Source organism: Rana temporaria, chromosome 1 (genome assembly GCF_905171775.1).
Source record: "Rana temporaria chromosome 1, aRanTem1.1, whole genome shotgun sequence".
Lineage (NCBI taxonomy): Eukaryota > Metazoa > Chordata > Amphibia > Anura > Ranidae > Rana > Rana temporaria.
Window position 1 is genome coordinate 652,131,626 of NC_053489.1, and position 72,089 is coordinate 652,203,714.

A 72,089-nucleotide genomic window follows, 5' to 3' on the forward strand; every position below is an offset into this window, starting at 1 on the left:
TGCGGTGACGTAAAAAAACTCTACGACGTCCTGAGAAAAATGAAGTTCAATGCTTCCGAGCATGCGTCGACTTGATTCTGAGCATGCGTGGATTTTTGACCGATGGACTTCCACACAGACGATTGTTTTTTTTCTATCGGTTTTTTATCCATAGGAACATTTTAAAACATGTTCTATTTTTTTTTCACCGATGGAAAACAAACCGATGGGGCCCACACACGATCGGTTTGTCCGATGAAAACGGTCCATCGGTCTGTTTTCATCAGACGAACCGATCGTGTGTACAGGGCTTAAATGTTGTTCTGGATTAATCAACTAGGCATTACAGGGATTTACTTGTAGTACGCCAGTTTTCATATTTTGACTTATCAAAAAGAAGTTCCTGAGCTTGCCTGAAGGGAGGATGGTGAACAGAAGGGGTGGGGGGTCTCTCATAATTTTAGGGGCAACAGTACATCAGGATGCTCTCCATGGTGCCACATTTTAACAATGTATTTCATGATTTTAATAAATACTTAGGGCCAGATTCACGTACCTCGGCGCATATATAGGCCGTATCTCAGATACACTACGCCGCCGTAACTTAGAGCGGAGGTTCCTTATCCACAAAGAATTTGCGCCGTAAGTTATGGCGGCGTAGTGTAAATGTGTCGGCGTAAGGGCGCAAAATTCAAATGACTAAGATGTGGGCGTGTTTTATGTTAATTCATCTTGACCCCACGTAAATGACGTTTTTTTTGAACGGCGCATGCGCCGTCCGTGGGCGTATCCCAGTGCGCATGCTCGAAATCACGTCGCAAATAGTCAATGCTTTCGACGTGAACGTAATTTACGCAAAGCCCTATTCGCAAACGTTTTACGAAAACAACGGAAAATTCGCCGCTGGCCCGACGTCCATACTTAACATTGCGTACGCCTCATAGAGCAGGGGTAACTGCCGGAAAAAGCCTTACGTAAACGATGTAAAAAAATGCGCCGGGCAGACGTACGTTCTGAGAATCGGCGTATCTAGCTAATTTGCATACTCTACGCGGAAATCAACGGAAGCGCCACCTAGCGGCCAGCGTAAATATGCACCTAAGATCCGATGGCGTACTAAGACGTACGTCAGTCGGATCTAGCCCACATTCAGGCGTATCTTGTTTTGTGAATACAAAACAAAGATACGCAGGCGCATCGTAGAACTTACGCGGCGAATTAATAGATACGCCGCCGTAAGTTCTTCGTGGATCTGGGCCTTACAGTGGATGTAAACCCGAAAATGTGTATTTATTTTGTTGATGTCACAATGTACAGTATAAGATTTCCTATGATCTGTGCCCAGTCTTGCCACGCAGAGTTAATCCAGCTCTGAGCAATCCTCTTTTATTGTTTAGTGAAATAAAACTTACAAAGAAAAACCTTAGTCCGTTCCGCCCCCTTGCTGTGAGTGACAGGTTATTTCCATATCTCATGCACTAGCCTGGAGACAGGCATTATTTTTTAATAATTGGTCATTTGAAAAAAATGCAAAAAAAAAAAATTGCCCTTTAAGAGTTATGAGCGGAAGTGAAGTTTTGACGCCGCTTCCGCCCCTGGATTGTTTCCAACGCCTTGTTGAATCTATCGAAGAATGAAGGCAGTTCTGAAGGCAAAAGGGGACCCAATCCGATACTAGCAAGGTGTACCTAATATAGGGGTAGATTCACAAAGGAGATACGACGGCGTATCTCCAGATACGCCGTCGTATCTCTGAGTCTGGCCGGTCGTATCTATGCGCCTGATTCATAGAATCAGTTACGCATAGATTTCTGTTAGATCCGACCGGCGTAAGTCTCTTACGCCGTCGGATCTTAACTGCATATTTACGCTGGCCGCTAGGGGCGTGTACACTGATTTACGCCTAGAATATGTAAATCAGCTAGATACGCAAATTCACGAACGTACGCCCGGCCGACGCAGTACAGTTACGCCGTTTACATTAGGCTTTTCCCGGCGTAAGTTACCCTTGCTTTATGAGGCATAAGTGCGGCGTACCAATGTTAAGTATGGCCATCGTTCCCGCGACGAAATTTGAAAAATTTACGTCGTTTGCGTAAGTCGTCCGTGAATGGGGCTGGACGTCATTTACGTTCACGTCAAAACCAATGACGTCCTTGCGGCGTACTTTGGAGCAATGCACACTGGGAAATTCCACGGACGGCACATGCACCGTTCGTGAAAAACGTCAATCACGTCGGGTCAGGGTTAATTTACATAAAACACGCCCACCTCTTCACAATTTGAATTAGGCGAGCTTACGCCGGCCTATTTACGCTACGCCTCTGCAACTTTCTTTTGAGAATACGGCACTTGCCTGTAAAAGTTGCGGAGGCGTAACGTAAATAGGATACGTTACGCCCGCACAAACATACGCCATTCTACGTGAATCTACCCCATAGTGTCCGCTGAGTATATATATATATATTAAACGTTTTCATGTAAGGAAAGTTAAAATGCTCTCAGCATGAGACAAATTGATTTTTTTTTTTTTACATTTCCTTGGCGTGCGTCTTTCAAATTATTTTTGATGGCTCCTAACTTCACAACTGTATAAATTAAAAAAAAAAACAGCGAAAAAAAACTTTGTAAATGATTCCAGCCTTACAATCTTATAGGAATGCATAAACTAAGGGAAGATCATCTAATATTTATCAGTGATCCCGGGCTGGGGGAGGGAAGCTGACATATGCAAGCAAGGAATACCCAGCCACTGATTCCAGAGAAGGGGGGTCAGGGGCAAAGGGCAAAGGTCACTTTATGCTCTGTTAAATTTTTTATGTCTGTCCAGATGCTAAGGGTAGGAAGTCAAGTAATAAATCTGAATTGACTGGACATTCCACAATGAGGGTGATCATGTGTAGTGGGGGATTCAGTGTAAGGACGCACTTTCCTGATTGCTGAGTATTTTAGTGTTTTTTTATTAAAAAAGGATGGGACAGTCCTTTGTCCAGGGTGCTTTAGGACTGTGGGAGGAAACCGGACCACCTGGAAGAAAATCACTCAAACATAAGGAGAACAGACAGAGGTCTCTATTGGGAGTTGAACCCAAGAACTCAAAGGGATAATTATTTGAAGTCACTCATGTGGTGGCGGCTCCACCATAGGATACAGTGGTTGACCCAAACATAAAAAAAGTGAACGCCACCCCTACTCTCCCCACCCAATCCTTGCCGCATATAATGCTTGTTTTGTCAAGGGCAGTCTTTCTCCGTAACCTTTTAATGTAAAGGAACCCTTGAAATGGTTTTAATGTCTTGGAGAACCCTCCTAAATAATGCATCTCTAGTTCATGGTATATTAGCATGGTCAGTAAGTTGTAAATATAATGATATGTAAAAGAATTAAGAATGTAGCCTACTGTATGTAGCAGCATGTTTGACATCCAGAATGTCCCCCTGAAAATTGTTTTCTTATCAACCCAATCATGAAATGAGAACATAAGAATAAAGGGCCAGATTCACATAGAATTGCGGCGGCGTAACGTATCCTAAATACATTACACCGCCGCAAGTTTTCATCGCAAGTGCCTGATTCATAAAGCACTTGCGATGAAAACTACGCCGGCGGCCTCCGGCGCAAGGCGGGCCAATTCAAATGGGCATGTGCCATTTAAATTAGGCGGGCTCCCACGCCGGACCTACTGCACATGCTCAGGTTCGCAATTCCCGTCGTGCTTTGCGCGCCGTGACGTAATTTTTTCAAACGGCGACGCGTGTAACGTACTTCCGTATTCCCGGACGTGTTACGCAAACGACGTTAAATTTTAAATTTCGACGCGGGAACGGCGGCCATACTTTAGACAGCAATACGATTGCTGACTAAAGTTAGGGCACCCAAAACGACGACTAACTTTGCGACGGGAAACTAGACTAGCGGCGACGTAGCGAACGCGAAAATCTGTCGTGGATCGCCGTAACTCCTAATTTGCATACCCGACGCTGGTTTACGACGCAAACTCCCCCCAGCGGCGGCCACGGTACTGCATCCTAAGATCCGACAGTGTAAAACAATTACACCTGTCGGATCTTATGGATATCTATGCGTAACTGATTCTATGAATCAGTCGCATAGATAGAAACAGAGATACGACGGCGTATCAGGAGAAACGCCGTCGTATCCCCTCTGTGAATCTGGCCCAAAGATCAGAAAAGAAAGACCAGGGGGGGAAATTGTAGATCCCCATACATTGGTGGCCAATGGACAAGTGCCCCTTTTATTGGGAGTCGGTATAGTGGGCCCATACATTGGTGACCAATGGGATGAGAACTTATAATATTATTGGTCAGTGAAAGAGGACCCCTTATATTAATGGTCTTTGGCGAATGAGCCCTTACATTAATAGCCAGTGGGAGAAGGGCCCCTTATATTATTGGTCAGTGGGAGAAGGACCCCTTATATTATTGATTAGTGGGAGAAGGACCCCTTATATTATTGATTAGTGGGAGAAGGACCCCTTATATTAATGTGTAATTGGAGAAGGACCTCTAATATTAATGGTCAGAAGAAGAATGACCCATTAATGGTCAATGGGAGAAGGACCCCTTACCAACAATAGGACAATAATCCTTCCACTAATACCAATGCGCGCCATTGTTTACTCCCATTGGCCACATTCCAGCTCCCTCAAGGTCTGAAGGACAGTAAACTGTATTGAAAGTTTGGAGACCCTGGTCTAGTAAATATATTTTTTGCTAGGTTGTTTTTTTTTGGGGGGGGGGAGGGTTGTTTAGGCATGGTGAAATTCCTCTATTACTATATTTAGATGAAGAAGATAGAATTTGGAAGTTTGGACTGTGGTTAACCCAAATTCAAACATCCAACAAAAACAAATATCCCAAATTGGTGTCTAGAATCCAAAAATCCTCCCAAAGATCCTTGGAATGTAGCGACCAATTTGTGGTATTTATTATTGTTGGATATTTGAATCTGGTCTCTGGTCTACTTGCTGAGTCTGTGTTTTCCGGGGGGAACCCATGACCGGTCAATGTTCCGTATACAAACCCAACTTCTGCTAATAAAAAATAACCTTTTTAAAGGTCAGTTTATTAACTTGTATTATGTATTTTTTTTAAAGTGTGTTCCTCTATCGTTTGCGCCACCAAATCTTTTATTTAGTAAGGGCTTTATTCTATGTATTAACTGCAAAACGGCGAGGAGAGTGGAGACGCAGACTCGTTCCCAGCTCCTCGCTGTCACTGCCTGCAGATGAAAACTATTACAGAAGGTAACGAGTGTCTCCTACAGGCGGTGCGCTCTGTGCTTTCCCTTCTGCAGATGTCAGGAAGTGAATGAGAAGTTCTCTGATTAGTTTACCTTACATATCGCTCTTCCTTCCATGCATACATGGACGTGTCAGCAACGCATTTGATATTTTTAAAGCTGAAGTACAATGTATGCATAGAACACTTTCTGAAAGTAAGGGCAGAGAGATCAGAAAAGACACCACATTCCAATATATCGTGAGAAAAGGGAGGAAGGATCAAACCTGGGGACTTTTTAGGTGTCAGTTCAGTAAATAGATTACAATTATTAAAATGTTATACATTTTATTATAACAATAAAACATGGTAAAAAATATTAATATATCATTTGTTATATTCAAGGCATATACAGACACTACCGCTCTACATGTTTCGCTTAAAAAAGCTTCATCAGATGATTCATCTGATGAAGCTTTTTGAAGCAAAACATGTAGAGTGGTAGTGTCTGTATATGCCTTGAATATAAAAAATGATATATTAAGGAATTGTTTACCATGTTGTATTGTTATAATAAAATGTATTAAATTGTATCTATTGTAATCTATTTACTGAATTGACACCTAAAAAGTCCCCAAAGGAAGTCAGACAGTGGAGGCTGTAGGAGAGAGGAGGAAGTGCAGCTCTCCTGTGTCAGACAGTGGTGGCTGCAGGGAGAGGAGAAAGCGCAGCTCTCCTGTGTCAGACAGTGGTGGCTGCAGCGAGAAGAGGAAGCGCAGCTCTCCTGTGGCAGACAGTGGTGGCTGCAGAGAGAGGAGAGAGCGCAGCTCTCCTGTGTCAGACAGTGGTGGCTGCAGGGAGAGGAGAGAGTGCAGCTCTCCTGTGTCAGACATTGGTGGCTGCAGGGAGAGGAGAAAGCGCAGCTCTCCTGTGTCAGACAGTGGTGGCTGCAGGGAGAAGAGGAAGCTCAGCTCTCCTGTGTTAGACAGTGGTGGCTGCAGGGAGAAGAGGAAGCGCAGCTCTCCTGTGCCAGACAGTGGTGGCTGCAGGGAGAGGAGGAAGCGCAGCTCTCCTGTGTCAGACAGTGGTGGCTGCAGGGAGAAGAGGAAGCGCAGCTCTCCTGTGCCAGACAGTGGTGGCTGCAGGGAGAGGAGGAAGCGCAGCTCTCCTGTGTCTGACAGTGGAGGCTGCAGGGAGAGGAGGAACCACAGCTCTCCTGTGTCGGACAGTGGTGGCTGCAGGGAGAGGAGGAAGCGCAGCTCTCCTGTGTCAGACAGTGGTGACTGCAGGGAGAGGAGGAAGCGCAGCTCTCCTGTGTCAGAGAGTGGTGGCTGCAGGGAGAAGAGAAAGCACAGCTCTCCTGTGCCAGACAGTGGTGGCTGCAGGGAGAAGAGGAAGCACAGCTCTCCTGTGTCAGACAGTGGTGGCTGCAGGGAGAGGAGGAAGCTCAGCTCTCCTGTGTCAGACAGTGGTGGCTGCAGGGAGAGGAGAAAGCGCAGCTCTCCTGTGTCAGACAGTGGTGGCTGCAGGGAGAGGAGGAAGCGCAGCTCTCTTGTGTCAGACAGGGGTGGCTGCAGGGGAGAGGAGGACGCGCAGCTCTCCTATGTCAGACAGTGGTGGCTGCAGGGAGAGGAGGAAGCGCAGCTCTCCTGTGCCAGACAGTGGTGGCTGCAGGGAGAGGAGGAAGCGCAGCTCTCCTGTGTCAGACAGTGGTGGCTGCAGAGGAGGAAGCGCAGCTCTCCTGTGTCAGACAGTGGTGGCTGCAGGGAGAGGAGAGAAAGAAGAAAGTTGCGTCATGTTAACCCCTTCACCACCAAACTTTTTTCTCCTCCGCATTCCTCCGGTACAAAGCTACGAAACCTGGAATTAGCATTTTCTCAAATACCATTAAACAAATCCCAAACCGTTGAAGGTGTAAGCTGATCCACCACAATGACTTAATCTCGCCAAATATTATCAGCTCGCCGCAAATTAATCCATTTAAATATGCTCCCGATCAAGGTATGTTAATACCAAAGGCTAATGATAATCCTCTGCAAACAACACACTCCAGGTAAACGTGCAACGAGGCTCTTAAAAGGTGCCACTTAAAAAAAAGAAATTCTGTCAAATTAATTGGTAGGCAAGGTAGTTGCGTTCCTTGAAAACATTCTGCGTTTTTTTCGTGTTTGTCATTTCGATGAAAACAGCAAAAAAAAGAGGGGAAAAAAACCACGCTGTTAAACAGTGAATTTTGTAATGTTTTGCTTCGGTAGTCACATCTAGTAGGAAAAAGATTACACAGCAATGTGGAGTAACCAGAGATGAAGGTTTTTTTTTACTCGTTGCTGTAGCATATATTCTCTTAAAGCCCTACATAGTTAAAGTGGAGCTCTGCCACAAAAACAAATTAATTACAATGAATATTAAATTAAAAGATCATATAAAAAAACAGCTTCTGCTGCAATATTAACCTTCAATCCAGAGATTTGCAGTACATTTTTGTGCCACTAGATGTCCTAAGTCTGATGGCCACCATCTTTCAACTCCAATTCCTCTGGGCCCAGGTCATCCTGGACCCGACCCAAGCTGTGACAGGACAGTGAAAGGAGAATAAGCTGCTTGGCTCCTTGTACTGTTCTCAGTTTGATGGTAAGCATCACTCAACCCACTTACTCTAAATTTCCACCCGCAGTACCGTTTTCTGCCACTAGATGTTCTTGCTCTGATGGCCAACAGCTGTCAACTTACTTCCTCTAAGTTCAGGTCATCCAGGACCTGCCCCCAGTGAAAGGAGAAGCAGCACAGTGATAAGCTGATTTGACGCCCTCTGAAGACGTGGACCTATCACGAAACGCGTCAGGGCGTGACTACACGACGATTCAGCTTGCGAGGCAGCTTAGCTTCTACCCGGGACTTACGAAGGAAAATTTGAGCCTGAGCATTGGAGCCATATTCCTGAGTGAGCAGAGGCAGCAGCCTCCATGACAAGCGTTTTTTTATCTTTTACTGTGTAAGCATGAGCGGGTAGCAGGGGCTTTATTGTTTAAATAAAAAGGATTTTACACTATGCAAAGTTTTCTTTTGCCTCCCTGCATGACTGCCAAGCTACACTGATTAGAACACACGGATCATCATCACACACCAGAGGAGGAGAACCGATGCGTGATTGCTACAAGTGGATGTATCCAATGTTTTAAAGTACTACATTCTGGTGAGTACAAAATCTTAGGGGGGAAATCACAGAGAGTCCCTATCAGCATTTTGAGCAGATAAACGCCTACACTGTGGGATCACTCCCAACAAAGAACTTTTTACATCTGAGGAATTGCATGGACTACTACTAATGAAACTACAAAGAGTGGGAACCCATGCTATATATTCACTAGAGATATTCAACATGGTGTATATATAGTCCTAAAGACTTTTTCTCAATTAACCATTGCAGTACATGAGTATTAGACTCATAAGCCATTTATAGGCTCATTTTAGCGCTGTTAATGTTTTGTTAATATCTTTTAATAACACATTGTTTTTTAGTACAGTGATAAGCTCATCTCTCTGTCACTCTTCTCTCTCCTCTCTCCTTCTATCAGCACATGAACTGATGGGCTCTTTGTATTGTCCTCCATTCTAAGGGTCAACATCATTCAACCTATTTCCTCTGAGTCCAGGTCATCCTGGACAGACCCCGAGCTTGTGACTGAGTACATGTTTCCTCTGACCACCAGTGTAAGGGGACACACATACCCACTGATCACCATTGTAGCGGGACACTTTCCCACTGATCACCACTGTAGGGGGACAATTTTTCACTGATCACCGATGTAAGGGGCCACTTTCCCACTGATCACCGATGTAAGGGGCCACTTTCCCACTGATCACCAAAAGGGGACACTTTTCCACTGACCACCACTGTAATTGGACACTTTCCCACTGATCACCAATGTAAGGGGCCACTTTCCCACTGGTCACCATTGTAGTGGGACGCTTTTCCACTGATCACCAATGTAAGGGGACACTTACCCACTGATCAATAATGTAAGGGGACACTTTCCCCCTAAACACCAATGTAAGGGGATACTTTCCCACTGATCCCCAATGTAAGGGGACACTTTCCCACTGATCACCAATGTAAGGGGACACTTTCCCACCGATCACAAATGTAAGTGGACACTATCCCACTACCTATCACTGTATGGGGACACTTTTCTACTGTACTTCTTTTTGGCTATTATTATTAATTAATTTTCTTGATGATTAAATTTTAGAGCAAGGGGGTGTTGTAAAGAATTTGTATTTGGTTGTTGAATATTCTAAGTATGCCATATTCTTTATTCTTTTAGCAGCTTACAGATAATGATATAAAACTGTAAAAAGGAAGATACAATTATTATTAGCAGGGATTCCCTGAGCCTTAAAAATTATTTCCAGGGTTCCTCCAGAGTAAAAAGGTTGGTAAAGTTTGCTTTACGTCTTCATTTAGTTGACACCAGTTCTTTATTTATTAATATGGTAGCTCTAACCCTTATGCAATGTTTAAAGTCAAAATGTTTGAATTCCTCTTTAAAGCGGGGGTTCACCCTAAAAAATTTTTTTTAACATTACATTAAGCTCCATTCTGACATTGACTGTACGCTGATCTTTTTTTTTTATTTGCCGTACATACCGTTATATCTTTATTTTCTCCCCCGGCTTCCGGGTATGACTCCTGCGGGACTGGGCATTCCTATGCACAGGCTTATTGATTGACGTATGACATAAGCTTCCTCCCGGCGCATACGCCCGCGGCAACGGTCCAGATTCCTACCATAGTCATTGTCCTCTGGGAGGTAGCCCAGATGATTGACGTGCTTTAAGAAAAAGTTCCCCCCGGCGGATAAGGCCCCACCCCCCCGTATTGCGTAGGCGCGTCACGAGTCACGGCGTTTCCAAAAGAAGCCGAACATGAAGAAGCTCTATACGGCGCCTGCGCAGTCAGCTCTACACGGCTCCTAGTCGGTGTGCAGGCGCCGTATAGAGCCGACTCGCAGCTCTGCATGTTCGGCTTCTTTTGAAAACGCTGTGACTCGTGACGCACCTACGCAATACGGGGGTGGGGCCTTATCTGCCGGGGGGAACTTTTTCTTAAAGCACGTCAATCATCTGGGCGACCTCCCAGAGGACATTCCTCCTCGGCATAGAAACGCCTACTCCCGCGGGGAGAAGTACCCGGAAGCCAGATTGCAAATATAGATTATACGGTATGTACAGCGTAAACTAAAAAAAATATAGATGTTTTTTGGGTGAACCTCCACTTTAACTCCTACCTAATAGTCGGCGGAGACACAGGCACGACACAAGGCTCGGGCACCTTGACAGCCAAGCGAGAACACAGTCACAAGTCATCGTTATTAACCGTGGGGATAGACGGGGGATACAGGATTTTACAGCGGCTGTAGCATGAAGATCTGGTTGGGGGTCTGCCAGTGGAGGGAGGGGATGGTATTTGGGGGGGGGGGTTGTGGGTCTGCCAGTGGGGGTTGGTAGTTGGGTGGTGAAGATCCGTGAGTGGGGGCGGTGGTTGGGGGAGGGCATCTGTCATTGTTAGGAGGGGGCAGTAGGTGGGAGATTTGTCAGTGGGGGGGGGGCAGTTGGTGGGGTTTGCGTTGCAGTGTAGGGACCCCCCCTGATCCGTGGAGGAATTGGCTGCTCTGTCCGGAATGCCTGTGCCTGTTTTTTTTCCCAGTCCAGGCCTGCTCATTGATATTTAGATCCCTGTATGATATGCTCCTAAATTATACCAATGTGTCCTTTAATATTGATTGGACCCTCGGCAAAACAAATTGCATATGAATGACGGTTATTTACATGTAAACACAGGGTCTGCACTCTGCAGGTGAATCATCTGTACACAACAATAGGGCAGAGCTGGGCAGCATTAGTAGCAGCACTTCACACTGAGATATCAGGACACAGCACAGGACTAAAACTTCAAGGGAATTTAAACTGGGATAGTTGGCAAGTATGAGGCAGCTGCTTTGGGCCCCACAACAATGACAGGTCCCCTTTTGCCCTGCCTCAAAGACGGCCCTGAATGTGTCTCCTGCCATGATGAGATTGCTCTGCACTGCTCCCATGTCACCTAGTTTTTAGTGTTCTTTGATTCTAAAGACTTGTCCACTGCCTTCAGCAGGACCTATCCAACTTCAACACCTTGAGTCCTTTAAGGTCCAATCTACATGTGCAATTACTGGATGCCTGTGAAGGTTTTTCATGTATTCAGACAATGGTATATCTAGTAGAAGATATTAGTCACCATCACCTTAACGTGGTTCAAACCCTCTGAGTAATTCCTGAAAGGAGGGGTGTCACTCGTCAGAGGATCCCGGGGGTGGAGAGCCCTCTCGGTCTTCTTTGCACAATAAAGTGTTCTATGGAGTTACAGACAATAAATGTTGGCTCATTACTTAAGAGTGACATAATGACTACCACTATAAAGCTGGGTTCACAGTTATGCGAATTGGAGGCGGGTTTCCCCGGGTTTTGCCAGTTAAAATAAAGCCGGGTACACACCCAAATGGTTGAACGGAAAAAAACTGACAGTTGCGGTCGCAGCCGCTATACTAACTACCCAATGTTAGTGCAGCGATCTTCCCTGCTGTTCTTTTGTGTTCTGGCAGGGGGACAGCCATTCCCTGCCATAATACTTTAGTCAGCGCTCTTCACCATTGACTGACGGCTGCTGGTTTTCCTGCATGCTCGTCCAACAGAAGCCGACCAAGCGGGCATAACGCAGTGCCGTAACGTAAAAAACGGCCTGGTCATGAAGGGGGGGGGGTGTAAACCTTCCGGAGCTGAAGTGGTTAAATTACATATTTTGAGATTGGCCCCCGCATTCTCTACCAAAAAGAAATAAAAATTATATATTTTGGGATCAGTGCCCGCATTCTCCACCAAAAAGAAATAAAAATTATATATTTTGGGATCAGTGCCCGCATTCTCCACCAAAAATGAATAAAAATTACATATTTTGAGATCAGTGCCCGCATTCTCCACCAAAAAGAAATAAAAAATTACATATTTTGGGATCAGTGCCCACATTCTCCACCAAAAAAAAATTACATATTTTGAGATCAGTGCCCGCATTCTCCACCAAAAAGAAATACAAATGACATATTTTGAGATCAGTGCCCGCATTCTCCACCAAAAAGAAATACAAATTACATATTTTGAGATCAGTGCCCGCATTCTCTACCAAAAATAAATAAAAATGACATATTTTGAGATCAGTGCCCGCATTCTATACCAAAAATAAATAAAAATTACATATTTTGAGATCAGTGCCAGCATTCTCCACCAAAAATAAATAAAAATGATATATTTTCAGATCAGTGCCCGCATTCTTCACCAAAAATAAATAAAAATTACATATTTTCAGATCAGTGCCCGCATTCTCCACCAAAAAGAAATACAAATTACATATTTTGAGATCAGTGCCCGCATTCTCCACCAAAAAGAAATACAAATTATATATTTTGAGATCAGTGCCCGCATTCTCCACCAAAAAAAATAATGACATATTTTGAGATCAGTGCCCGCATTCTGTACCAAAAAGACATACAAATTATATATTTTGAGATCAGTGACCGCATTCTCCACCAAAAATAAATAAAAATGATATATTTTGAGATCAGTGCCCGCATTCTCCACCAAAAATAAATAAAAATTATATATTTTGAGATCAGTGCCCGCATTCTCCACCAAAAAGACATACAAATTATATATTTTGAGATCAGTGCCCGCATTCTCCACCAAAAAGACATACAAATGATATATTTTGAGATCAGTGCCCGCATTCTCCACCAAAAAGACATACAAATGATATATTTTGAGATCAGTGCCCGCATTCTCCACCAAAAAGACATACAAATTATATATTTTGAGATCAGTGACCGCATTCTCCACCAAAAATAAATAAAAATGATATATTTTGAGATCAGTGCCCGCATTCTCCACCAAAAATAAATAAAAATGATATATTTTGAGATCAGTGCCCGCATTCTCCACCAAAAAGACATACAAATGATATATTTTGAGATCAGTGCCCGCATTCTCCACCAAAAAGACATACAAATTATATATTTTGAGATCAGTGCCCGCATTCTCCACCAAAAAAAACAAAAAGACATATTTTGCCCCCGAAGTTAAGCTTTAATGTTCTAAAATTCTCTAACAGGGCAGCCATCACAAATAATTATCCGCCATGGCTAGGGATTTATGGTAGAGATACAGGGGTTAAAATTTATTGAAGGCACTAAAAAAAAAAAAAAAAAAATAATCAAAAAAAAAATAAAATCAAACGTTTCACCGCTGCTCACTTGCCATCTTAAATGTAAGTACTGAAGATGATTTGTAAGCGATTTCAAACAGTTTGTCAGCTCAGCGCTCTCGCTTCAAAGATTGGAAAGCTTGATTTTAAGGCGCGGATATCTGTCGCCTGTGTAGACAGGTACACTTTGAATGCACAGAACGCTGCGATGAAAGAAGAAGTAGAGATCTAGATAAATAACGGCATGCGGCGCTGAGAGAATAGCCACCGGAGATGTGTGATCAGGAGGGCTGAAATAAGAATTAGAAAGCATGGGGGGGGGGGGAGACCAGGGGGGGGGAGAGACCAGGGAGGGGGGGGGGGTAGGGAGACCAGGGGGGGGGGGGGGGTTCCAGAATCAGAATTAGCTGCCTGTGAATAAAGATGATCTACTTTAGGTTGCTGGTAGTTTGATGAAAGGAAGTGAGAAATTGGAGCAGAGGACACACAGCTAAAAGAATACATTACATCCACTGGGAGAGATAAAGGGGACGGTACAGCGGGAGGCTCGGCAGCCAAGATAGCAACTGTGTGCGGCGGCGGCGGCGGCAGGAACTGTGCGATGTGCTGCTGTGAGTGTGGAGGGAGAACGCGGCGCTGCCTCCTCGCAGGTCTCTGGGAAATACTGGAGCAAGACGCTTTGAACAGCAGCAAACCTTGATAAATTGGGGCAGGGGAAGTGCAATAAAGCAATGAGGGAGTGTAGTGCAAATGCAATGTGCAAAAACAGAGTGTAGTGCAAATGCAATAAACATAGTTAGAGCGTAGTGCAATTGCAGTGGACATAGTGAGTGTGTGGTGCACTCTCGTTATGTTCATCGCAATTGCACTACACTTTCATTATGTACATATTTGCACTAGGCTCTGTTTTTGCACATCACAATTAGTGCAATTGCAATGAACATAATGAGAGTGTAGTGCAATTACAATGAACATAATGAGAGTGCAGTGCAATTGCAAGAAACATAATGAGAGTGTAATGCAATTGCAATGAACATACTGAGAGTGTAGTGCAATTGCAATGAACATAATGAGAGTGTAGTGCAATTGCGAAGAAAATAATGAGAGAGTAATGCAATTGCGATGAACATAGTGAGAGTGTAGTGCAATTGCAATGAACATAGTGAGAGTGTAGTACACTCTCGTTATGTTCATCGCAATTGCACTACACTCTCATGATGTTCATCGCAATTGCATTACTCTCTCATTATGCACATCTTTGCACTATGCTCTGTTTTTTCACATCACAATTAGTGCAATTGCGATAAACATAATGAGAGTGTAGTGCAACTGCGATGAACATAGTGAGAGTGTAGTACAATTGCAATGAAAATAATTAGAGTGTAGTGCAATTGCAATGAACATAATGAGAGTGTAGTGCAATTGCAATAAACATAATGAGAGTGCAGTGCAATTGCAATGAACATAATGAGAGTGTAGTGCAATTGCAAGGAACATAATGAGAGTGTTGTGCAATTGCAATGAACATAATGAGAGTGTAGTGCAATTGCGATGAAAATAATGAGAGTGTAATGCAATTGCGATGAACATAGTGAGTGTGTAGTGCAATTGCGATTAACATAGTGAGAGTGTAGTACACTCTCGTTATGTTCATCGCAATTGCACTACACGCTCATTATGTACATCTTTGCACTATGCTCTGTTTTTGCACATCATAATTAGTGCAATTGCAATGAACAAAATGAGAATGTAGTGCAATTGCGATGACAATAATGAGAGTGTAATGCAAATGCAATGAAAATAATGAGAGTGTAGTGCAATTGCCATGAACATAGTGAGAGTGTAGTACACTCTCGTTATTTTCATTGCAATTGCACTACACGCTCATTATGTTAATCTTTGCACTAGGCTCTGTTTTTGCACATCATAATTAGAGCAATTGCGATGAACATAATGAGAGTGTAGAGCAACTGAGATGAACATAATGAGAGTGCAGTGCAATTAAGATGAACATAATGAGAGTGTTGTGCAAATGTGATGAACATAATGAGAGTGCAGTAATCTTTGCACTATGCTCTGTTTTTGCACGTCACAATTAGTGCAATTGTGATAAACATAATGATGAGCGTGTTGTGCAATTGTGATGAACATAATGAGAGAGTAGTGCAATTAAGATGAACATAATAAGAGTTCAGTGTAAATGTGATGAACATAATGAGAATGTAGTGCAAATGTGATGAACATAGTGAGAGTGTAGTGCAATTGCGATAAGCACAGGAAGAGTGCAGTGTAAAAGTGATGTGCACAGAGAAAATGTAGTGTGATGAGCACAGGGGCATTGTTGTGCAATTGTGATGAGCACAGCTAGAAGAAGATTTACTAAAACTGGCTCGTAAAATCTGTTGCAGCTCTGCATAGAAACCAATCAGCTTCCAGGTTTTAATAATAAATCTCAATTGAACTAGCTGGAGTTAGAAGCTGATTGGCTGCCATGCACATCTTCACCAGATTCGGAGTACTCCAGTCTCAATACATCTCTCTTTTACAGTGTAGTGCAATTGTGGTTAGCACAGGGATAATTTAGGGAACAACTGCTAAGCAAAGGGAAAGTGTAGAGCAATTGCGATGAGCACAGGGACAGTGCAATGCAATTGTGATGAGCACAGTGACAGTGCAGTGCAGTAAAGGTGTAGTGTAAATGAGATACTATAAGCACAAGGTGAGTGTAGTGCAAATGTGATTAGCACAGCTACAGCGTAGTGCAAATGTGAGGAGCACAGTGAAAGGTTGGTACAAATGTGATGAGCACAATGAGAGTGTAGTGCAATTGTGATGGGCACAGGGGCAGTGTAGTGCAATTGTAATGAACACAGTGAAAGGGTGATACAAATGTGATGAGTACAATGAGAGTGTAGTGCAATTGTAATGAGCACAGATACAGTGTAGTGCAATTGTAATGAGCACAGGTACAGTGTAGTGCAATCTTGTGTAGTGTAAATGAGATGAGCACAAGGTAATTGCAGTGCAAATGTGATTAGCACAGCTAAAGGGTGAGTAGTGCAAATGCAAGGAGCACATACTGTAAGAGAGGTTGGTACAATTGTAATGAGCACAGGGGCAGTGTAGTGCAATTTTGATGAGCACAGTGAACGTGTAGTGTAAATGAGATGAGCACCAATGTGATCAGCACAGCTAAAGGGTGAGTAGTGCAAATGCAAGGAGCACATAAGAGAGGGTGGCACAATTGTGATGAGCACAGTGGTGTGCAATTGTGATGAGCACAGGGAGTCAGCAGGGACAGTGTAGTGCAAACATAATGAGCACTGGGGGATTGTATTGCAAATATGATGAGCACAACAGGGACAGCATAGTGAAAAGGCAATGAGCACAGGGACACTGTAGAGCAATATGATAAGCAGAGGGACTGTGCAATGCAAATGTGATGAGCACAGGAGAATATATAAGGGGAAATATATAGGAGAAACATGTTGAGAACAGGGAAAGTGCAATGCAAATGTGATGAGCACAAGGAAAACTATAAGTACAAATGTGATGAAAACAATAAGAGTGTGGTGCAAATATGATGAGCACAATAATGTGATGAGCACAGGGACAGTGTAGTGCAATTTGTTCAGCACAGGGACAGTGTAGTGCAATATGTGATAATATCACAATCAGGCATATGCATTGGATCTGTAGGCATGCTGCTTTATTTCCAGCCTGTATGAAAGTGCACTAAAAGATACATGACTACCCACTACATTATTATTGCTATTAATATTGATTACAAGAGCAGCAACACAAGTGATCTAATAAAAAGAAAGGAGATACAGGGGGAGGGGCTATAAAAATAGCAAGATAACATATACAGTGACACATAAAATGCAAGAAGGGAAAGCCAAAGAGCTTACAGTCAATTCATGCTTTATATAAATGTACATATAATAATCCTGATTTCTTCTTTTATTTTTTATGTTCATTATTCTATCTATCTATCTATCTATCTATCTATCTATCTATCTATCTATCTATCTATCTATCTATCTATCTATCTCTCTCTCTCTCTCTCTCTCTCTCTATCTATCTATCTATCTATCTATCTATCTATCTATCTATCTATCTATCTTCTCTCTGTATCTCTCTCTCTCTCTCTTTATCTTTCTCTCTCTCTCTTCTCTCTCTCTATCTTTTCTCTCTCTCTCTCTCTCTCTCTCTCTCTCTCTCTCTCTCTCTTTATCTTTCTCTCTCTCTCTTCTCTCTCTCTATCTTTTCTCTCTCTCTCTCTCTCTCTCTCTCTCTCTCTCTCTCTCTCTCTTTATCTTTCTCTCTCTCTCTCTTTATCTTTCTCTCTCTCTCTATTCTCTCTCTCTCTCTCTCTCTCTCTATCTCTATCTTCTCTCTCTCTCTCTCTCTCTTCTCTCTCTCTCTTTATCTTTCTCTCTCTCTCTCTCTTTATCTCTCTCTCTCTCTCTCTCTCTCTCTCTCTATCTTCTCTCTCTATCTTCCCTCTCTCTCTCTCTCTCTCTCTCTCTCTCTCTCTCTCTCTCTATCTATCTATCTATCTATCTATCTATCTTCTCTCTGTATCTCTCTCTGTATCTCTCTGTCTCTCTCTCTCTGTATCTCTCTCTCTGTATCTCTCTCTCTTTATCTTTCTCTCTCTCTCTCTATATATATATATATATATTCTCTCTCTCTCTCTCTCTCTCTCTCTCTCTCTCTCTCTCTCTCTCTCTCTCTCTCTCTCTCTCTATCTTCTCTCTGTATCTCTGTCTCTGTCTCTCTGCCTCTGTCTCTGTCTGTCTCTCTCTCTCTCATCTTTTTGCCTCTCTGTGTACTATCACTATATAAACTATACACAGACAGACACTGCTTCCCTTCTATACAATCATGATATGTGTGTGTTGGCACTGTATGATACAAATGTTGCAAGGAGGATGAATAAAGTATAACACACACACACACACACACACACACACAGTGACTGCAGTGCAGGTCACACCATAAAGTATTGTGTTCTCACAATTTGTATTGTGTAAAGCACACACTCCTCTCCGAATTTGCCCACCACCTTGTCTCCAGCAATCTTCCTATAGTACATACAAAAGCTGCGCTGCACATTTTAATTGTCGGCACAATGCACCCTTGGCAAAAGATCTACAGCTCCAAAAAAATATATGACTTGTATCATTTTGCCCCCCCCCCCCCCAGTATATTGCCAGCATGATGCCAGTCCCCACACATAATGGCATTACTACATGCACAGTACCAGCGGAATGAGGATTGAGCAAAGTCTCTGCCCCCTGCACAGTGAAATGCAGGTGGCAGCACACATACACCATACGATTTTGACAGTGCCCGTCTGTATAACAGAGCATTGGGGCTACCCCTTGTACAATGCCAGTCTAATAACAAGAAATGCTATTTTAATAATGGCAGTGTGCCATCACAACAGATCTGTGTTAAGCCTACCAAGGATATCTTTATAAATGCACATAGACCACAAGAAAAAAAAGATGCCAGCTCAATGTTTTCAGCTCTGTGCCAATCTCTCTCTATTCTTCTCCACCACCATGCCAGCCTGCATATGCTCAATTAACTAGCTTGCACCATGCCAGTCAACTAGACAGGTGCCCATTTATTGGGTGTTTATCTCAGTGCAGTGTCAGTTTATGATGCCACTATCCCCAGCCAGGTGCCCATGTACTGGATGTTCATCTCAGTGCAGTGTTAACTCGTAATGTCAGGTGCCCCTCTAATGGATGTTAACACATGATGGCACTGTCCTCAGCTAGGTGACCATCTACTGTGTGGTTATATCATGCAGTGCAGTGCCATCTCATTGAGTCAATGTGTCCCAGGTGCCAGCCTACTGGGTGTCAACACATGAAGGCACTGTCATCAGCTAGGTGCCTATCTACTGGGTGTTCATCTCATGCGGTGCAGTGCCACCTCATGAAGACAATGTGTCCAGCCGAGTGCCAGCCTACTGGGTGTGAACACATGCTGGCATTTTGCCCAGCCAGGTGCCCATCTACTCGGTGTCAACACGCGATTACATTTTCCCCATCTAGGTGCCCATACACTGGGTTTGAACTTTTGATGGCACTGTCCCCAGCCAGGTGCCCATTCACTGGGTGTCATCCCATGCTGGCACTCACTGTCCCCAGCCAAGTGCCCATCTGCTGGGTATCAACTCATGACGACACTGTCCCTAGCTAGGTGCTCATTTACTGGGTGTTCGTCTCAGTGCAGTGTCATTTCATGATAACACTGTCCCCAGGTAGGTACCCATATAGGTGTTTACTCATAATGCCACTGTCCCCAGCTTGATGTCCATCTACTGGGTGTCAACTTATGATGGCAATGTCCCCAGACAGATGTCCATCTCCTATGTGTTTACCCATAATGACAGTGTCTACAGCCAGCTGCCCATCTACTGGGTGCTAGCTGGGTGCCCATCTACCTGGTGTTCATTTTAGTACAGCATCAACTCATGATTGCATTGTCCCCAGCCAGGTGCCCATCTACTGGGTTTCATCTCATGATGGCACTGGCCACAGCCAGGTGCCCATCTACTGGATTTAAACTCATGATGGCACTGTCCACAATCAGGTGCCCATCTACTGGATTTAAACTCATGATGGCACTGTCCACAGCCAGGTGCCCATCTACTGGATTTAAACTCATGATGGCACTGGCCACAGCCAGGTGCCCATCTACTGCGTTTCAACTCATGATGGCACTGGCCACAGCCAGGTGCCCATCTACTGGACTTAAACTCATAATGGCACTGGCCACAGCCAGGTGCCCATCTACTGGATTTAAACTCATGATGGCACTGTCCACAATCAGGTGCCCATCTACTGGATTTAAACTCATGATGGCACTGTCCACAATCAGGTGCCCATCTACTGGGTTTTAACTCGTGATGGCACTGTCCCCAGCCAGATGCCCATGTCCTGGGTGTCAACTTATAATGGCACGGTCCCCAGCCAGATGCCCATGTACTGGGTGTCAACTCATAATGGCACTGGCCACAGCCAGATGCCCATGTCCTGGGTGTCAACTTATAATGGCACTGTCCCCAGCCAGATGCCCGTGTCCTGGGTGTCAACTCATAATGGCACGGTCCACATCCAGGTGCTCATCTATTATAGTTCATCTCATTGCAGTGCCAACTCATTCTGGCACTATCCCCAGGCTTCTACCATGGCACTGCAAATCCAGTCCTTGCAAGCGCAACCAATGCATAGTGCAGTCCAGCTCAAGTGCCTGCGATGCCAGTTTAGCTACAAAACACAACCCATTGCCTGTATGTAAGGAATAAATAAAAATAAACGTAGCACTTACCAAAGATGAGGAGCAGCAGGACACAACCAAACAGCCTGACCGAACTCATGGTGATGACAGATCCCTTGGCACAAAGACTGAAATGTAGGACCAGGACTTTTTAGCTCCAGGCTCTGCAGGTAGAGACCTCACACTCTTCCCAGATCACTTGTGCACCTCTTACAATACACATTCCCCCCCTCTTCTTCACATCAGACCTGGGAGCCTCTACATCCACATGTGGCCAGGAGAAGTTTCACTGCACCCCCCTGCTGCAAACTTCAGCCACACCACATAGGAGACTCTCCTCCCTGCAAGAACTTTCAGGAGATCCTGCTGCTGATGATGGGCAAAGGGGGGTATCCTTCCTTGGCAGATCACAGAGGATGGAGATCCAGGCTCAGTGGGGAGGTTAAATCCTGAGAAGTGGTGCCTTGGTATCCTTGTAGGAGTCCAGAGGAGAGGATGGTGGTATCCTTGGTTGGGGGGGCAATAAAAAGAGGGGATCCTTGTATTATCCTGAGCAGGTCCTTGGGGGGGCAGCACAATGACAGGTACCCTTTAGATCCACACACACACACTGCTGCTGCTGTCAATGAGATGCTTGCTGGGCTGTGATTACATCCTGCGCTCCAGCTCTGCACAATGCAATGCAAAGCACTGGCAGCCTCAGGTCTATGGCTCAGCGCTAGAACAGAGCTGCTCTCTGCTGCCTGTCACTGCACACAGCTTTGGAGGCTTTTAAAGGGACAGAAGCAGCCATAAATCGTCTGGAGCAGCAGCTTTCTCCATCAGCAGATCCTCCCTCACTTGTACATTGCCTGACAGTGGTGGAGAGCAAGCACAGTCTATCAATCACATGGGGGAGAGCATCCTAGGACTGCAGGGAGAGGGCTGCAGCTGGGAGGGTCACCCTGGGGGGGGGGGGGGGGACCTCAGCAAACACTTCCCCAGCACACAGGTCAGATGAGATAGGGGGGCTGCTGACTTCACCTTGCTTGTCAGTTTTCTGAAGGATGACTTCTATAATCCCGACATTATCATTTACTTGCAAGATAGGAGGAGATGCCAACCCTAAGTGGCATAGTGTGAATCTAACATTCACCAAAGGCTGGTTGCAGGTGAACCTGCCAGGTGGATGTGTTTGATATGGCAGTGATTGATTCAAAACCAGTGAATGTTTTGTGAAAGTCATATGCAGCTGTCATATTGTGTGCGCAGCCTATTGCATTAGGGTGTGCCCCCCCAAAGTTTAAACTAGGGATGAGCCGAACACCCCCCCCCCATTCGGTTCGCACCAGAACCTTCAAACGGACCGAACGTTCGCGCGAACATTTAGAACCCCATTGATGTCTATGGGACTCGAACGTTCAAAAGTCCTCATTTTAAAGCCTAATGCCGCGTACAGACGGTCGGTTTTTGTGATGAAATAAAACAACGTTTTAAATCATGAAATAAAACAAAGTTTTTGAAACTTCATTTTCAAAAACGACGTTACCTACACACCATCGTTTTTTCAAAATGCTCTAGCAAAACGCGGTTACGTTCAGCACTCTTTTCCATTGAAGCTCGCTTCATAACTTGCTTCTGAGCATGCGCGGGTTTAAAAACGTTGTTTTAAACGTCGTTTTGCCCACACACTATCATTTTAATTGACACAAAAAACGACATTTTGAAAAACGACACAAAAAATTAAAGCATGTTCGAATTTTTTTTTTGTCGTTTTTCAGAAGACATAAAATGACGTTTTCCCCACACACGGTCATTTTAAATGACGTTTTTAAAAACAAAGTTTTTTTTCATCACAAAAAACGACCGTCTGTACGCAGCATTATATGCAAGTTATTGTCGTAAAACGTCTTTGAGAACCCGGGTCTTGCCCCAGGGAACATGTATCAATGGAAAAAAAGTTTTTAAAACGGTCATTTTTTTCAGGACTCCTGAAAAAACAACCGTTTTTAAAACTTTTTTTTCCATTGATACATGTTCCCTGGGGCAAGACCCGGGTTCTCAAAGACGTTTTCACAGGCATACTATAGACACCCAGCAGGTACAATATTTAAAGGAATTTTTCATTTTTTTTTATTTAACTACTTGCCGACCTGCCGCCGTCATTTTCCGACGGCAGGTTGGCTCCCCTGCGCGAGGGCCTGTAGCTCTACGTCGGCTCTCCTGCAGGATACTAGGGGCGCACGCGCCCCCTGCTCGCCCCCGAGTCATGTGCGCGTGCCCGGCGTGCGTGATCGCCGCCGAGCACCCGTGATTGCTCGTTACAGAGCGGGGACCGGGAGCTGTGTATGTAAACACACAGCTCCCGGTGCTGTCAGGGGGGAAATGCTAATCCTCTGTTCATACAATGTATGAACAGAAGATAAGTGATTTCCCCTAGTGAGGCCACCCCCCTTACAGTTAGAACACACCCAGGGAACATACTTAACCCCTTCCCCGCCCCCCAGTGTTAACCCCTTCACTGCCAGTGGCATTTTTATAGTAATCCAATGCATTTTTATAGCACTGATCGCTATAAAAATGCCAATGATCCCAAAAATGTGTCTAAAGTGTCCGAAGTGTCCGCCATAATGTCGCAGTACCGGAAAAAAAAACGCTGATCGCCGCCATTACTAGTAAAAAAATAATATTAATAAAAATGCCATAAAAATACCCCCTATTTTGTAAATCCTATAACTTTTGCGCAAACCAATCAATAAACGCTTATTGAAATTTTTTTTTTACGAAAAATATGTAGAAGAATACGTATCGGCCTAAACTGAGGAAAAAAAAGTTTTTGGATATATTTTTGGGGGATATTTATTACAGCAAAAAGTAAAAAATATTATTTTTTTTTCAAAATTGTCGCTCTATTTTTGTTTATAGTGCAAAAAATAAAAACCGCAGAGGTGATCAAATACCACCAAAAGAAAGCTCTATTTGTGGGAAAAAAAGGACGCCAATTTTGTTTGGGAGCCACGTCGCACGACCGCGCAATTGTCAGTTAAAGCGACGCAGTCCCGAATCGCAAAAAGTGCTCTGGTCTTTGGGCAGCAATATGGTCCGGGGGTTAAGTGGTTAAGCATCATTAAAATCACTGCTCCTGCATAAAGGAATGAAAAATTCCTTTAAATATTGTACCTGCTGGGTGTCTATAGTATGCCTGTGACAACTTCTTTAAATAGCACAATCACCTGCCTGCCAGTAAATTAGGAAGAACTGATCTAGCTAAACTATACAGTGTATAAATATATGTACAACACCTGGGATGTATATATATCCTCTACACACTGTAACATTAACTGACTAGCCGACCTGCCTACCTGCCTGCTCTATCTACCTGCAAAAAATGACACTCTCTCTCTCTGTTCTCTGTTAACTGCCGAAACACACTACACAAGGCCGACCTGCAGGCGGCCTTTTATAGTGTGGGGCGTGTACTAAACCCCCTGAGCCATAATTGGCCAAAGATGCTATTAAAACAGCCCTGTAGATGGGCACAGTAAGGCCGAGGAATGAGGCATACAGATGGGTGCAGTAAGGCTGAAGCATGAGGCATGCAGATGGGCGCAGTAAGGCTGAACCATGAGGCATGCAGATGGGCGCAGTAAGGCTGAAGCATGAGGCATGCAGATGGGCGCAGTAAGGCTGAACCATGAGGCATGCAGATGGGCGCAGTAAGGCTGAACCATGAGGCATGCAGATGGGCGCAGTAAGGCTGAAGCATGAGGCATGCAGATGGGCGCAGTAAGGCTGAAGCATGAGGCATGCAGATGGGCGCAGTAAGGCTGAGGCATGAGGCATGCAGATGGGTACAGTAAGGCTGAAGCATGAGGCATGAGGCATGAGGCATGTAGATTGACACAGTGAGGCTGAGGCATGCAAAGTGAAGCTGCAAATGGGCATTGTTGACCCTCTTTTCTGCTTACAGTAGCTTCTGCATTCTCACCCTAGGCTTATACTCGAGTCAATACGTTTTGCCATTTTTTGTGTCAAAAGTAGATGCCTCGGCTTATATTCAGATCGGCTTATACGCGAGTATATACGGTAACCCTTTGATCGCCCTAAATGTATAACCCCTTTCCAGCCAGTGTCATTAGTACAGTGACAGTGCATATTTTTTATCACTGGTCACTGTATTAGTGTCACTGGTTCCCACAAAGTGTCAAAAGTGTCAGTTAGTGTCCGACTGTCAATATTATTATTATTGTTATTATTATACTACAGGATTTATACAGCGCCAACAGTTTGCACAGCGCTTTACAGCATCGGGGAAGTACAATTACAATACAATACTGGAGGAATCAGAGGGCCCTGCTCGTTAGAGCTTACAATCTAGAAATATTGCAGTTCCGCTATAAGTCGCTGATCGCCGCCATTACTAGTATAAAAAATGAAATAATTAAATAAAAAAATCACGTAATAATTTATAACTTGTAGATTCTTCTATACCTTTTGCGCAAACCATTTAATATACGCTTATTGGGATTTTGTTTTGAGTTGTCAGTTAGTGTCAGTTTGTCTGTTGCAATATCAATCCTGCTATAAGTTGATGATCGCCGCCATTGCTAGTATATATAAAAAAAAATATATTCAAATTCCAGTATATACACTATAGTATAGTTTGTACAAGATATAACTTTTGCACAAATCAATCAATAATATTCGCTTAATTGTTTTTTTTTTACCAAAAATACGCAGCAGAATACATGTTGGTCTAAATTTATGAAGAAATTTGATTTTTTTTTACATTTTGTATTTGTTATATTTTATTTTATAGCGGAAAGTAAAACAAATGTTTTATTTTTTTTTCAAAATTGCTATTTTCTGTTTATAGCGCAACAAAATAAAAAACCGCAGAGGCGATCAAATACCACAAAAAGAAAACTCTATTTGTGGGGAAAAAAGGACGTACATTTTATTTTCCTACAATGTCGCAATTGTCAATTAAAGTAATGTAGTGCCGTATCGCAAAAAAAATCTGGTCATGAAGGGGGGGGGGGGTAAATCTTCCGGAGGTCAAAAAGGTTAATTTGGAGCTTATCCGTGTCCCCTGTGTGACCATTGCCCAGCCACAAGTGTGAACAAAGCCCTTAGAGGCATACTTATACAGCAGTGAATGTGACTTTCACAAAACATTCACTGGTTTTGTATCAATCACTCCTGCTTGAGCCACATTAGTTTCATAGGAGTTGGTTTACTAAATCTGGAGAGCGCAAAATCTGGTGCCGCCCTGCATAGAAACCAATCAGCTTCCAACTTCAGCTTTGATGCTCCCCACTGATACCACCACCTGTGGAACGAGTTCCACATCCTTGCCACTCTTACAGTAAAGAACCCTCTACGTAGTTTAAGATTAAACCTTTTTCTTCTAATTTTAATGAGTGGCCACCAGTGGCGGTTCGTCCATAGAGGGCGCTGGAGCGCCGCCCCCTCTGGCTCTTACCGCCACTGAGTCTAATAACATAGATTCATGCATTGCACGAATCTATGTTATTATCGCCGCTGCCGCTGTTCTATTCAGATGGTCGGCGCTCATGTCCGGCCATCTGAATAACGGCAGCTGGTTGGCTGTACGGAAGTGCCTATCAGAGCCAACGGCACAGCGGCGACAATTGGCAAAGTGGCAACAATTGGCACAGTGGCGACAATTAAAGGGCACAGTGGCGACAATTAAAGGGCACAGTGGCGACAATTAAAGGGCACAGTGGCGACAATTGGCACAGTGGCAACAATTGATGAGCACAGTGACTGCGTTTGATGGCATGGCACAGTGGCTGCGTTTGATGGCATGGCACAGTGGTGGCAATTGATGGCACAGTGGCAGCATTTGATGGCATGGCACAGTGGCTGCGTTTGATGGCATGGCACAGTGGTGACAATTGATGGCACAGTAGCAGCGTTTGATGGCATGGCACAGTGGCTGCGTTTGATGGCATGGCACAGTGGTGACAATTAATGCCACAGTGGCTGAGTTTGATGGCATGGCACAGTGGCTGCGTTTGATGACATGGCACAGTGGTGACAATTAGTGTTGCTCACGAATATTCGCATTGCGAATATTCGACTCGAATATAGCATATTCGAGAAATCGCGTTATATTTCGAATTTCGCGGTGAATATTCGCAATTCCGAATATTCGCATTTTTTCAATTTGATTTTTAAAACAGATCACATCCTATCGACGTCTAAAAGCATTGCTGGTATGATTAGAGACCCTGGGCCGAGTAGCTAAGCTGAGGCGATCCTTTTATGTTGCCAAATTGAAAAAAAAAAAATTGCGATTTTTCGCTGTTGCGAATGCGAAAATGATTGCGAATTTTCGATAACTGTGGTAGGAGAACTCTGATTGTCTCTGATGCAAAAGGGGGGGGCTTTGTGTATGTGTATGTTATGAATATTTGTATGTTTGATATTATTATTTTTTGTAAGAAGGAAAAAATTGCGCATACCTTAAAAAAAGGGGAGAATACAGCAGCAACTCAAAAATGTTATACAACATAAATTAATACAAGACAGAAAATGGAGTCGCTCTACAAGAATAAAAAATATGTCTAGTGACAAGACATGTGGGCAAATTATAAAATAAGCAAGCGCAAATAACTTGTGAAATACACAGTGAAACAAATATATAAAGAAATATAGTCCCAATAATAGAAAAATAATCTTTCATAAAAATGTCTTTGATATGTGAAGTGAAAAAAAGTCCAAAGCATGCAGCATGAACGTGTTCAATCTTTAAGGTGTTTGATTGACAAACGGCTGTGACAGATGGATAGAGTAAAGAATCACCACCAATGCAAAACACTTTTTATTTTCTATTGTAAAATATCAAGAATATTCTGAGCCAATCAGAGTGCTCCTTCTGCATTTGCCGAATATTCGCAATTATTTTGTATTGTAAAATATCAAGAATATTCTGAGCCAATCAGAGTGCTCCTTCCGCATTTGCCGAATATTCGCAATTATTTTGTATTGTAAAATATCACGAATATTCTGAGCCAATCAGAGTGCTCCTCCAGCATTTCTCGAAATTGCGCAATAAATATCGCATTCGCATGTTGCGATATTTCGATAAAATATCACGAATATTCTGAGCCAATCAGAGTGCTCCTACCGCAGTTATCAAAAAAATCGCAATTATTTTCGCATTCGCAATAGCGAAAAATCGCAATCATTTAATTTCGATAAAATATCACGAATATTCGAATTTAGCGAACATATCTCGAATATTCGAATATATATTCGAGATATATCGCAAAATCGAATATGGCATATTCTGCTCAACACTAGTGACAATTGATGGCACAGTGGCTGTGTTGGATGGCATGGCACAGTGGTGACAATTGATGGCACAGTGGCTGCGTTTGATGGGCACAGAGAGACTGCAATTTTTTTTTTTTGCGCCCCCCCCCCCAAAATGTTGAGCCCCAGCCGCCACTGTTCCTCCGAGAGTTTGCGTTTCATTACTTTGCAGTGTATGCTTGCTCTTTGCCACCCTGACCCTGTCATCCATTATTGATTGTAGCTTTGCGTCTGCTACATACAGTTGCTCTCTGTCTGGTCATCCGGAGAATTAGCTATTCTGTGTAAAGTAATATTACTATTTGGTTTCCAGAGGTTGACTTTAAATTGGTGACAGGGCCCCTTTATCCAATACAAGGAGTGGCCACCCCATGGTGTGAAATCCATTACTCTTCGGTGGTCCCGCTGCCTGCTTTGTAATATGACCCGTTTCATCCTGTAATCAGACTTTTGCTCCTGTATATTCCAACTGCAGCAATCTAGGAAACTCTAATAGATTTAAATTAAAAACACATTTACGTCAATTAATCTGTTCTGTGTTCGGAAAACAAGTGGAAAGAACATGAGTAGAGTATCGGCGCCAGGGCAGAAGTCCCTGCTCTGTACAATTACAACGGGTACAGGCTGTTCACTCTTACTATTGGGGGACAAGAGCAGAAACGTGGGGGGACATGGGGGGGCATGGGGGGACATGGGGGGACATGGGGGAACATGGGGGGACATGGGGGGACACAGTTCCGGCACCTCCAGCACTGAATGTATGTGATGGCAAGGAGAGCTGGAGGGTCTATGATGCTCCCTGCTGGGGGATCTATTGTAACTGGTGGGGATCTTTTTTTGCATGGGGGTCTATTCTATGCTATGGGGCGCCTTATATTGCCAAAGGGTCAATTGTTGCTGGGATGGAGCTATTGTTGAGGGAGAGGTCTATTGTTGCTTGCTGCTGGAAGATCTGTTGTTGCTGCTGGGGGTATATTGTTGCTGGGGTTGATCTATTGTTGCTGAGATTGTATTTTGTAACATGGGGGCCATTGTTGTCGGGGGGTATAATCTTGTGTGAGGGATCCACCATGCACAGAAAACTTTCCATCTTCTCAATGAATTCAATTCACTCTATGATTTGACGAGATGGAGATCGCAGCGTCACCACCTCTCCTCTCCACCTTATCCAATCAGAGAGTGTTTTGCTTTATTGAGAGATGGAAAGCGTTCTTCTCCTAATGGTGGTCGTCTCAAGGTAACAACACCCCTGTGTTCAGTAAGCAGCAGGATGGCCACTCGGCATGGAGCCCAGAAGTATTGGCGCCTACTACAGTGATCTCCACAGGGATCCTACAGGTATGGTATATACTTAGTTACATTGGTCCCCACCGCATTATTAGAGTGGTAAGCCATAGACATGTGCAATTCGTTTTGTTTCTAATTCTTTTTTTTTTCGAAAATTCGGAAATTCGTTAATTACGAATTTTCGTATTTACACATTTTTTATTTACGAATTTTTAAATCTTTAATTTTCAAAATTTCGAATTTGGAATTTTTCAATTTTCGAATTTTACAATTTTCAATTTTCGAAATTTCGAATTTTTCAATTTTCGAAATTTTCATTTTCAAATTTCGAATTTTTCAAATTTCGAATTTTTCAATTTTCGTATATTTTCGTATTTCCAAATTTTCGTATTTCGAAATTTCGAATATTGAAAAATTCGAAAATCGAAATTTAGAAAATTTAAAAATTCGAAAATCGAAATTTCGAAAATTTAAAAATTCGAAATTCGAAAATTGAAAAATTCGAAAACTGAAAAATTCGAAATACGAAATTTCGAAAATACGAAATTTCGAAAATTGAAAAATTCGAAATGTCAAAAATTAGAAATTTCGAAAATTCTTAAATTTTCGAATTTCCGAAAATTCTTTTTTTTTTTCGTTTCATTCGTTATTTTCGGAAATTCGGAAAATTAGTTTTTTCCGTTTTTTTGCTTTTTCGGAAATCCGAAAATTTCCCGAATTTACAAATTTACGAAAAAAGCAAAAAAAAATTCCGAATTTACGAAAAAAAACCCGAAAATTACATAAACGAAAAAAACGATTTTTTTGGCAGTGCACATGTCTAGTAAGCCATGCACAGGGAGTGGTATGGCACGGGCTGCACACGGAGAGACGTAAGGGGTGTGGTCTGGCCCCGCCTGTTGGCTCGTTGGTGGAGTGGCGGGGTGCTGATGTTCCGTGGCCATTTAATAGCTGACCTGACCCTGGTTGGATCCAGCTCTGATGAGACCCACTGCCCAAGGTTGAAGCACAAGAGTTATAATGTTGATCTTTTATGTTTGTGAGCGCCCATTTGTTATTTAGTATTTAATAAATTGTATGGTGGTAATGCATGAGGAGTTGAGCCCTCTTGTGAGTTTTTTTGCAGGATACCTGGAGTTCTTTAACCACTTAAGCCCCGGACCATTATGCAGCTAAAGGACCAGGCCACTTTTTGCGATTCGGCACTGCGTCGATTTAACTGACAATTGCGCGGTCGTGTGACGTGGCTCCCAAACAAAATTGGCGTCCTTTTTTCCCCACAAATACCGCTTTCTTTTGGTGGTATTTGATCACCTCTGCGGTTTTTATTTTTTGCGCTATAAACAAAAATAGATCGTCAATTTTGAAAAAAAAAAAACAATTTTTTCTTTTTTTGCTATAATAAATATCCCCAAAAAAAGATCTAAAAAAAAATTTTTTTTTCCTCAGTTTAGGCCAATACGTATTCTTCTTCTACATATTTTTGGTAAAAAAAAAACACAATAAGCGTTTATTGATTGGTTTGCGCAAAATTTATAGCGTCTACCATATAGGGGATAGTTTTATTGCATTTTTATTAATAATATTTTTTTTCTAGTAATGGCCATGATCAGCGATTTTTATCATGACTGACATTATAAAAATGCAATGGTTACTGTAAAAATGACACTGGCAGTGAAGTGGTTAACCAGGAGGGGGCGCTGTGGTGGTTAAGTGTGCCCTAAGGGAGTGTTCTTACTGTGGGGGGGGCGTGGCTGTGCATGTGATGTCACTGATCGTCGTTCCCTATGACAGGGAACAGACGATCAGTGACAGTGTCACTAGGAAGCACAGGGAGAGGTTTGATTACACTTACCTCTCCCCGTTCTTCCTCTCTGCGACCCGATCGTGGGACACCGGCAGCGATCGGGTCCGCGGTTCCCGCGGGAACGGTCACGGAGCTGAGGACCAGGTCGCGGTTGCGCGCCGCTGGCAGAGCACTGCGCGACCCACGGCTGGGCTCTTAAAGGAGACGTACATGTACGCCCTTGTGCCTAGCCGTGCCATTCTGCAGACGTATATCTGCGTGCGGCGGTCCTTAACCACTTACGGACCCCCCACTGTATATATACGTCCTCTTTTTAAACATGGATATCTCAGTAACGGCAGCAGCTGCTGCCACAACTGAGATATCCATGTTTTCAGCTGGCGGCCGTGTAAACGATAACGGCGGTCTCCGCGGCGGATTCGCCACGAGATCGCCGTTATCGGTGGCGGGAGAGGGGCCCCCCCCCCTCCCGCCGCTTTTCCGCGCCCTCCGCCGCTTACCGGAGCCGTCGGTAGCGGCGAAGATCCGATGCTGCCGCCTTGTGTGTGAGGACTTGAGTGAGGGCAAGATGGCCCCCACCCGTCCTCATAGCTCTGCTGGGCGGAAGTGACGTCAAAACGTCAGTCCCGCCCAGCCTCTTAAAGAGACAATTTTTTTTCTGTCATTTTTTTAAATGACAAATTTTCCTTTTTTTTTTTTTTTTTTGCATTTAAGCCTAAATATGAGATCTGAGGTCTTTTTGACCCCAGATCTCATATTTAAGAGGACCTGTCATGCTTTTTTCTATTACAAGGGATGTTTACATTCCTTGTAATAGGAATAAAAGTGATCATTTTTTTTTTTTTTTTATATTTTAGTGTAAAAAATAATAAAATCAATAAAATTAAAAAAGAAAACAAAAAAAAAATTTTTTTAAAGCGCCCCGTCCTGACGAGCTCGCGCGCAGAAGCGAACGCATACGTGAGTAGCGCCCGCATATGAAAACGGTGTTCAAATCACACAAGTGAGGTATCGCCGCGATCGTTAGAGCGAGAGCAATAATTATAGCCCTAGAGCTACTCTGTAGCTCAAAAAATGCAACTTATAGAATTTTTTAAACGTCGCCTATCTAGATTTTTAAGGGTAAAAGTTTGACGCCATGCCACGAGCGGGCGCAATTTTAAAGCGTGACATGTTGGGTATCATTTTACTCGGCGTAACATTATCTTTCACAATATATAAAAAAATTGGGCCAAATTTATTGTTGTCTTATTTTTTAATTAAAAAAAGTGAATTTTTTCCAAAAAAAGTGCGCTTGTAAGACTGCTGCGCAAATACGGTGTGACAAAAAGTATTGCAATGACCGCCATTTTATTCTCTAGGGTGTTAGAAAAAAAATATATATAATGTTTGGGGGTTTTAAGTAATTTTCTAGCAGAAAAAAATGTTTTAGTCTTGCAAACACCAAATCTGAAAAACACCTGAGGTCTTTAAGTGGTTAATCGGTTAAAGGGGTTGTAAAGCTTCCCGTTTTTTCACTTTAATGCATCCTATGCATTAAGTTGAAAAAACATCCCATGCTTACCAGCCCCCCGTTTACTTACCTGAGCCCTTGAAAGTCCAGCGTTGTGAACTCGCTGGCTTCTTGGCTCTTCTTGGCTCTTCATTGGATAGATTGATAGCAGCGCATCCATTGGCTCGCGCTGCTGTCAATCAACTCCAATGATGCAGGGGGCGGGGCTGAGTCCTGTAGTTGGCGGCTATGGACGCCGAATACAGGACTCGCAAGCGCACCCGCAAGGTAACCCCCTTGGGAAAGCGCTTCCCAGAGGGAGTTATCAGAAAGGGGGAGGAGCCGAGATAGCCACCAAGGGACCCCAGAAGATGAAGAATGGGGCCACTCTGTGCATAACGAGCTGCACAGTGGAGGTAAGTATAACATGTTTGTTATTTAAAAAAAAAAATGTGAAGCTTTAGTATGACTTTAAGTTAAACTTTTAGGTGGGCTGGTCCTTTTAACCACAGGACATACACATCACGCATGACTAATGCCTCGTATACACGATCGCGATTTCCGACAAGAAAACCACGTTTTTTTTTCTGCAGGAAAACAGCTGAAATTTGTCTTGCATACACACAGTCACACTAATCTTGTCTGAAATTCCGACCATCAAGAACGCAGTGATGTACAACATGTACGACGAGCCGAGATCAATGAAGATCAATAGACAGTTCGGCTCTTCTGCTTGATTCTGAGCATGCACAAGATTTTTCACGTCTTAATTGCATACAGACGATCGCGATTCCCGATAGGAATTTTTCCTGTCACGAAAATTGAGATCCTGCTCTCAATCTTTTCTTGGTCATAATTCTCACACAACAAGTGCGATGGAGCATAAACACGGTCAGAATTCCTGATGCCGCGTACACACGACCATTTTTCATGACGAGAAAAATGCCATTTTTTAAATTGGTCGTTAAAAACGGTCATGTGTGGGCTCCAGAGCATTTTTCTCGACGTGAAAAATGGGCATTAAAAATTTAGAACATGCTCTATTCTTTCTCGTCGTTTTTCACGTCGTCGTTTTTCTCGTCGTGAAAACCGGAAGATTTGCATAATCAGCCCAAAGAGTGGCGTCGTTCAAATGGAACTTCCCCTTTGTAGAGCCGTTGTACGTGTTGTACGTCACTGCCAGGGGCGTTGCTAGGTGGCAAAAAGACCAGGGGCTTCAGCCCGAAGTCCAAGGCCAGAAAGCGGGGGGAGGAGGATATGTGACGCGCGCAGGCTTTTTTGGGCTGGCCCGTGACCTACATACACTGACCTACCTAACCTACCTACATTGACGGTAGTGACCTACATACACTGACCTACCTACACTGACGGTAGTAGTAACCTATATACACTGACCTACCTACACTGACGGTAGTGACCTGACCTACCTACACTGACGGTAGTAGTGACCTATATACACTGACCTACCTACACTGACGGTAGTGATCTGACCTACCTACACTGACGGTAATGACCTGACCTGTATACACTGACGGTAGTGACCTGACCTATATACACTGACGGTAGTGACCTGACCTATATACACTGACCTAGGTACACTGACAGTAGTGACCTGACCTATGTACACTGACAGTAGTGACCTGACCTATGTACACTGAAGGTAGTGACCTGACCTATGTACACTGACCTACCTGACATACCTACACTGACAGTAGTGACTTGACCTATGTACACTGACAGTAGTGACCTGACCTGTATACACTGACGGTAGTGACCTGACCTATGTACACTGTCCTATGTACACTGACAGTAGTGACCTGCTCTATGTACACTGACAGTAGTGACCTGACCTATGTACACTGAAGGTAGTGACCTGACATATGTACACTGACTGTAGTGACCTGACCTATGTACACTGACCTACCTGACATACCTACACTGACAGTAGTGACCTGACCTACCTACACTGACAGTAGTGACCTGACCTATGTACACTGACCTACCTGACATACCTACACTGACAGTAGTGACCTGACCTATGTACACTGACCTACCTGACATACCTACACTGACGGTAGTGACCTGACCTATGTACACTGTCCTACCTGACATACCTACACTGACAGTAGTGACCTGACCTATGTACACTGACGGTAGTGACCTGACATACCTACACTGACGGTAGTGACCTGACCTATGTACACTGACGGTAGTGACCTGACCTATGTACACTGACGGTAGTGACCTGATCTACGTACACTGACCTACATGACATACCTACACTGACGGTAGTGACCTGACCTACCTACACTGACGGTAGTGACCTGACCTATGTACACTGTCCTACCTGACATACCTACACTGACAGTAGTGACCTGACCTATGTACACTGACGGTAGTGACCTGACATACCTACACTGACGGTAGTGACCTGACCTATGTACACTGACGGTAGTGACCTGACCTATGTACACTGACGGTAGTGACCTGATCTACGTACACTGACCTACATGACATACCTACACTGACGGTAGTGACCTGACCTACCTACACTGACCGTAGTGACAGAAGTACACTGACCTATATACACAGCAGTCAGTCAGAGGAGGAGCCGAGGAGGGTAGAAGAGCCGAGGACTGGAGCCTGGGAGAGCCGAGGAGCCTGAGGAGAGGAAAGCTGCCCGCCCGAGCGCCAGTCATGTGTATTTGTAATTCCCGCCTTCTGGAGCCTGCAGCGCCTGTGATGGACATCACACGTCCCGCGGCGCGGTATTGGTCCAGTGGGACGTCCATCACAGGCTCCAGAAGGCGGGACCTGCTGCTATAGCACTCAGCCGCACTCAGGAGGAATCGGCTCGGCGCCGCTCGGGATCAGATCGTTCCCGGAGGTCGCCGCTCGGCTCGGGGCTCACAATGGCAAACCTGCATGCCTGAGACTCGGGGCTTTACGGGGACCCATTCGGGGCTCCAGCCACCCAAGCCCGGGCCTCCCGACGCCCCTGGTCACCGCGATTTGCTCGAGCATTTTTATCACGATCGTGTGTATGCAAGGCAGGCTTGAGAGGAATCACGTCGAGAAAAACATTGTTTTTTTCCATGACATGAAAAATGGTCGTGTGTACGCGGCTTAACAAAAAGCTCACATCGCACTTTTCCCTTCGGGAATCGCGATAGTGTGTACGAGGCAAAAGACATCTAGTAAATTGTTTCCCACGTTGTCAATCCTGTGCCGATCGGTACATAAAGACTTGCACAGTGCCCATAATGTTCGCACATAGAAAATGACACGTTATCTGGGGGATCTCAAACTCTTCCCTTATCCAAATGAAAGGCCTGGCCTGGAAATTGTTTTCCCTATTCTCAACGTTATGCAAATTTAATCACAACTTTCAGATTGACTTGGATTGGTATTATTTTAATTGGTTTTCAAAACGTCTTGATGGCCTCTTATTGCACAGAACTGTTGATACAGCACATTGCCGTCACAATAGCCTTGACGGATCGTTGTACGCTCAGAAGACTAAACAATTTTTGACAGTTTTTGGATTCTACATAAATACTGTTGGCTTGTGAGACTTAGCTGTTTTGATAGAGCGAAATGTGTTTTCAGTCAAGTTTCAATCATTTGCTAAAAGCGCGGCTTGGAACAGCAGCACAGAAGAGAAATAGCCATCAGGACTGAATATTCGGCTTTGTGGTACTCAAAAGGCTCAGATGAAATTTTAGAGTAACTTATCAGGGAGGTGAAATTGAAAAAGACAGTATAACTTTATTTCATTTATTTTCAAAGTTACATTCGAGTCCAACTGGAAAATGTAGTCTTATAGGTAGATTCAGAAAGAGTTAGGCCGGCTTATCAGTAGATAAGCCGACCTAACTCAGAATCTACGCCGACTTATGTTTTAGTGTATGCTCAAACAGAGATACGCTTAAACATATCTAAGATACGACGGCTTGCGCCGTCCTATCTTAGATTGCAATATTTTGGATGGCCGCTAGGTGGTGCTTCCATTGTGGTCGGCGTAGAATATGTAAATGAGGAGATACGCCGATTCACGAACGTACGCCCGGCCGACGCAGTACTTTTACGCCGTTTACATAAGAGATAGGCCGCCTAAAGTTAGAGCTTAGCCCTAGTGGAATAGTAATGTCAAGTATGGCCGCCGTTCCCGCCGCGAGATTCAAATTTTTTACGTTGTTTGCGTAAGTCGTCCGCGAATCGGGATTTACGTCGTTTACGTCCACGTCGAAATCAATAGGCCCGTGCGGCGTACTTAGCCGCAATGCACACTGGAAAATGTAGGCGCCCAGCGCATGCACATTTAAAAAGAAAATGTAAAAAACGTGAGGTCAAGCCTGATTGACATTAAACTCGCCCCCCTCCAACACATTTGAATTTGGCGCGCTTACGCCCGCAGTTTTAGGCTACACCGCCGTATATTAGCAGGCAAGTACATTGAGAATCATGTACTTGCCTAGCTAACTTATGGCGGCGTAGCCTAAACACGCTAAGCTACGCCGCCGCAAGTTTGCACCGTTTTACTTGAATCTACATATTAAAATGTATTCGATATACTACAGTTTTTACTGGCCAAGGGGGTTTATTAGGGTTGGGGGTAGGGCCAGTATTAATTTCACAGACGAAAACATTTTCGTTAAAATTTTCATCAGTGGCATATTTCCAGTGATAAAAACTAAATATAATTTTACCCCACATTTTCGACAATGAACGAAAACAGAATGTAAATGTGAGGGAGGGATATTTACCCACGTAAACTTCCAGTTTCCACGGAGCAGCCTGTGAGTGTTTCCCTTCCCAGCAAAGCAAGGTAGTGACCGTAGCATGCTTAGTGGTGTGGCGCGCTTAGCACTGTGCAGAATTACAGGCCTCCTCACGAAGCACTGTGTGCATTACAGGCCTCTTCAGACCATCCAGATCACCATGTGCATCATAGGTCTCCTCAGATCATCCAGAGCACTGTGTGAAATTATAGGCCTCCTCAGGCCATCCAGAGCACTGTGTGCATTACAGGCCTCCTCAGCACACTGTCCAGGGCACTGTGAGCACTACAGGCCTCCTCAGACCACTGTCTAAAGCACTGTGCATTACAGACCGCCCCCGAGACCCTCCAGAGCACTGTGCATTACAGGCCTCCTTAGACCGCCCAGAGCAATGTGTGCATTATGGGCCACCCTAAACAGCCAGTAGCACTGTGCAGCATTACAGGACTCCTTAGATTCTCCAGAGCACTGTGAATTACAGGCCTCCTCACACTTCCCAGAGCACTGTGTACATTACAGGACTCCTCAGACCATTCAGAGCACTGTGTACATTACAGGCTACCTCAGACCACTGTCCAGAGCACTGTGTACATTACAGGCCACCTCATACCATTGTCCAGAGCACTGTGTGCATTACAGGGCTCCTCAGACCACCCAGAGCATTATGTGAATTACAGGACTCATCAGACCATCCAGAGCACTGTGTGCATGACTATGGTATAACAGATGTGCAATTAAACCGTATTATTACCCCTACTACCCAAAACCAACCTTCTTCCCATTAAATGGAGACCACACCAGTTGTTGGGTAAAATAATAGGCCGTAGCAGCCTTATTTTTATTAAAGATAATAATTTAACAATTTTACCGTAAACAACACACCTGTCCTATAACTAACTGACGTTGGTCTCTGCAGGCAAAAGCCTGTAACTGTAACACTATAAATATATATAAACATATATATATACACAAACTCAAACCCTGTATATATATAAACATATATATACAATTAACTCCTCAATTGCACTGCGGTCTCTCGTGCCCTTCTGTCAGGCCTCAAGCCGATGCGTGCTCAGAGACCCTCCCGACCGCAGTGCACCATACCGTTCCCTCCAGGTAACCTCCGTTATCTGGGCACCATCCTTTTTCCTGTCACCGACAGGTCTTAACTCCCTTATTTTCCGGCTCCTCCTTCACCCGCAGAGACCAAAACCACGCTGCCACGACAACCTCGCTGAACCTATGGATGAAACAAAACACAAACCAACATACACAACACAACACTGACGTACAACATGACCTACATGACCACAAGATATGAAAAAACAAGGGAGGGTGGGTGGGAACTTTTCAGCTCACTGTGCTTGCCCAGGGGCGGGAACAGCCCCTTTTATGACCTCCTCTCTCCTCCCCCTCAACCCCTCACAGCCAATGGTTAATTTTCACTGATAACCCAGTCATGGGGGCCCTACTCTGAGTCACTGCGCTCCTGGATCCGGGCCTGCTTTAGAGGCCTCCTCAGACCATCCAGAGCACTGTGTGCATTATAGGCCTCTTTGGACAGCTGTCCAGAGCACTGTGAGCATTACATGCCTCCTCAGACCGATGTCCATAGCACTGTGCATTACAGACCTCCTCAGACCCTCCAGAGCACTGTGCATTACAGACCTCCTCAGACCCTCCAGAGCACTGTGCATTACAGACCTCCTCAGACCCTCCAGAGCATTGTGCATTACAGGCCTCCTTTGACCACCCAGAGCACTGTGTGCATTACAGGCATCCTTAGACCGCCATTGCACTGTGCAGCATTACATGCCTCCTTAGATTGCCCAGAGCACACTGTGCATTACAGACCTTCTTTAGACTGCCTAGAGCACAGTGTAAATTACAGGCCTACTCAGACCATCCAGAGCACTGTGTGCATTACAGGCCTCCTCAGACCATCCAAAGCACTGTGTGCATTACATGCCTCCTCAGGCTATCCAGAGCACCGTGTGCATTACAGGCCTCCTCAGCCCACTGTCCAGAGCACTATGACCATTATAGGCTTCCTCAAACCACTGTCCAGAGCACTGTGCATTACAGACCTCCTCAGACCCTCCAGAGCACTGTGCAATACAGGCCTCCTTAGACTACCTAGAGGACTGTGTGCATTACGAGCCTCCTTAGATCACCGTCCAGAGCACTGTGCAGTACAAGCCTCTTACTCAGACAGTCCAGAGTGTGTAGTTCAAACCTTTAGGCTCCATGCACACTGAAGCTAAAAAAAGCTATAAAAAACGCCAGTAGCTTAGACTATGACTAAAACAAAATCTAAATTTGATGCCAAATTTAACACTGGTTAGGGCTAAGGTTAGGGGTTAATTAATATATATTTTTTATTAATTAATTTATTATTTTTAATATTTATTTATCATTATTTTTTTATTACTATTCATTTTAATTTAATTATTGCTTTTGAGCAGAGAAACGCTTAAAAACACATGATAAAATGTGCAAAAATTCTTATAACCGCACAAATCGCACTCTAGGACTCTTCCTAGAGTGGGCCACCCAGTCAAACTAAGCGATCGGGGGAGAAAGGCCTTAATCAGGGAGGTGACCAAGAACCCAATGGTCACTCTGACAGAGCTCCAGTTTTTCTCTGTGGAGAGAGGAGAACCTTCCAGAATAACATCCATCTCTGCAGCACTCCACCAATCAGGCCTGTATGGTGGAGTGGCCAGACGGAAACCACTTCTCAGTAAAAGGCACATGACAGCCTGCCTGGAGTTTGCCAAAAGGCAGCTGAAGGACTCTCAGACCATGAGAAACAAAATTCTTTGGTCTGATGAAACAAAGATTGAACTCTTTGGCCTGAATGGCAAGGGTCATGTCTGGAGGAAACCAGGCACTGCTCATCACCTGGCCAATACCATCCCTACAGTGAAGCATGGTGGTGGCAGCATCGTGCTGTGGGGATGTTTTTCAGCTGCAGGAACTGGGAGACTAGTCAGGATTGAGGTCAGAGATGTCCTTGATGAAAACCTGCTCCAGAGCACTCTGGGCCTCAGATTGGGAAGAAGGGTCATCTTCCTACAGGACAACGGCCCTAAGCACACAACCAAGATTGTCTTTGAGTGCCCAGCCAGAGCCCAGAACTGAACCTAATTGAACATCTCTGGAGAGATCTGAAAATGGCTGTGCACCGACGCTCCTCAATCCAAGCTGTTGGAGCTTGAGAGGTCCTGCAAAGAAGAATAAGAGAAACTGCCCAAAAATAGGTGTGCCAAGCTTGTATCATCATACTCAAATAGACTTGAGGCTGTAATTGGTGCCAAAGGAGCTTCAACAAAGTATTGTGCAAAGGCTGTGAATACTTATGTACATGGGATTATTTTCACTTTTTATTTTTAATACATTTGCAAAGATTTTAACCACTTAAGCCCCGGACCAAAATGCAGCTAAAGGCCCAGGCCAGATTTTGCGATTCGGCACTGCGGCGCTTTAACAGACAATTGCGCGGTCGTGCGATGTGGCTCCCAAACAAAATTGACGTCCTTTTTTTTCCCACAAATAGAGCTTTCTTTTGGTGGTATTTGATCACCTCTGCGGTTTTTATTTTTTGCACTATAAACAAAAATAGAGCGACAGTTTTGAAAAAAATGCAATATTTTTTACTTTTTTTCTATAATAAATATCCCCCAAAAATATATATAAAAAGAACATTTTCCTCAGTTTATGCCGATACGTATTCTTCTACATATTTTTGGTGGGGGGGGGGGGCCCCCGACCCGCGCCCATCTGCCTGTACGTGCCATTCTGTGGACGTATATGTACATGCGGCAGTCGTTAAGTGGTTAAACAAACTTCTTTCACGTTGTCATTATGGGGTATTGTTTGTTGAATTTTGAAGAAAATTAATTTAGTCAATTTTGGAATAAGGCTGTAACATAACATAATGTGAAAAAAGGGAAGCACTGTGAATACCTTCCGGATACACTGTAAGTATAGACATGTTTTTTTTTATTTTACTTTTACAATCTCTTTAAACCCTCTGCAGACCTTCTCAAGCTTCTCAGACAGCTGTGCTGGAAATGGTTGTTGGTTATAATAGTTGCATTCACTTCATCAGACCATCAGACCACGTGCCTGCAGGGCATGCAAAATCTATCCCATTAACCCTGGACCCTGTCCTTTAAGTTACCCTGTCCATCCTTTGTAGGCTTTTCTTAAACTAACTTCGCTCTCCAGGCTACCGGAGAAGGATAAACTGTCCATTATAATAAGAGAGCTTTTTGAGCACCTACCATCTGTGCTGAGTTCAGGAAGGACATAGGAAGTCTTTTCTTCTTTCCGATACAGCTTGATAATTCTACTTGGGTATACATGGAACAGATAAAAAAAACCCTACGCAGTAAGGCGACATCCAAAAGTAGAGATTATTACAGATGTCCATTGGGGGGGATCCCACGCTGTTTATTTATTTATTTTAAATAGCCGGGTACTGGCAATTTAAATGTGGTTTGACTCATTTTTTATCTTTAGAAATGTAATTTTAGCTGCAGCATGTTCTATTTATGCTACAGATCCACCACTTTACAGTCAGACTAAGGCCCCCCCCCCCCCAGACACAGTGGGCCAGATTCACAAAAGAGATACAACGGCGTATCTCCTGATACGCCGTCGTATCTCTGAAATCCGTCCGTCGTAACTATGCGCCTGATTCATAGAATCAGGTTACGCATAGATCTCTCAAAGATCCGCCAGGTGTAATTGACTTACACCGTCGGATCTTAGGCTGCAATTCTAGGTCGGCCGCTAGGTGGCGTTTCCATTGCGGTCGGCGTAGAATATGCAAATGACTAGTTACGCCGATTCACGAATGTACGCTTTGCCCGTTGCTGTAAATTTACGTAGTTTCCGTAGAGATAAGCGGCGTAAAACGAAACCTGCCCTCTAGGTGGTCTAGCCAATGTTAAGTATGGCCGTCGTTCCCGCGTCGAAATTTGAAATTTGACGTTGTTTGCGTAAGTCGTCCGTGAATGGCGCTGGACGCCATTTACGTTAACGTCGAAATCAATGACGTCCTTGCGACGTCATTTAGCACAATGCACGTCGGGTAATTTTAGGGACGCAGTACGTTCGGCGCGGGAACGCGCCTAATTAAAATGGTCCCCGCCCCATTTGAATTAGGCGGGCTTGCATCGGGCGGATTTACGCTACGCCGCCGCAAGTTTACAGGCAAGTGCTTTGTGAATCAAGCACTTACACTGAAAACTTGCGGCGGTGTAACGTAAATGGGATACATTACGCCGCCGCAGCGTAGCCCAATTCTATGTGAATCTGGCCCTATCTTTAAAGTTTATAATTTTTATTGTTGCACTTTAAAATCACTGCTCCTGAAAAAAAGTATCGTTTTAAAAAAATGTTTCTCATTGATACATGTCCCCCAGGGCAATATCCAGACCCTATACCATTTTTCATGGCCAATTACTTGCATATAAGCCTTTAAAATGGGCATGTTTGATTTTTCCTGTTCGGCTCCCATAGACTTCAATGGGGTTGGCTTTTTGGGTGAGAACTTTTCCCCTATTCAGGAGTACTGATGCGAAACAAACAGGGGGGTGTTTGGCCCATCTCTACAGGTGAGTGACCTGAGGGCCTGAACAGTAAATGCTGAAAGCCAGGGTTCTCTTAAGAGCTGACTGAAGGAGGATGTCCAAGGATCCTGTCTGGAATGATGGAGGAAGGTGACTTGTGACCAGGGCCTTATGAGTACAGACCCCCCCTAAAGTGATCCTAGAGACTTCTGTTGCTGAATCCCCCTCTGGGTGCTAGAAGTCAGCTGCTGGGTATAGGCTAAGGGGACACTGGCTGGTGTCTTGAAGAGCAATGTCTAATTCAACTCCTTCTACTAAGAAAGGGACTTTGCTGTACAGTCTGCTACACAGTTCTAACGAGAAAGTCACCCTCAAGTGTGAATAGTTTAATTGGAGTATCCCACTATACCCCCTTCTCCTATCTAAGTTCCTAAACTAAATTAAAACAACAAAAAATACCACTATAACCCCTAGACAGTGGCGTTGCCAGGTGGGGGCGGGGGGTGCGGGCCGCACCTGGTTGATACCAGGGGGGTGACACCCGTGGATAGCAGAACCGCTGACATGGCCCTCTGCCCTAATGATCTGTGCCTCTCCCTCACACTGTGTCCCCAGTGGAGCGGACTGAAGATGCCTCCTCCTCTCTGTTTACATCCAGTGAGGAGGAGGAGCCAGAGTGACACACACCTCTGTGTGAATATGTCCAAGGCTACAATGTTTTGAGGTCTGTACACTCTATAAGTAGATTAGTAGATAGACATGTGCAGGGGGTGCTATGGGAGGAGATAGGGGTGCCTATACTGATGAGGGGTCTCCACTAAGGGAGATTCTATACTGATGGGGGTCTGTACTAAAGTGGGTGTCTATATTGATGGTGGTCTGCACTAAGGAGGTGTCTAAACTGTGGGGGTCTGCACTAAGGGGGATTCTATACCGATGGGGGTCTGCACTAAGGGGGATTCTATACTGATGGGGGTCTGCACTGAGGGGGATTCTATACTGATGGGGGTCTGTACTAAGGGGGTGTCTATATTGATGGGGTTCTGCACTAAGGGAGGGGTGTCTATGTGGATGGGGGAGTCTGCACTAAGGGAGGGTGTCTATATTGATGGGGGTCTGCACTAAGGGGGTGTCTATATTAATGGGGGGTCTGCACTAAGGAGGGGTGTTATGCTATAGTGGTCCTTTAAACTTGCTCAAGCAGACAGCACTGCCTTACTGAACAGAGCTGATAAAGTTATTTCTTATTACCTTACATCCACTCTTACAGAGGCGTGCAGCCGACGGCCTTGATCACGATAACTGGCAATGTTTTCAGTATCTCAACCACTGCTTTCATAGCCAAACAGTCAATTGACAGTTATTTAATTACATTGAAGCTTGAAAATAACAAACGCTCCTCAATGCTCTGGGCATGCTCAGGACTGTGTTCTATGAGAACTTTATGGTGTTTGAAAAAAATCATATTATCTTCCTACGGACATTTATTAGGGAGCTATATGGTTCTCCTCGGACCCAGATGTTTACTGCACACATATCAAAGCAAATATTTGTACAAAGTTTCTTGTAAACAGACATTTTTTCCCTTCCGGTAATTCTGGTGTTTAGTTGCAAGTTGAGTATTGATCAGCGAACAAAAATGGGATATTTGTCACTGTCTGGATAAAAAAAAGTTTGAAAACTTGGCTGAGCTGGATGTATGAGCGTGAACGTAATAGCTTGTGCTTTGTTCAAGATGTATTCTTTTAATTATCATTTTTTTTTTTTTTGCTAGCATGTAGGCAGATGGGCCCAGATTCTCAAAGGGCTTACGACGGCGCAACGCAATGTACGCCGTCGTAAGTCCTAATCTGAGCCATCGTATCTATGCGACTAATTCTTAGAATCAGTTACGCATAGATAACCATTAGATCCGACAGGCGTAAGGCTCTTACGCTGTCGGATCTTAAATGCATTTTTTTTTCGCCGCTAGGTGTCGCCTCCGTCGTTTTCCCCGTCGAGTATGCAAATAACCAAAATACGCGAATTCCCGAACGTACGCGCGGTCGACGCAGTGAAGTTACGACGTTTACGTTAGATTTTCGACGCGTAAAGTTGCCCCTGCTATATGAGGGGCAACCAATGTTAAGTATGGCCGTCGTTCCCGCGTGGAAATTTAAAAATTTACGTTGTTTGCGTAAGTCGTCCGTGAATGGGGCTGGACGCCATTTACCTTCACGTCGAAACCAATGACGTCCTTGCGACGTCATTTGGAGCAATGCACCCTGTGATATTTTCAGAACGGCGCATGCGCAGTACGTTCGGCGTGGGAACGCGCCTAATTAAAATGCTCCACGCCCCCTACCCGGCTCATTTGAATTAGGCGGGCTTGCGCCGGGAGATTTACGCTATGCCGCCGCAACTTTACAGGCAAGTTCTTTGTGAATAAAGCACTTGCCTGTAAAACTTGCGGCGGCGTAACGTAAACCAGATACAGTTTTACGCCCAGATACGAGAATCTGGGCCATGCAGTCTATTTTCTCCTCTGAAGATGGTGCTCAACTGCAGCTGGAGGGGAAGTCGAGAGAAACATGGTTCCTCTATGGTTTCCTGGGTCACTGAAGCTATCCGATTGGATGCTGCTGCTCCATGTGACCCTGGCAGGCATCTTGGGTCAGGCAAAGCCAATTTAAGGCCCTGTTTCCAGGCTTGGTATGCATTTAGCATGTTGGTGGTGTAGGAGCAGTTCACCCATCTGACAAGGACAGTGAACAGCAGTAGGGAGATGTTCCAGATGTGTAGGGAAAGGATAGGGACACACCATTCTTCCTGGAAGCCTTCCCGTTCGGACATGGACTGGCCAGGCTGCATTCCGCACCTAAGATAGATGCTCTCAGCACATCAGAGCCCTGCTCTGCTGCACGTTGCTGTTATTGTGAGTGATCACGGTCAGGTGACCTCCCACCAGGCTTGTTGTAAATTGCAAACTAGGGTTGTCCCGATACCTCTTTTTTAGGACAAGTACCGATGCTTTTTTTCAAGTACTCGCCGATACTGAATACGATACTTATTTTTAAATGTGTCCCCAAATGTAGCCATGTCCCCCCACAAATGCAGCCATGTCCCCCCACATATGCAGCTATGTCCCCCACATATGCAGCCATGTCCCCCGCATATGCAGCCATGTCCCCCCATATATGCAGCCATGTCCCCCCACATATGCAGCCATGTCCCCCCACATATGCAGCAATGTCCCCCCACATATGCAGCCATGTCCCCCCACATATGCAGCAATGTCCCCCCACATATTCAGCAATGTCCCCCATATATCCAGCCATGTCCCCCCACATATGCAGCCATGTCCCCCCTATATGCAGCCATGTCCCCCCTATATGCAGCCATGTCCCCCCTATATGCAGCCATGTCCCCCTATATGCCATGTCCCCCCTATATGCAGCCATGTCCCCCCTATATGCAGCCATGTCCCCCATAAATCCAGCCATGTCCCCCCTATATGCAGCCATGTCCCCCCTATATCCAGCCATGTCCCCCCTATATCCAGCCATGTCCCCCCATACCTAGATGCCGCCGCCGCCGCATGGTTAAACAGCGTGCGGGGAACATCACAGCTTTCATTTGAATAGCTGTAGTGTTCCCGCTGCGCCGCGTATAGACACTCCCCCTTGCTCGGGATTGGACAGATCCGTCCAATCCCGAGCAAGGGGGAGTGTCTATACGCGGGAGTGTCTCCCGCAAATACTCGGTATCGTTCCCGATACCGATACTGGTATCGGTATTGGGACAACCCTATTGCAAACTCTAACTTTATAAGTTCTGTTTACTGCAACTGGACTCTGAAGCCCCAAAAAAAAACGTTGTTTATCTTGACGTGATTCTTGTCAAGCTTGTCTGGATTCTTGTCTAGCTTTCCTTGCATACACACTGTCAAGCCAAAATCTCGTCGTTCTCAAACGTGGTGACACGTACAACAGCACTATAAAGGGGAAGGTCGATTCAACTGGCGCCACCCTTGGGGCTGCTTTTGCTAATCTCATGTTAACGCGTGTTAGTAAAAGTTTGATGAGAGGCGATTCCCGCCTTTCAGTCTTCGTGCTTTTCAGTCTGTTACAGCGTGACGAATGTGCTATCTCCCTTACGAACGCTAGTTTTACCGAAGGGGGGGTGTCTCATACTTGATTCTGACCATCTCGTCAAGATTCACAACAGTTTTCTCGACGAAAAACCGTACACATGAACGGTTTTCTCTGCAAAAGCTCTGCCGGCAGTTTTCTTGTCGTGAAAAACGAGCGTGTGTACGAGGCTTGAGTGTTTACAGACGCTGCACACAAGCATCCTCCACAAAGTACAAAAACTAGGAACTCAACCTTGCCCCTGATCCACTCTACCCAAATTAATTTCCAATAAGAGAAATGATGAGCGAATAACAAGAATATCTCCTTTCAAATGGTTCAGTAGCGTTGACCCGGATATCCGTTCCTTGGGGGCGGATATTCAAAATGCACAGGCATTTCCATTGGACCTCTTCACCAGGTAACTATGAGGTCCATGCAGAGCGTGCAGCTGTCCCTTCTGTGATCACCATTAGTGTAAACAAAATGCAATGAGGGACCTGCTTCAATAAGAGTGGGTGTCACTTACCATGAAGAGCCTGAGATGATAAGGATGGCCTCTTGCACAATTCCCATCCCAGCACCCCTGGAAGTTGAGACAGGGTCTACAAGGGCATTGGAAGGGCACAAGTGCCAGGAAGCTGTAACTGAAGACTGGACCTTGGACGCTCTGGTATCAGACAAGCAGAAGTACTGCGTGTATCCAGGATAATAGGAGAAAATGCAAAATGGCGGCCATGCCAAGCTTTGCATGTGACTCAGAAGCTACCATAGATCACTGTAGCAATGTTAACTACAGTGATTTCTTGTTTCAATCCACATATACACTCCACGTCCACTGTCTCAGCTCTGCCTTCTCTCCCCTCATCCTCAACAGTATCAACGGACGAACCCCCCCTCCTCCTAACTGGCCACGCCGTTCCGCGGCACCTCACACTGGCGGACGGATAAAGGGGGGGTCTGAGGGCCCCCCTAAAGTAGCGGAACTGCGGGGCCCTGTCGCAATTGCGACTGCCGCCACCATGATAATTCCGCCACTGGAACCAGGAGCAAATTGAACAAAGGCAATCACGCTAACCCCTTCCTAGAAAATAAAGAGAACCTGCCCCTTTTCCCATTCAGTGACAATTACCATATTTATCGCAGTATAACGCGCTCCCGCGTATACCGCGCACCCCTAAAGTGGCCCCCAATCCTGTGGAAGTTTTGGTGTCTTGCGCGGCGTCCATCGGCGGCCTCGTCGGGTCCGGCGTCCTTCTGCGGCTTCGGGTGTCCTCTTCGGCGGGTCCGGCGTCCTTCTGCGGCGTCCTCGTGTCCTCCCCGCTCGTTTCCCGCGCCGAGTTTTGAATACTGCGCCGACATATACAGCGCAGTACACTCGTGTATTGTCGGCAATGCTCGGCTACCCGCGCTGACGTCCTGTAGGCTGCCCGACTATACCCGAGTGTACTGCGCTCGGTATATGTCGGCACAGTATTCAAAACTCAGCGCGGGAAAGCGGGTATTGGCGTATACCGCGCACCCACGATTTTGCCCTGATTTTCAGGGCAAAAAAGTGCGCGGTATACGCCGATAAATACGGTACATTTTTCAGAATTTTTACTTTGTTTTGAGATATATTGACCCCCCCCCCCAAGTTTTTCGTGTTGTTAGCCACCTTAATTGGACCCTGCCCTCCCTCTGATCTGGAAAGACTTGTGGGTGGGTGGGAAGATTCGACCTTTAAGAGGTGGTAATACATCTCCCAGAATTCTCCATTTTCTGGGCACGCTGTTAAAGACCTTCATCAGAAAAGTCTCCAGCTGAGATTTTATTTTTCTCCTTCCACATCTTATGGTGCTGCAAAAGGAAAACAAACAACCAAAACTGGTGCACATCCATCTGTACATGACAGCCATGTCTTTGATCAGTCTTCCCCTTCTGTCATACCGCAAGCATTCTCACTCATTCTTTTTTTATTTATTTATAGCATTCACATTGTTATTTGTATAGAAGAAACCTATCATGTCATATACTGTGTACAGACAACTGTCTGTTCTTCATTTCTCTCAATATTCACACTGGCAACACTTGTTGGGGATTCCGTTTAAGGTTTACTGCTCTAATCAGCACCACCATGCATTGATTTTCCTTTATCTACCAATTCATTCATGCATTTATTGAGTTATACATATATTAGTTTATACAGTATATTTAGTTACTCATATTTGTATGTGTGTGTGTGTGTGTGTGTGTGTGTATACTGATGCCTGATGAAGGAGTCCTGTGAGTCATGTAATAATTAAAGTAGAACTAAAGGCAAAAAAAAATTGTTCAGTTTAGATAGAGTAAGGAAGGGTTATAACCTCGGTCATAGCCAAAACAGGACAGAAAGTGAGGGAATCCCTGGTTGCAGGCCTGTCGCGACAAGACAGGCAAACCAAGCAATTGCTTGGGGCCCCCGAGCTGGCCTGGGGCCCCCAAGCAGGGCCCTTGCTGCGCTTCCTATAAATGTTGCAGCAGCCTGAGCGCTCTATAGAGAGCCTCAAGCGGCTGCAGCACTGCTGCCTCTCTCGTCACTTCTTCCCCTTCCCTGTAGCGTGGCAGAGCTCCTCTTCCTTCCTCCTGTCAGTCCGGCTGGGTACCGCGCGATACAGGAGATTCAGTTTCCTGTTCCTGAGTGCTCACTTCCTTTCAGTCCGGCTGGGAACAGGAAACTGAATCTCCTGCCGCGCGGTACGATAGGGTGGGGGAGTAAAAAGAACATAGGGAGGGAGGGAGGGGGGAGTAAAAAAACATAGGAAGGGGGAGTAAAAAAAACATGGGGAGGGGTGTAAGAAGGACACAGGGAGGGGGAGAAAAAAAGAACACAGGGGTGGGGGGGTAAATAAAACATAGGGAGGGGCTGTAGGCTTTGCGTGCGTGCGTGCGGGTGGGTTTGGGGGCCTCCATCTCCATTTTGCTTGGGGCCCCCAAATTCCTTTAAACGGCCCTGCCTGGTTGTTATCAGAACCAGTGTCTTCATTGGAAGATTTCCCCTCTATTCCTGTTCTGGTGACATACCGTATTTATCGGCGTATACTGCACACTTTTTTGCACTGAAAATCAGGGCAAAATCGTGGGTGCGCAATATACGCCGATACCCGCTTCCCGCGCCGAGTTTGAACCACTACGCCGGCATATATCGAGCGCAGTACACTCGGGTATAGTCGGGCAGGCTCGGCTCCTCTCGCAGTCACGTCCTGGACGTACAGGACGCACAGGACCTGACCGCGAGAGGAGTCGAGCCTGCCCGACTATACCTGAGTGTACTGCGCTCGGTATATGCCGGCGCAGTGGTTCAAACTCGGTGCGGGAAGCGGGGATCGAGCGGGGAGGACACCACGATGGCTGCAGAAGGACGCCGGACCCGACACGAAGAGGACACCACCGAAGCCGCAGACGGACGCCGGACCCGATGAGGCCGCCGATGGACGCCGCGCAAGACACCAAAACTGTAAGTACTAAAAAAATTTTTTACAGGAATGCGGGTCCACATTAGGGGTGTGCGCTATACGCCGGAGCGCGCAATACCCCGATAAATATGGTACCTAAAATTTTGGATTATATTTTACTTTCACCTTTGATGATAACGGTAAACAGAGCAAATAGAGAGGGTAAATCTCCCTAATGGGGGCGCAGACAGCAAAAAAAAAAACCAGAAAGGGGAAATAATCCATCTCTACTCTATCCAAAACAAAAAAAAAGTTTTGCCTTCATTTATTCTTTAACTACTTGCGGGCCGCGCTATAGCCAAATGACGGCTACAGCACGGCCAAGCCAGTTCTGAGGGGCTATCATATGAGAAGAGAGCCAACAATGAGCTTGTGTAAAAGGGACATGTACACTGGTAGTCAGGGCACTGAATATTAGTGTCCTGAATATCAGTGCAGTCCCAACAGTGCCCATCAGTGCTGCCAATCTGTGCCCATCAGTGCTGCTAATCAGTGCCTCCTCATCTGTGTCACTTATAAGTGTCGCCTACAAGTGCCCCAAGTACCCATCAGTGTCGCTTATCAGTGCCGCCTTTCAGTGCTCATCAGTGCCTCCTCATCAGTGGCACTCAGTGTTGCCAACCGTCCGTATTTTTACGGACAGTTCGTAAAAACTTGCACTTTTTCCCCCTGTTCGTAAATGTCCGTGGTTGCGGGAATGTGCCAGTAAAAATAGCCGAGATCGGTTCGGCTTGGAACTGATCATGGAGATTGGAGGCAGGGGGTGATGGTGGCTGCGGTGGCACCGCAGAGGGGGATGGAGGCAGGGGGTGTTGGTGGCACCGCAGAGGGGGATGGAGGCAGGGGACGATGGAGGCAGGGGGTGATTGGAGGCAGGGGAAGAGTGTGGCACCGCAGAGGGGGGTGAAGGCAGGGGGTGTTGGTGGCAGAGGGGGATGGAGGCAGGGGGTGATGTGACTAAATAATTTGCCCTTATTATATCAACAGTATGTTTTTTTACCTTAATATCTACCTTAAATCACATTGCTACTTGCCTAGCGTACTTTGTAGCCTAAATACTAAAATGTGCACCTAAAAATGTAATTTAGTAACTTTTGTGAAATGCCAGTAAAAATGTGGCTACGCCAGAAAAATTTCGGGTGTCGTGCCAGTAAATTTCAATCTGGTAGGTTGGCAACACTGGTGTCACTTATCAGTGCCACCTACCACTGCCTATCAGTGCCGCCTTTCAGTGCCGCCTTTCAGTGGCCATCAGTGCTGCCTATTAGTGCCTCCTCAACAGTGCCCACCAGCCCTGCCTCATCGGTGCCAATCAGTGCAGCCTATCAGTGTCCATCAATGCCCATCAGTGAAGCCTTATCAGCGCACACCAGTAAAGGAGAAAATAAAATGTTTGCAAAATGTATTAACAGACTATGACATTTTTTTTTTTTTCAAATTTTTTTTTATACTATTTGTTTATTTAGCAAAAAAAAAAAAAAAAACCCAGTGGTAATTAAATATCTCCAAAAGAAAGCTCTATTTACGTGAAAAAAATATATAAAAATGTCATATGGGTACAGCGTAGCATGACAGCGCAATTGTCATTAAGCGCTGAAAGCTGAAAATTGGCCCGGGCAGGAAGGGGGCAGCATAGTGTGCTGCTGGTAATTATATTGCAACTGCCATTCATACAGCTCCAGTCTGATGTTTTTTTTTACCTTATGTACTGGAACCCATTTGGAGAGTGCCTGGACATGCATTTTCTGTGAACTCCCAGAAGCCAAGGGAAAGATTAATATTTTATCTAACATTTTTTCCCCTGAAGGACAAGTAATGTTATATTCTCCCCAGAAGGAGAAGTATTTTTTTTTACACCTTAACACTGAAGTTTAAACTGCTTATATTTTTGCCTTTCCTGTTTCCTCCATCCCCTCTCTTCATATTTTTTTTAATAAAACCTTTCCAATTTATTACATACCTTATTCCTTATTAGATTTACTGCTAGAGAGCGGCCATTCTGTGCAGAATCACGTATATACACATGATTCTGCACTTTCAACTAGGGGGCGCACCGCTTCTGCTGTGATTAGTCATAGCAGAAGCCTATCAGTTGGAGAACATTCTGGAAGCTGGAGGACGGAGGCTAGGTGGGTTGTTGTGCATGTTTAGGGAAGCTTAGCCAATTCCCAGGTGGTGGGCATGGCAGGGAACTAAGTGAACCCTTAAATATGAGTCATGCCGGCAGGGGAGTCGGGTGGAAGATGGAGATATTGGCCCGGATTCAGATAGCCTTTACGCCGGCGTATCTATTGATACGCCGCGTAAGTGCTACGAAGCGCCGGCGTATCTTCTTTCTGTATTCAGAAAGCAACATACGACAGAATTGTACTAAGATACGGCCGGCGTAAGGCTCTTACACCGTCGTATCTTAGGCTGCATATTTACGCTGGCCGCTAGGTGGCGCTTCCGTAGATTTCAGCGTTGAATATGCAAATTAGGTAGATACGCCGATTCAGAAACGTACGTCCGCCCGGCGCATTTTTTTACGTCGTTTACATTAGGCTTTTTCCGGCGTAAAGTTACCCCTACTATATGAGGGGTATCCTATGTTAAGTATGGACGTCGTTCCCGCGTTGAATTTTGAAAATTTTACGTCGTTTGCATAAGTCGTTCGCGAATAGGGCTGTACGTAAGTTACGTTCACGTCTAAAGCAATGACGATTTGCGGTGTAATTTTGAGCATGCGCACTGGGATTCTTTCACAAACGGCACATGCCGTAAAATACGCGGGGTCACATGAAATTTAGATAAAACACGCCCACATCATCCAGATTTGAATTAGGCGGGCTTACGCCGGACCTCATACGTTACGCCGCCGTAACTTAGGGCGCAAGTTCTTTCTGAATACGGAACTTTCTCCCTAATTTACGGCGGCGTAACGCATCTGAGATACGTTACACCCCGCCGATAGATGCTCCAATGTATCTGAATCTGGGCCATGGTGTTGAAGAGGCTGTTGGTGGGAGTGGGGAACCCTGTCACCAGCAACCCCTACGGGTTTAGTGCTACAGAAGTTTTATGCAAACCTTGATGGGTGAATGGCAGCCAGGTGGAATGGGTGTTCTTAGGCGGGCTGTATTTGCATAGAGAACACACACACATGGATTGCTGAGCCTCCATAGAAAGAACTGAAATCCAATGAAGGGTTGGGCCAAGTCAAGTTGGGTTGGGACAGTCAAGAGAAATTATGCTGGATGTCCCCCAACCAGGAAAATGATATAGACTCTATCTGAATTGCTTCTAATGCACAATGTGAGAGGCTCACAGAGTCAGCAATTTCAGTACAGAAGAGGAGCTTGTACAACTGTTCAAGACTGAAGGGAACCCCCGCGTTCAACTTTAACTCCATAAAGTAAGGCCCAGAGCGAGAGAAAATAAAATGAAAGATAGTGCAGGGCCCGCATGACAGTGTGAGAAGGGGAAGCAACTATGGGGTTAAGGATTGTAGGTGGAGAATGGGGGAGAGGTGGATTGGTTGGAGAAACAGGATGAGGAGGGGTTTGTGGTAGTTAGTTAAGGAATAGCTGGGGTCTCCTGGACAGCAGAGAAGGGACAGGTGACAAGCAGGCAGTTTTCCACCCACCCTCCCTGTGTTTTATTTTGTTTGGTTGGTTTGTTTTATCTCTTTGCAGGTACAATATAAACAAAGGACGCCATGGCAGCTGATCGTGTGGTGGTGGTTGGTCTTTTGACGGTGGAAGAAAATACGGTTGAGATGGAAGTGTGGGGGGCTCATCGGTGGTATGTGCCCCTCTGGTGTATTCCAGTTACTAAGATGGAAGTGTGGGGGGCTCATCTGTGGTATGTGCCTCCCTGGTGTATGCCAGTTACTAAGATGGAAGTGTGGGGGGCTCATTGGTGGTATGTTCCCCCCTGGTGTATGCCAGGTACTAAGGATATCTGGAAATACGGTAATGGTTGCACTGTGGGTGTGGGTTGTCTCCGAGCTAGTGTGTCATGGCTGGAGGACTGGTATGGTAAAAGATCCCACAATGTTACAAGTTGGAATTCTGGGTGCCGTCATAAGACCAACCGGCTGATAAGTTGTTATTGTTAAAAAAAAAGGCTGCTATGACCATTTGTACTTCAATTCATGTGTGGTCTCATTAATTTAGTTAATAGCAAGGGGGATGGTGAGTACTCATGGTCGGGGAGACAGAAAACAAGTTGGGACATCTAGGCCCAGATTCACAAAGACTTACAACGGCGTATCTTCAGATACGCCGTCGTAAGTCCGAATGGCTGCCATCGTATCTATGCGCCTGATTCATAGAATCAGTTACACATAGATTTGGCCAAGATACGAGCGGCGTAAGTCTCCTACGCCGTCGTATCTTGGGGCGCATATTTACGCTGGCCGCTAGGTGTCGCTTCCGTTGCTTTCTGCGTCGAATATGTAAATGAGCAAGATACGCCGATTTACGAACGTACGTACGCCCGTCGCAAATAATTACGCTGTTTACGCAAGACATTCACCGGCGTAAAGATAAAGTAGGTCTCTAGGTGGCGCAGCCCATGCAAAGTATGGACATCGGGAACAAGCATATCTTTTTACGTTGTTTACGTAAGTCGTACGTGAATGGGGCTGTGCGTAGGTTACGTTCACGTCATAGGCATTGAGCCGGCGTATCCTTGGGCGTAAATACGACGTGATACTGAGCATGCACGCGCATGCGCCGTTTGTTAGGCCATGCATCTACATGGGGTCAAGCCTCATTTAAATACAACACGCTCACGACCTGTCTACTTTAAAATACGCGCGCTTACGCCGGCCCATTTACGCTACACCGCCGTAACTTAGGACGCAAGTGCTTTGTGAATACAGCACTTGCCTCTCTAAGTTGCGGCGGCGTAGCGTAAATACGATACGCTACGACGGCACAACGTAAAGCCGCCCTACGTGAATCTGGGCCCTTATCTACACTGGTCATGCTCTTTAATGGAGGAAAAACTTGTCGTTGGATCCTATTTGCTGTAGTATCCGGTTGTACCATATTTGAATAGTTACCGTATTTATCGGCGTATACCGCGCACTATTTTGCCCTAAAAATCAGGGCAAAATCGTGGGTGCGCGGTATACGCTGATACCCGCTTTCCCGCCACGAGTTTGAATACTGCGCCGGCATATACCGAGCGCAGTACACTCGTGTATCTTCGGGCAGTCTCGGCGCCTCTCGCGCTGACGTCCTGAGCGTACAGGACGTCAGCGCGAGAGTTGCCGAGCCTGCCCAACGATACACGAGTGTACTGCGCTCGGTATATGTCAGCGCAGTATTCAAACTTGGCGCGGGAAACGAGCGGGGGGGACGCCGCAGAAGGACGCCGGACCCGACGAAGAGGACACCCGAAGCCGCAGACGGACGCCGGACCCGACGAGGCCGCCGATGGACGCCGCGCAAGACACCAAAACTGTAAGTACAAAACATATTTTTTCCACAGGAATTCGGGCAACTTTAGGGGTGCGCGCTATACGCGGGAGCGCGCTATACCCCGATAAATACGGTATTAAAGAAGCTGCACTGATTTCACATGGTCTGCTGTCATCCAAATATACAGCTCTGTGTGTGATCTGGCAGAGGGACAGGGCACATGGGTCACCCGTCCTCACCACTGGCACTAGATCTGGGAGCCGTGCTTATAAAGGTCTCTGCAGTTCGGAGCACACAAAGCTCCCTCTGTCTGACAGCCACGGCTAGACTTAGAAAGAGGAAATGACGCTCCTCAGGGGCATTCTTTCATTTTCGTATTATCAAGAGTTTTTATAGTGTTACTGTTCATATAATGCCTCCCAGCAGGCCCAGAGCTGAGCAGAGAAGAATACGGCTATTTATCAACGGCCAGTGATAGAGGAAGATTGTGTTATCTCCAAGCAATGTTAACCTTTCTAGACTTCTGAAAAACTTTTAGAACAAAAACAATCCAAAAAATAACTCGGAGGCAACATCACTTCCTGCGGTTTTCAGATATGTGTGGGACGGCAAAATTAAAGTACAGACTACGCTTTGCATGGAACAGAGACATAAATTATATTGTCTGGGCGAAAATACTGAACAGCGTCTGTCACTTAAGTTAGAGCATGCAAGGTCTCTACTAAGAAGGATGTAGATGGACAAGATTTGTAGCCCCACTCTGGGCTGCAGTAACATTTACTCAAGTTTGAAGGTATGCATACCTCCCAACTGTCCTTGATTTCGAGGGACTGTCCCTGATTTGGAGCAATGTCCCTCTGTCCCTCATTCTCCTTATTTGTCCCTCATTTTGGTCTGATCTATACAGATCAGGGTTGTCCCGATACCACTTTTTTAGGACCGAGTACAAGTACCGATACTTTTTTTTTATGTACTCGCCGATACCGAATACCGATACTTTTTTTAAATGTGTCCCCAAATGCAGCCATGTCCCCCCACAAATGCAGCCATGTCCCCCCAACATATGCAGCCATGTCCCCCACATATATGCAGCCATGTCCCCCACATATATGCAGCCATGTCCCCCACATATATGCAGCCATGTCCCCCACATACATGCAGCCATGTCCCCCCACATATTACAGCCATGTCCCCCCACATATTGCAGCCATGTCCCCCATATATGCAGCCATGTCCCCCCACATATATGCAGCCATGTCCCCCCACATATATGCAGCTATGTCCCCCCACATATTGCAGCCATGTCCCCCCACATATATGCAGCCATGTCCCCCCACATATATGCAGCCATGTCCCCCCACATATATGCAGCCATGTCCCCCCACATATATGCAGCCATGTCCCCCCACATATATGCAGTCATGTCCCCCCACATATATGCAGCCATGTCCCCCCACATATTGCAGCCATGTCCCCCCACATATATGAAGCCCCATATATGCAGCCATGTCCCCCCACATATATCCAGCCATGTCCCCAAACATATGCAGCCATGTCCCCCATACCTAATGATGATGCCGCCGCCGCCGTGTTAATCACCGTGCGGCGAACATTACAGGCAGCTTTCGTTTGAATAGCTGTTTTCCCTGCCACGCCGTGTAAAGGACACTCCCCCTTGCTCGGCATTGGACAGATCCGTCCAAGGGGGAGTGTCTATACACGGCGCGGCGGGCAAAACAGCTATTCAAACTAAAGGTGCCTGTAATGTTCGCCGCACTGTGATTAACGCGGCAGCGGCGGATTTGCAAAATACAGCGGCGGCGGCAAGTATTCTATTTAGGCATCGGGGGTATTTGCGGGAGTACAAGTACTCCCGCAAATACTCGGTATCGGTCCCGATACCGATACTGGTATCGGTATCGGGACAACCCTAATACAGATGTATATAAAATGCACTTTATGTATCAAAAAGTTTTTGCCAGCGCTAAACCGTTCATCTGATTTCTAAATTGCTGCATTTGTAAATTCCAAAAGCCAATATAAAGAAATAGTAGTGGTAAAAAAGCACTTGTGGGTTTAACCAATCTTATTTTTTTGTACAATTCTCCTTTAAGGGGGCGTGGCAAGGGGTGTGTCCTATGCCTACATACTTCTGCTGATAGGTGTCCCTCATTCCATCTCAGAAAGTTGGGAGGTATGGGTATGCATGCAATAAGCCAAAGCACAATATGGGTTAAACGCTCGTTGTATAGGGGGATAGGAGTACAGAGAAAAATGTAACTTATTCCTTGCTCCCCAGGGCAGCCTGTGCCCTTTTTCACTTTGTGACATCCTGGAATGGGCATGGACACTCAACGTCCTGCTGGTCTTGCATTGTACACAGGGGCGGACTGACAACTCATGGGGCCCCCGGGCAATAGAAGATTATGGGGCCCACGGGCTTACAGATGGCCACCATGCCAGGAGGCAGTGCAGAGGCGGGGCAGCTAAAATCTCAGGATTTTCACATCAAAAGCATGTCGGTATCAGACATATCAGGGAAAGATGTAAAAAAACACTGATTTTTACATACTGTCCCTGGTTTTACTGAGCCTGGCAACCCTGATGGGGCCCCCTAGTGGCATGGGGCCCTCGGGCAGTGCCCGAGTGCATGAATGGTCAGTCTGCCCCTGATTGTACATGATGTCAGAGCTGTGAATGGTTGGGAAGCCAAAACATTCAGCTTTAGGGGACTAGTTGGGTTGTGGGGCGGAAGCCTGCAGGAGCCATGAATAAGGTAGTGTTCATATATAGAATGTGTAGGGGAGTACATATTATAGTAGCTTTAAAGCGGAGGTTCACACAAAAAGTGAACCTCCGCTTTTTGGATCCCTCCCCCCCTCCAGTGTCACATTTGGCACCTTTCAAGGGGGAGGGGGTGCAGATACCTGTCTGAGACAGGTATTTGCACCACTTCCGGGGAATCCAGCCTCATCACGTCACCCCCCGCTGTCTTCTGGAAAACACTGTTCCCAGGAGAGAGCGGGGACCAGTGACGGCGCGCCGCGATCCTCACGCATGCGCAGTAGGGAATCGGGTAGTGAAGCCTTGCCTTCCGACACTGGAGGTTCTGCAGGCAGACAGGTCTTTTAGTTTCCCCATTCAGCAAAATGTAAAGCTTGCTTCAAACTCTACACTCTACACCCTGGGTGGTCAACCTACGGCCCTCCAGCCAGGGCTTGTGCAAGGATTTTTTACACCCTAGGCAAAACCTCATTTTTCTGCCCCCATTGGCTCCACCCCTGACCGCACCCCCTTTGTCCTGCCCATGTGACAGGAGGTGGCGCTATACAGGAAGCATCGGCTCTGCTTCTTCTAACACTGGCGCCTGAGACTGAGTTAGTTACATGCTGCAGCCTGCGGCTCTGATAGGCTTTCCGATTACAGCCCTTAGGCTTCCAAATAGTTATCCAGGGGACGCACGGGGGGTGCGTTCCCTGGATAACACTGACAGGTGTCTCAGCCAATCAGGTTCACCGGTTCTGGTAACCAGATTGGCTGAAGCGTCATCGAGGGCAGGAGAAGACATTAAGGGACGGTGGAAGCAGGATGGCTGACCCCAGAAAGGTAAGTGCCGGGCGGGGGGGAGGGGACACTTTAAAGGAAACAGTGGCAGCATTTAACGGGGCACAGTGGCTATAATTGATGGGCACAGTGGCTATAATTGATGGGCACAGTGGCTATAATTGATTATTAATGGGCACAGTGGCGACAATTGATGGGCACAGTGATAACAATTGATGGGCACAGTGGTGACAACAATTGATGGCACTGTGGTAACAATTGGTGGGCACAGTGGTGACAATGGGCATAGTGGTGACAATTGATGGCACAGTGGCTGTGTTTGATGGCATGGCACAGTGGTGACAATTGATGGGCACAGTGGCGATAAATGATGGCACAGTGGCTGCGTTCGATGGCATGGCACAGTGGCGACAATTGATGGCACAGTGGCGACAATTGATGGCATGGCACAGTGGTGACAATTTATGGCACAGTGGCTGCATTTGATGGCACACTGGCTGCATTTGATGGGCACAGTGGCTGCGTTTGATGGGCACAGTGGCTGTGTTTGATGGGCACAGTGGCTGCAATTGATGGGCACAGTGAGGCTGCAATTGTTTTTTTTCGTTTGTTTGCGCCCCCCTGCCAAAAAATTTGAGCACCAGCCACCACTGCACAATACTAACCTTGGGGGTAATCCACAAACACCCGGCGCAACGTAACTTTTGTCATTTAAGTTACACCGCCGCAAATTGCATAAGGTAGTGCCCGATCCACAAAGCACTTACCTTGAAATTTGCAGCGGTGTAACTTAAAATCGTCCGACGCAAGGCGTTCCTAATTTAATGGGGCGAGTCCCATTTAAATTAGGCGCGCTCCCGCGCCGGACGTACTGCGCATGCTCCCGACGTCATTGATTCTGTGGATCAGTTCCATAGATAGAAACAGGGATACGACGGCGTATCAGTAGATACGCCGGCGTATCCCTTTTGTGGATTACCCCCCTTGTGCCTAAGTGGAAGCCTCCAAACTCTCTTGATAGCTATACATTAGCTCAGCTTGGCAACAGCAGCTTCCGGTCAATTTCCCTGGTAGCAGCTGCTTCTAACAGATGGAGAGAGGTCTTGGCTTAATAGATAGAAGAGAGAAAACCAGTAGAAAGCCCTAACAAACTATTAATATTGTAAAATAAAATAATTACCACCAATGACTGCATGATAAAAGAGAAGGGAGACAGTTGCGGAGGTGTCACCCCCATGGTGTCACTTTATTAGCTTCATGCCCCTGGCAGCTCATTGGCACAGCTGGAGTCATTGTAGATGAAGTATTTTGTTCCTGACATTTCCAAGTCACACGGTCACATCTCCGTTGATGTAAGTACAGTATGAAAGGTCTCTGTTTTGCTCCATAAAAATAGAGAAGCGCACCGCTTGCCTTGTTATTGCCGAAGCTGTGCTTCTACTTAATGCATTCGCTTATTTTACCCATTGTTGAAAGGGTTGCCTAATCCGCTTATTAATAAATAATGCACTAATGTACTGTGTAATGAAAAGCAATTATCATAGCAATTTATCACCGTGCATTACAGAACATACGGTCTATTTCTGTCCATATGCACACACCAAGCACGGGACACCAGGGTGAGAGTTAATGCCGAGTGTGAGCCATTACTGACCTGATAGTGGAATGAAATTTGCTTGTACTGGTTCCATATATCAGCTACGGGAGGAAATGGTATTTTTCATATCAGGCAAGACTGCATGAAGCCAACATTGCTCCAAGATACCTCCATCTCTATTAGGTAAATAGGCAAACGGTAAACTCGGATTTACCGAGAGAGGAGATACTCCAAGAAATATATAAATCATTTCTGGATAAAGTATTAAGTCACATTTTACTGGACTTGCTCTGTAACATGTTCGTATTTTTATTTGTTTCCGTTGCTTCTTCAGTTCAAAAGAGCTTCAGGAAGGTTCCACAGTATTTATATCCACAAAGGTAGTACAGTCACCTTAAAGCAGTATTAGACCCAAAAGCAAACATGTATTATATTGCAGCTTACAATTCTTAAATGTGATGGCTGCATTTGTTTTTTTAAGGCTTTCTTTCCTTTGTTTTTCTTTATTATTTTAAGGCTTTTTTTTATTTTACTTTCCTTTCTTTTTTAAGGCTTTCTTTCCCCTATTTTACTTTATGCTTTCTTTTCTTTATTTTTCTTTATTTTTTTTAAGGCTTTCTTTCCTTTATTTTTAAGGCTTCTTTCCTTTATTTCCCTTTATTTTTTAATGCTTTCTTTCCATTTAGTTTCCTTTATTTTTTAAGGCTTGTTTTCCTTTATTTTCTTTTGCTTTCTAAGGCTTTTTTTCCTTTATTTTCCTTAATTTTTTTAAGGCTTTCTTTCCTTTCTTTTTTAAGGCTTTCTTTCCTTTTATTTTCCTTTCTTTTTTAAGGCTTTCTTTACTTTATTTTCCTTTCTATTTTAAGGCTCTTTCCTGTATTTTTCTTTATTTTTTTTAAGGCTTTCTTTCCTTTATTTTTAAGGCTTCTTTCCTTTATTTTCCTTTATTTTTTAATGCTTTCCTTCCATTTAGTTTCCTTTATTTTTTAAGGCTTGTTTTCCCTTATTTTCTTTTACTTTCTAAGGCTTTCTTTCCTTTATTTTCCTTTATTTTTTAATGCTTTCCTTCCATTTAGTTTCCTTTATTTTTTAAGGCTTGTTTTCCTTTATTTTCTTTTATTTTCTAAGGCTTTCTTTCCTTTATTTTCCTTATTTTTTTTAAGGCTTTCTTTCCTTTATTATTTTAAGGCTTTCTTTCCTTTTATTTTCCTTTCTTTTTTAAGGCTTTCTTTACTTTATTTTCCTTTCTATTTTAAGGCTCTTTCCTGTATTTTTCTTTATTTTTTTTAAGGCTTTCTCTCCTTTATTTTTAAGGCTTCTTTCCTTTATTTTCCTTTATTTTTTAATGCTTTCCTTCCATTTAGTTTCCTTTATTTTTTAAGGCTTGTTTTCCCTTATTTTCTTTTACTTTCTAAGGCTTTCTTTCCTTTATTTTCCTTAATTTTTTTAAGGCTTTCTTTTCTTTATTATTTTAAGGCTTTCTTTCCTTTTATTTTCCTTTCTTTTTTAAGGCTTTCTTTACTTTATTTTCCTTTCTATTTTAAGGCTCTTTCCTGTATTTTTCTTTATTTTTTTTAAGGCTTTCTTTCCTTTATTTTTAAGGCTTCTTTCCTTTATTTTCCTTTATTTTTTAATGCTTTCATTTCATTTAGTTTCCTTTATTTTTTAAGGCTTGTCTTCCTTTATTTTCTTTTACTTTCTAAGGCTTTCTTTCCTTTATTTTCCTTATTTTTTTTAAGACTTTCTTTCCTTTATTATTTTAAGGCTTTCTTTCCTTTTATTTTCCTTTCTTTTTTTAAGGCTTTCTTTACTTTATTTTCCTTTCTATTTTAAGGCTCTTTCCTGTATTTTTCTTTATGTTTTTAAGGCTTTCTTTCCTTTATTTTTAAGGCTTCTTTCCTTTATTTTCCTTTATTTTGTAATGCTTTCCTTCCATTTAGTTTCCTTTATTTTTTAAGGCTTGTTTTCCCTCATTTTCTTTTACTTTCTAAGGCTTTCTTTCCTTTATTTTCCTTAATTTTTTTTAAGGCTTTCTTTCCTTTATTATTTTAAGGCTTTCTTTCCTTTTATTTTCCTTTCTTTTTTAAGGTTTTCTTTACTTTATTTTCCTTTCTATTTTAAGGCTCTTTCTTGTATTTTTCTTTATGTTTTAAGGCTTTCTTTCCTTTTAGGCCTTGTACACACGGTCGGTCAAAACCAATGAAAACGGACTGAAGGACTTTTTCATCGGACCAAACCGACTGTGTGTGGGCCCCATCGGTCAGTTATCCTTCGGTCAAAAAATGTAGAACTTGCTTTAAAATTTAACCGATGGACGCCTAACCGATCGGTCAAAACCGAAGCTCCGTGACCACGCCCGTGGGACCCGCGGACCCGATCGCCGGCGGTGTCCTGCGAATGGTCACAGTAGTTGAAGAACGGGGAGAGGTGTTGGTAAACACACCTTTTCCGTTCTTCACTGTGGTGCTGCCAGTGATCGTCAGTTCCCTGATATAGGGAACGACAATCACTGATGTCACACGTCCAGCGCCGCCCCCCTACAGTTAGAAACACATATAAGGTCACACTTAACCCCTTCAGCGCCCCCTAGTGGTTAACTCCTAAACTGCAATTGTCATTTTCACAGTAATCAGTGCATTTTTATAGCACTTTTCAATGTGAAAATTACAATGGTCCCAAAAATGTGTCAAAATTGTCAGATGTGTCCACCATAATGTCGCAGTCACGAAAAAAATCACTGATCGCCGCCATTAGTAGTAAAAAAAAAAATATTAATACAAATGCCATTTGGGTTGTAAAAAATTATCGCGTGTGGGCTAAAATGACGTAAAAAAACAGTGCATGCTCAGAAGCAAGTTATGAGACCGGCGTGCGCGTTCTGGTAAAACTACCGCAGAGGTGATCAAATACCACCAAAAGAAAGCTCTATTTGTGGGGAAAAAAAGGACACCAATTTTGTTTGGGAGCCACGTCGCACCACCGCGCAATTGTCAGTTAAAGCGACGCAGTGCCGAATCGCAAAAACTGGCCGGGTCCTTTACCTGCATAATGGTCCGGGTCTTAAGTGGTTAATTATGGTTAATATTAGGGTTGTCCCGATACCACTTTTTTAAGACCGAGTACAAGTACCGATACTTTTTTTCAAGTACTCGCCAATACCGATTACCGATACCTTTTTTTAATGTCATGTGACAGTGACGCATTGATGGCTGGCACTAACAGATGGCACTGATGGCTGGGCACTGACAAATGGCACTGACAGACATGCTCTCATCCTTTTCTATAACTGCAGAATGTGGTTTAAATGACAATAAATCATGTGAAAATGGCACTTTGCAGCCTACAGTTATAGGTGGTACTGTTCTGGCTTTTTAGTAATAAACCTGTACTAGGAAAGACTGCTGCACTGCTGTTTTAAGCTGTTTACCTGGATTCAATTCAGAAACAAACTTGTAAAAGGAATCTGTTGGGCTTCCTTTGGAAATTAAAAGGATTAGGTGGATGCTGGTTGATCATTCAAGCCCTTAAACATGTTGGGCCAGATTCACATAGGGCGGCGTATGTTAGAGCCGGCATAGAGTATCGTATTTACGCCGCCGTAAGTTAGATAGGCAAGTGCTGTATTCACAAAGCTCTTGCGTCCTAAATTACGGCGGCGTAGCGTAAATGTCCCGGCCTAAGCGCGCCTCATTCAAATTGTGAAGAGGTGGGCGTGTTTTATGCAAATGAGTCGTGACCCGACGTGATTGACGTTTTTTACGAAACGGGGCATGCGCCGTCCGTGGACATATACCAGTGTGCATTGCTCCAAATTACGCCGCAAAGACCTATTGGTTTCGACGTGAACGTAAATTACGCCCAGCCCCATTCACGGACGACTTTCGCAAACGACGTAAAAAATTAAAAATTTGACGCGAGACCGACGTCCATACTTAACATTGGCTAGGCCAGGTTTTTGTTGGACTAACTTTACGCCTGAAAACGCGTTACGTAAACGGCGTATCTTTACTGCGACGGGCAAGCGTACGTTCGTGAATAGGCGTATCTTGCTGATTTACGCATTCTAGGCGTAAATCAGCGTTCACGCCCCTAGCGGCCGGCCGAAATACATAGCTAAGATACGACGGTGCAGGCCGTCGTATCTTAGCTACATTTTAGGCCTTGTACACACGGACGGACTGTCTGATGAAAAAGGTCCGCCGGACCGTTTTCAGCGGACAGTCGTCTGGCCGATTTCTGTTTGATGTGTGTACTCACCATCAAACAGAAATCCACGCGTACACAATACACGGTGACGTGGCCGCGCATGCGTCGAATCACTTTGACGCATGCAAGGGATGGCGGTCGATCGGACATGTCCGGTGAGTCTGTACAGACGACCGAACATGTCCAACGGACAGGTTTCCAAGCATGCTAAGAAATTTTTGTCCGCTGGAAAACGGTCGGCTGGACAAATGTCCGCCAGAAAACGGTCCGATGGGCCATACACACGACCAAACTTGTCTGCTGAAACTGGTCCAAGTATCAGCGGACAGATCCGGTCGTGTGTACGGGGCCTAAGCAGGGCCAGATTAAGAACATCATGGGCCTGGTCCTGAGGATTTTGGTGGAGCCTTTTAGGCTGCATTCACACCTCCGCGACAAGTAACGCCGCGTACGTGGCGTATTTTGCCGCGAATAGAGTAACTTTTTTTTTACAAATCCTTCCTATTGCTTTGTATGGCCGAACGCCAATGCCGCCTGAAAAAAAAGGGTCCGCAGGTGTACGGCGTCTATGAGATGTCAACCATCTCATAGACAGCAATGGGAATTCTCCCCTCCAGCGACACGAGCGGCCGGCGTCGGGCGTTTTGTCCGGGAGGTGTGAATGGGGTATAATAAATAATAAATAAATGCGTGGGAATGACATGAACGCAGCCCAGCCAAGGCAAGTGACCAAAGGCACAGAACCCAGAAGGAAGACCGGGTGAAGATGGAAGTGTCCAGGCCCCGCCTGATTCATCACAGCACTGGAGGGCTCAGTCTGAAAATGTAAGTGTACACTAATGTGCTAATATGCTGTGCATACTTGTACATTGTGGCATAACCTACCCCAGGGCCTCTAAAAAGTAGTAATGTCAGGAAAGTTTACTACCGCTTTATTATCACAGGATCCCAGGAGCCTCTCATGGGGCCCCCTACTGACCCGGTGGACGGTGGCCCTTGGTGCATAAGTGCACAGTTGCCAACATTTAAAAAATATTTTCAGGGCCACTTTTTTATATAAGTGCTATATTTAGAGTAGCTGAGATCCCCGATGTTCCTCTATACATCATAGTAGTAATCACAAAATTAAATGAGTACTAATAATGGGGCAGAACAAATATGAGAACTGAGATTTCCTTTAGTTGAACTAACAAAAGTGTGTCCATTCTAGAGCTGGTAACATTGAGGATATTCAGTATAATTTTAAAGAACTGTTTTTGTGGGTAAGCGACATAGGGGAGGAGTATGGACGGTATATAAGTGGGAAGTATGTGCAGGTGAGGGAGAGGAATGTGGAGGGTCTAACAGTGGGCACTATGTACAGGAGAGGAGTATAAAGGGTACGGAAAAAAGCACTATGTACAGGAGAGGAGTGTGAAGGGTATGACAATGGGCAGGTACAGGAAGAGTGAGGGGGTATGACAGAGGGTAGTACGTACAAGAGATAAGTGTGGAGGGTATGATGGGGCAGTATGTACAGGAGAGGAGTGTGGAGGGTATGACAGTGGGCAGTATGTACAGGAGAGGAATGTAGACGGTATGATAGTGGGCTCTATGTATAGGAGAGGAGTGTGGAGGGTATGACAGTGAACACTATGTATAGGAGAGGAGTGTGGAGGGTATGACAGTGGGCACTATGTATAGGAGAGGAGTGTGGAGGGTATGACAGTGAGCAGTATGTACAGGAGAGGAGTGTGGAGGGTGCGACAGTGGGCACTAAGTACAGGAGAGAAGTGTATGACAGCAGGCACTATGTACAGGAGAGGAGTGTGAAGGGTATGACAGTGGGCGCTATGTATAGGAGAGGAGTGTGGAGGGTATGACAGTGGGCACTATGTACAGGAGAGGAGTGTGTAGAGTATGACAGTGGGTACTATGTATAGGAGAGGAGTATGGAGAGTATGACAGTGGGTACTATGTATAGGAGAGGAGTATGGAGAGTATGACAGTGAGCACTATGTACAGGAGTGGAAGGATATTTAGGGACTGAGTAGTGGTTAAGCGGGTCATACATGGATTGAAATTACGCCAATTATGCAGAGACCAGCCATAGTCAATCTATGTATGGGCTAGCTGGTTTTACACAAGTCAATCTATTAATCAACTTGAGTACAACCAGCCTGTTTTTTTTTCTTAAAACAATCAGTGCTGCCAGCTAAAGTTAGCAACACTGATCATTGTACGCACTGGCAGAACACAATAACACTGCAGGAGTGATTCCCCCATCCACAGGTCAGCAGGTGAGAGGGTGTGTGGGGACAGGCTGGGGAGAGATACTAGTCAGTGGCTGGGTAGGCACTGGTAGTATCAGAGCCAGATACACACAGGTTACATACGCCACAATCGTTAGAGCGAGAACAATAATTCTAGTACTAGACCTCCTCTGTAACTCTAAACATGTAACCTAAAAAAATGGAAAGCATCGCTTAGGATACCAAAAAAAATTGTGCTAACTTAACTAACTAACTGTTTTTTTAATGAATGAAACATTTTTTTCCAAAAAAACATGTTTGAAAAATTGCTGCACAAATACCGTGCTAGAGCTGCACAATTAATCGTTAAAAAAATCGTGATCTCGATTCAACCCCCCTGACGATCTTCAATGCAGAGTTTGCTGATTCTTTCATATAACAAGTGGAGAGACTTTCAGCTGTCAAAAGAAAATATCTGGGCAGTCTGCCAAGTTTTTAACAGGAAACATTGTAACTAACGCTTCCTTCTTAGATCAAAGGGATACATTTCTGTGTGTAAAGAACAAATCTGGGCAGTCTGCGAAGTTTGTAAACAAAATGAAACATTGTAACTAACATTGTAACTAAATTTAACCACTTAAAGTCCAACACTTGTTTCTTAAGTTAAAAATCAATATTATTTGCTAGAAAATTACTTGGAACTGCCAAACATTATATATATTTTAGCAGAGACTCTAGGGAATACAATGGCTATTGCTGCAATATGTTATGTCACACTGCATTTTCCCACTTCAATGAATAATACAAACCATAAAAACAAAACAGTGAAGTTAGCCCATTTTTTGTTTTTTTTGTTTTAATGTGAAAGATGATGTTACGCCGCAACAATCGTGAGAGAATCGTGATCTATCTTCTAAGCAAAAAAATTGCAATTCTCATTTTAGCCAGAATCGTGCAGCTCTGTACCCTGCAACATAAAAAGTGCAAAGACCACCATAGAGTAATTTTCTAGCAAAAAACAAATGATGATTTTTACATGTAGTAGAGAAGTGTCAGAATTGGCCTGGGTGGCAAGGGGTTAATTACCATGAGTAATATACAAATAATTATTATAAGGACTGTGATCCTATCAGTCTGCTGCAGTGTGTCAGCTTGTATTTATATTGGCCGCTCTGAATGTAGCTTCTGACAGGCTGTGCAAGCAGGCCCGTATCTCCGGAACCATAAATGATAGCCGTCCCATATTTTAACCAGTTGTGGAGTAGGTCTTCCCATGCCTACCCCCAAATGTGGGGTTTCTGTGACCTCTGGTCATCGAGCTACAACCCCCCAAATTCGATCTTTGGGCAAATGGGCCTATCTTGAGAAAGGGGCCTGGAGCTGTAGCTCCATCAGCCCCATTGTTAATCCGGCCCTGGGCCTAAGTGTATCTCATTTTGAGAATACACTTAAATATACGACGGCTTAGATTCAGAGTTACGACGGCTTAACTCTTTCTGAATCTGGCCCGTTGTCTCAGTTTACAAGTCCTTTGATAAAAGATACCAGCCAGTCTGCACTAGTTAGCATCACAGTGGTTACAGTACAGATTGTTTTACTACAGGAATAAGGCGATTGCCTGATCCGATACCTGGGAGAGAGAAGCAGCGTGTAATGCCTGTGTCCGTGTATAATTCTCAGCCTGTGTCGTGTCATAATTGTGTCATGCTCAGACGGCGTCCATCCAGTGTACAAAAGCCGCGCCTCTTCCTCGTCCGTGATAGGGGAACTCAGTTTTCCCAGCAGTGAGTTAGTGTTCAGTGTTCCGCCTATCACGAACATCCTCTCATCTTCTTCCATGGGATGAGGATGAGAGGATGTCCCTGATAGGCAGAACACTGACTCACTTGCTGGGAGTGTCCCCCTATCACGGACGAGGAGGCGCGGTTTTTGTACACTGGATGGCCGCCGTCTGAGCATGACACAGGCATTACACGCTGCCTCTCTCCCGTCCCAGGTATCGGATCAGGCATCGGGGCATTTGTGCGAGTACAAGTACTTGCGCAAATGCTCTGTATCGGTCCCGATACCGATACTAGTACTAGTATCGGGACAACCCTAGTTAATATCTATATATACGTAAAATACAACTTTGTTACATTTGTATTTTTTTACTTTAATGGAATAAAAAATGAAAATAGCAAAAAATATCTATACAATCCCTTTAAATTTGTTTTTAAAGGGTAAGTAGCCCTTCACCAAAATGATTCCTCCAAGGTCTATTACATTACAGGGCTCCTCTTAAAGGCTTATCAGTCAGCTCTAGCGCATGCTGTCGTTTTACCTTGACCCTTTATGTATTAGCAGATTATGTTTGCCATGATCAATGCAACTTTTAAGATCATATTGATTCTGTAGCTCTATTGATCCAATCAAATCTAAGCAGGTTTCTTTAGATAGTGCTATATCTTTAATGGAGTTGAAATTCAATACCATGCAGTAACTTCTTAACATTGAAAAGCTCCATTTACTAGTAAATAATTACCATTAATAGTCGGTAACATCATAGTGGTCAGGGACCAGAAAAATCTGTTCTTAATATACTGTAGGAGCTAGCTCTGTAAGCAAAGGGCCAGTTAAAGTGGTTGTAAACCCTTTACAACCACTTTTACCTAGAGGTAAGCCTAGATTAAGTCTTACCTGTAGGTGTTGGAAATATCTCCTAAACCTCTAGGGTTTAGGAGATATTTTCAGGAATGACGGGTGCCGATGTCTATGGTGCCTGCGCCGTAGACTACGTCGCAGGCGCACTTTAGCAACAGCGATCGTGCCGTTCCTAAAGGAGCTCGTGCCGTGACGGGTGGCTCCCGCCCGCATGTGTTGGAGTGACGTCATCGCCGCTTCAGCCAATCACAGCGCCAGACCTCGATACCCTGATGTAACCCCCGGGAGAGATGTCGGCCGCCCGTGCGGTGTACGAGGGCGGCTGAGGGGGCTTCAATAAGCTCATTATGCCTTTGTCTTGCAGGGTTTTTTTTTTTTTCTTTTTTTTAGGCTTTACTTTCTCTTTAAATTACTATGGCTCCCCTAAAACTGCAAAGAGGGCTTAGTCAAATGTTGTTGATGTGTGTTTAGGCAAAACCCACTCTCTAGCTCTAGTGTCAATACTGTCTTAGTCCCTGTCTGAATTTAATGTAGCACCTTCTTAGCTAGGATGCTATGCAAATTTTATTTGAATTTTCTGGCTCCTCTGTAGTCAGTGGAGCAGTTGTTGATTGCTTTTGGCTGTTCTGCATCTCACAGGATGCAGGTTTGATTGCCTCTCCCTGCTTTTAAGAGGTTTCTGGAAAATAGGGGGTTGAGTAAGTCAAATTGGTAGCCTGCATTTTTAATGTACTCCAACTTGTAACAGCTGTGGTGAACGGAGTGAACCACAACTGCGGTTAGCAAGGATTTCAATGCACTTCTTTATGTGAGAATTTAGTATTGGACCCCAGGCATCACTCCAAGCAAACAGGAGTTTGGGGGTTCTCTACATCATATCACTTAAACATATAGAGATGTATTAGGTCACTAAGGGAGTTGGTATGAAATACCATCAACCCTTATGCTGTCGCGTACACACGATCATTTTTCAGCATGAAAAAAACGACGTTTTTAAAAAACGTCATTTAAAATGATCGTGTGTGGGCTGCACATCGTTTTTCATGTTCTTGAAAACAACAACATTTTTTTTCGAACATGCTGCATTTTTTAACGTTGTTTTAAACAATGTTGTTTTTCGGGTTGTAAAAAATGATCGTGTGTGGGCTAAAATGACGTAAAAAACCTGTGCATGCTCAGAAGCAAGTTATGAGACAGGAGCGTGTGTTCTGGTAAAACTACCATTCATAATGGAGTAAGCACATTCATCACGCTGTAACAGACAAAAAAAGCGTGAATCGTCTTTTACAAACACAGAATCGGCTAAAGCAGCCCAAAGGCGAATGGAACTTCCCCTTTAAAGTGCCGTCGTACGTCACCGCGCTTTGCTAGATAATTTTTGAAAAATGATGGTGTGTGGGCAACGTCGTTTTAATGATGAAGTTGGGAAAATGTTGTTTTTTAGACATGCTGAAAAACAAAGTTTTCTTTCATGCTGAAAAATGATCGTGTGTATGCGGCATTAGCATAGAAACTTTAAAGCGAACATGTTCAACAATTTAGGACAAGACCCATAAGCAAATAGCACTTATGTCAAGCACGTAGTAAACAGAAGTTGTAGACAACTAATAGTTGCATATGAGAGGCAATATAGCTCAGGTAATACTAGTTGCATATGAGAGGCAAATATAGCTCAGGTAATTTGAGAGTAGATGTCCCTTTAAGATATTCCTTAGCAAGCAGTCATAAGCACAACAGTCTATCCCAAGTAGTATGTTAATAGCCACAAGCCA